Source organism: Podarcis vaucheri (genome assembly GCF_965113315.1).
Source record: "Podarcis vaucheri genome assembly, chromosome: 6".
NCBI classification, from domain to species: domain Eukaryota; kingdom Metazoa; phylum Chordata; class Lepidosauria; order Squamata; family Lacertidae; genus Podarcis; species Podarcis vaucheri.
In genome coordinates, this window is record NC_138764.1 from 57,607,078 (window position 1) to 57,679,166 (window position 72,089).

General features: G+C 44.0%; 1 protein-coding gene across 5 annotated transcripts; it reads left to right on the forward strand.

Moving 5' to 3' along the window:
• The first annotated feature begins 27,231 nt into the window (after window positions 1–27,231).
• LOC309533775 (potassium voltage-gated channel subfamily A member 3-like) lies at window positions 27,232–52,993 on the forward strand. Of its 5 annotated transcripts, XM_082225352.1 has the most exons (5): window positions 27,232–29,698; window positions 30,169–31,225; window positions 34,295–34,824; window positions 35,075–35,244; window positions 35,331–35,449. In XM_082225352.1, the coding sequence occupies exon 1, from the start codon at window positions 27,709–27,711 to the stop codon at window positions 29,548–29,550; it is 1,842 nt and encodes a 613-aa protein (XP_082081478.1). In that variant the 5' UTR covers window positions 27,232–27,708; the 3' UTR covers window positions 29,551–29,698; window positions 30,169–31,225; window positions 34,295–34,824; window positions 35,075–35,244; window positions 35,331–35,449. The 5 variants fall into 5 exon arrangements, 4 of the variants coding, with proteins under 4 accessions (XP_082081478.1, XP_082081477.1, XP_082081479.1 ...); XM_082225351.1 differs by lacking the exon at window positions 35,075–35,244; XR_014220464.1 differs by lacking the exons at window positions 27,232–29,698; window positions 35,075–35,244 and adding an exon at window positions 50,049–52,993 and having other exon boundaries at window positions 29,707–31,225; window positions 35,331–35,491.
• The last annotated feature ends 19,096 nt before the right edge of the window (window positions 52,994–72,089 follow it).

A 72,089-nucleotide genomic window follows, 5' to 3' on the forward strand; every position in this document is an offset into this window, starting at 1 on the left:
TCAATTCATTTTCTGTAGGTCACACGCAGAAGAAATCTGTTACAATGCAAAATACAAAACAGAAGCAAAGCCTGAAAATTGCCACTGTTTCCCCACTGTTTTGTGATTTCCCAGAGCCTTGTAACCCCAACTCTAGGTATCTCCTCCCCACTTGTATTCCTTAGCAAATACCTGTTATAATTCTAGCTCCCCTGTTACTAGTTTTCACTATGATCTGGGTATGCTCTCCGGGCTCATCCCTATGTTTTCATATTTGTTCAGCATAAACAAAGCAGTTCCATTTTATATTGGTTGATGTAAAACATAATCTCAGATCAAAGGAGTTCAAAACCTTGCACATTATGTACTGGGACGTATGTGGGTTTAGCTGAGGTAATCAATTTCAGGCACCGGCAAAGTAAATCAAGAGAAAATGCCAAGCCTCAAGATGGAGAGATACTGTACTCCTCATCAAGTGACATGAAGACATCTTCAGGTGAATGCATCAAGCAATCTGAAATGCTACTCGACTGAATGGTACTTGGCATTAATGGTGCACACACTTCAGGCAGTTAAGGCGTTACCCAACACAGCCCCATTGGGTGCTTACAAATGAGAAAAGTCACGTTGAAGGTAGACACGTACACGTGAACTGGAGTTTTAAGAGTACTCTTTTTACACTTGTATCATTGAGATCCAGTGTGGTGTAGTGGTTAAGAGCGGTAGTCTCGTAATCTGGTGAACCGGGTTCGTGTCTCCGCTCCTCCACATGCAGCTGCTGGGTGACCTTGGGCCAGTCACACCTCTTTGAGGTCTCTCAGCCCCACTCACCTCACAGAGTGTTTGTTGTGGGGGAGGAAGGGAAAGGAGAATGTTAGCCGCTTTGAGACTCCTTAAAAGGGAGTGAAAGGCGGGATATCAAATCCAAACTCTTCTTCTTCTTCTTCTTCTTCTTCTTCTTCTTCTTCTTCATCATTGCTAACCAGATTGCTCAAAAGTGTGCCCCAAAGTTTTTTGTGGGGCTCACTGTCTTAACCCAGAAATTATCTTCAGGTCACCCTGCAGGTCTCCTGCCCCTTGGACCTTTTGTTGGCAACAATATTTTTTTTATTTTTATGGTAGCAATAATTTGAAGCACATCCCTCCCCTTCCTCCCCAAAAGAGTCCTGGGAACCGTAGTTCAAGGGCGCTGCGAATTGTAGCGCTGTGAGGCGTAAACTACAGTTTCTAGAATTCTTTGGAGGAAGTCATTTGGGGTTGGGAATCTTGGAGGTAAAAAAACTACTGGGGGAGGGGGGGTAATAAATGGCCCACAGGTTTCCACCCCTGCCTTAGATCATTTGAAAATGAAATGAAAGCAATTGTGCAATCCATTGCGGCAAGAGATTATTAATTTAAAACATATTAATGTTTCAAAGCAAGGACTCATTAGTGCTTTCCATTAGGGAGCCAGTTTAAAAATAATAATCCATGCCATCAATATCAAGCTAACACAAGTCAGTTCTGTTTTCTAAAGGCTGATGCAAAAGATCTGTCTTGTGACCACGATGGACGGTGGGGGAGACTCACAGTGTGACAGCTTCAATACTTATAAGCTGTACATCTGAAAGATATGGTTGGCTTGGATGGGGAGCAATCACTTCAGAGAGGCTGTTTTCAATGTTACATCCATGACAAATTTAAACTGCTCTTTCCTTTAGTGTGGGTTGAATAAAGCCCAATTCAGAATTACTGTAGCTTGGGAAGACGGCTGTTTTTGAATGCTAAGGTGTCCCAATGGGCCTGCCCACCTGGTTCCAAATACTACTTCAAAATGGCCCTGGAGTGGCATAGGATGAAGCCCACCAAGCAGGTAATTTTGCTTCAAGCCCAAGTGGAGGCACACAGGTAAGGCAATAGTGACATCTTGTGGCTGTGACCATTCAAGTCTGACCTTGGTTTGGTACATAGTTCACTGCGGAAGATTGCCCTTTGTGAACGGAATGGATGAAGTTAATTCTGTTGTCTCTCCATATGCAGGACAACCACAGTGTTGGGGCTACCCATGCCTGTTCTCCGCTGCAAAATGCAGATTGACATTGCAGAGACAGCAGTGCATATGTCTTGTACATAGGCAGTATTAATGGAAGTTTGTCTCCCTGGAGACATTGCTTCAGCTACAGGACTCAAATCCTTTTCATGGGAAGCCTATGGACTCCATGCAAGACTCTTACCCATTCATTTATTTATTTTCAGCTGTTTCCTGTGCATGTGTGTGTGCATAACTGGCATCTCACACACACACACACAGAGAGAGAGAGAGAGAGAGAGAGAGACGCACACAGAGCTCACATTTCTTTCTTTGCAGCATAAGTTTATCAACAGAGCCTCCCTTTGCAGGAGTAGTCTACCCCTCCAACAACATGTTTCATTCCTATCAGTTTCCTTACTGCTCTTCACATGTAGACACAGGCAGAGACAAAGCAGGAGCTGTGCTGTATCCTTTTATTCTGAATAGCTTCCTGCCCCACCTCACTTGGTGAGTCAGAAAAAAAGCCAGCTGCACATTCAGTTCCATAAATTATATGTACACACAGAGAGATGCACACTCAGGGGAGGAAAGTTTGGGGTGCGGGTGGGGAAATCAGCAAGTAACTTTAAAAGAATACGTTGCATGCCAGTTTATTTGTCTCAAAAGGTATCATTTTTGGCATCATTGTCAAGTTATTGGGTGCAAAAATAATAACAACGCAGGGGTGTATGCATATATATATTTATCTAACTTGTGTAGGTGTTTGATATGTGATGCCTATGTTGGGCATCAGCTGCTGTATTCCTAAATAAGTAAGTGGGGAGGGAATGCAGTTAGTTGCTTCCTAAAAATTGAGATGATAGGGCCATGGGATTTCCACCCAAGAAGGGAACGGAAAAAGGCAGCTACCCAGACAGAAGAGGGGCAATTGGAGGACATTCTGCACTCATGCTGCACAGTCTACTCTGCCATCTCACTCTGCTGCATGCACAACCTTGGGCTCCTCTTCACTCCAGGGATAGAGTCCTGGCTCCAGGGGCATTGCTAGTAGCTACTTAAAGGACTTGGGGCACAAGCCCAAGACACATTTTTTAAAAAATAACATTCACATGTTAATTTATATGTTTAGACACTACCGGGCAAATTAAGATGATTAGTACTTTGCTTTAGTATATATATACACACACATATATGTATAACTGGGGTTCAGGCCCACTGTCCTACCCTCTTACAAAGAGGTGGGGGAACTGTTTGGCTTCGAGCAGGACAGGTTAACTTTGACAGGTGGATGGAATTTGAGACAACTCATCTGTCAGTTGCATGGTGTCATTATGACATCACATGGTTGATGGGGGGGATGTTGGGTGCTTGGGTGGGAACCACTGTGCAAGGGGTGTTGCCATCCCTATGCTTGCTGCGTTGGGAAGAGCCTAGCACCCCACCCCAAGTCAGGCTCAGTGCCAGTTGCTCTCTCCCACTGATCATTTGTTCAGCCTACTCACCAAATGTTTGACTTTGGGTGCTTGGTTGACTCAAGTACCACTATGGGGCTTTCTTTTCTTTTTTGCATGTGTGTGCATTTTACTTTTCTAGGAGAAGACACCGAGCACACCTGTAGTTAGGCTGAATCTGACAGGCCCTGCTATTTCTCCCAAAGCTGACTGAGTTTCTGGGCAGCCATGATAAATACAGCCCCCATCTGCCAGCTCCTGATAAAGAGCTCACAGAATGTCTTGCTAATGGGAAAGAGGATAAATGGGCCTGAACTGAGGCTCCATTTCAGACAAAATGCCCAATATTAATCTTGTCAACAAGGATAAGAAGGGAGGCAGGTTAACTGAGTGCATTGCTGGCAGACAATCAAGCAGCAGTAGTGTTTTGCACCACTGTTTGCTGTTCTGAGTGCAGCCGGCGCTTAGATGTTAAAATTCTCAGTTTTGGTAATATGATGATGACCCAGGCATTGGCCAACAACAGGGATACAGAGGGCTCAGTAGATGACAATTTCATAATTGGAATCACAGATCCCTGAGATTCAGCTTTTAAGTTTGCCAACTTCTTTGATGGGCTGTTGTCTCCCTAACACAGGGACTCCCTAACCTATGGCCCAACTCCCACCAGCCCTCAGCATTACTGGTAACTATGATGGCTGGGGCTGAAGGAAGTTGGAGTCCAACAACATCCACAGGGCCACAGGTTCCCCATCCCTCCTTTGAGAGCAGTTTGATGTGCAGATAGCAGCAGGTACTATTGATTTCTTTCTCCCAATGAAAGCCTTCCCTGCTGATTTCTGCAGATCAAGTGGCTGTTGAAAGCACACGAGCAAGCAAAGCTGTTTTATCTGGCCAGCTGGCAACCCGATCAGCACCCTCAGTATTGGAGAGCGGCTCATTGAGGGCCTGAGTGGAATCATCAGTGATGTCCCCCCAAAGGAAAGTGGTGAATACATACAGCTCCATGGAGAAGTTGCTGTTGATTTCAGCACAACAAGACAGATCCCATGTTGCACCGAGGTTGGTACAAAAGAAACCTGAGTTGCTGGGATTGTTACAGTAGCTCACTGGAAAAATATGCATGTGAAGTGACCAAGGCCCCTGGTAATGACTATGTTAAAATACGGTTTGGATCAGATTGAGCTGGACTGTGCACGTCTAATAACTATTAGGTTGAATTCAATGGCAGTTTTGTGGTAATAGAAAACACTTCTGCTTATGCAAGGCAGGAAAAACACCAAAAAACCATGAAATCCTCTCCAACCTGCCAACCACCCAGCTTATATCACCATGCTGAAGTGTTGGTTATGATAGGACTTTGTGTGGTCTCACCTGCTCCTGAACTGGGCAAGAGTGGGCTTTCACAACTGTTTGTGTAGGTGTAGCAGCAGCATCTCCCTGCCCCCCAAAATGGTGTATAGGATTGCTTATTTAAAGTCTCATTTAGTTCAACAGGAATGGTAAGCGTGTGCTTAAAATATCTTCCATTACAAATCTCTTCCACTGAAATCAACGGGACTTTAAAATGTAGCTGCTGGATGATGCAATGGTTGCAAGCTCATAGCCTCATTTTTGTTGCTAAAAGTGATGCCAGTTGTGAAAACAAATACTTTACAGCATGAAACACCAAATAAAGCCATTTATATGCATATGACAGTAATGCTATTTTTCACAAGGCCCGAGGTGAGGCAAGAATAGATTTCTGTCTTAACCAAGGGTGTGCAAGGTTAAGGAAGGCTCAGAAAGAAGGGGGTGGAGGGCTTGGAAGTAGACTTGTTATTTTTAGAATCTCACGTCTCTAAGCTTCAGGATCTATCAGTGCAAACCGTGCTAGAGGCCAGATTTATTATTATTAACATGACCCACGCGATAAAGAACCCTGACTTATCAGCAGTTGTCCAATCCACATTTCCTGCTTAGGGTCAAACTGCACACATTATGTAGGAGGAGATAAGCTCTCTCTGTGTTTTGCAGGCTAAAAAAAAACAGCTGCAGGGCATGGGGTGGTGGTGGTCTGAACTGCATGAGAGCAGTGGAGTGGGGAAGAGAGGTGAACATTTTCCCCAGTGCCATTTTCCTGATCTAAATCCCACCCCCAGTTGCTATTTGCCACTTTTGAACCTATGTAGATTCCTGCCAGGCAAATAGCAGCCTAAGGAGTGAGGGGAGACATTCAGATAGTGGGAAATGGTGTTGCTGGAAAGGGTTAAGACCCTTCCTGCTCTCATCATAGGAAGCTGCCCTACACCATGGCAGACCATTGGTTCATCTAGATCAGTAGTATTTATACTGATGGGCAAAAGCTCTCCAGAGTTTCAGACAGGGATCTTTCCCTATCCTACCAGGGCTGAAGATGCCAGAGATTAAATCTCAGACTTTCTGAAGACAAAACAGGTGCTCTGCCACTGAGCTATGGACCACTCAGTCCTTTCCTCCTGCAACTGCTTTTAAGTGAAAATAAAAACTTGGGGAGATCTAGCCTGTAGCGTCATCCTCGAATGTGGGTCAAACTTTGGCATTCAAAATCAACCAGCTCCAAGCAGGGTCGACAACTCTTTCTATAGTACTTCCTATGTCTTTATCAGCTGCGAAACAAGGCGGTCAGCTGGACTTTTTATGAAACATACCTGCAGTGATGAAGGTTCACAATCAATCAGCAGCTGACAGTCTGGACCAGTCTAGCTGTAGTGGCTGCAGTTCTGTGTGTTTAATCGGGAACCACCACCTGACCCTCACAATATAGAAATAAGGGTGGCAAAGGGTGTGGTTTTAAAAAGCAAAATAGGCATGTGGGTATATATATATATATATATATATATATATATATATATATATATGCAGGTTTTGGTGTCTTCGGGTGTCTTCCCGTGTAAGAGTCGGGGTGTCTGTGCGACGTTTCGACGAGGTCTCACTCGTCATCTTCAGGCTGGTGCTTTCGGCTTCTTGTTACTGGAACAGAGCAGAGTCTGGTGTTTGAGTTCCTATAAATACTGTTGAGGGGTGTGGTGTATAGCCTCCAACGTTCTGGGCAGAGAGGAAGTTCCTAGATTAGTGTGCCTTTTCTTCTTTTGTTCCTTAATTACTTGAGGGATATCTTGGGTGATTTCATGAGTGATATTCTGAATACCACTGGGTGGGTCATTAAGTGTAGATTAGTTGCTAAAGCTTTCGTGTCTTGACCTCTTGAGCTTGTGAAGAGTTTTTCTGAGAAGATGGCTGTGCTGCATTTAGTTGTGCTCTGGCTTGGCTTCGTGTATAGGGGCGAGCTGTGGTTTTGTGCCTTGTGCCAGCCAGATCTGTGTAGGGATTGCAGGGGGGTGCAGCATCCGGAGGTGCCACTATAGTTTGGCTACTGGATGGAGTCTGTAATATGTCTGTGGAGAGGGTCTGGGTTTGGGTCTGGTGTGGTTGATTGGTGACGGCGTTCTGTGTGCCTCTGGTTCTGGTGTCGGTTTTTGTGGGGAGGGCTAATTTCCAGATGTCTGGCAGGCGGGACGTGTCGTCACGCTTGTTCATGTTGTGAGGGTGTTTCTCTATCTCGATGGCTTCCATGATTATTCTCTTGTGGTGATGTTCCATGTTAAAGAGCAATTTGGAATCTGCAAAATTAATTTCGTGTCCTGTTTCTTTCATGTGTTGGAAAAGAGAGGAAGTTTTTTCTTCTTTTTTGACGGCATTCTTGTGTTCTGCGATACGTGCATTTATTCGTCTGTTTGTTTGTCCAATGTACGTGGCTGGGCAGACTTTGCAGGGTATTTCATAGACCCCTTGGTTTTCCAGCTGGATTTTGTCTTTTGGGTTTCTGAGGATATTGGCTATTTTTTGGTTGGTGCAGAAGGCTGTTTTGATATTGTGTTTATGGAGGATTTTGCTGATTTTGTCTGTAGTGCCCTTGATATAAGGAAGGAGGGCCATGCCATTGTTTTCTTCTGTGTCTTGGTTTTTGGGGGGTGTTTCTTTTTGGATTAGCTTCGTAACCCTGTTTTTCTGGTATCCATTGGCGATTAACACATTTGAGAGATTCTGTAACTCAGTTGTCAAGTGGTCTTTGTCAGCCAGGCGTTTGGTTCTGGAGATGAGAGTCTTGGCTACGGAGTTTATTTGTGCAGGGTGGTGGTGTGATTGTGCATGTAAGTAGCGGTTGGTGTGTGTTTTTTTTCGGTAGATAGTGTGTCCTAGGGAGCCATCAGGTTTTTTGTAGATTAGGACGTCAAGAAAGGGGAGTTGGTTGTTGTCTTCTATTTCCATAGTGAATTGTATTTTGGGGTGTAGGCTGTTGAGATGTGTGAGGAAGCTATCTAGTTTTTCTTTCCCGTGTGGCCAAATTACAAAGGTGTCGTCAACATATCTGAGCCAAAGTTTGGGTTTGTGTTCTGACTTGTCTAAAGCATTGGTTTCAAAGTGTTCCATGTACAAATTTGCGATGACCGTCACCAATCAACCACACCAGACCCAAACCCAGACCCTCTCCACAGACATATTACAGACTCCATCCAGTAGCCAAACTATAGTGGCACCTCCGGATGCTGCACCCCCCTGCAATCCCTACACAGATCTGGCTGGCACAAGGCACAAAACCACAGCTCGCCCCTATACACGAAGCCAAGCCAGAGCACAACTAAATGCAGCACAGCCATCTTCTCAGAAAAACTCTTCACAAGCTCAAGAGGTCAAGACACGAAAGCTTTAGCAACTAATCTACACTTAATGACCCACCCAGTGGTATTCAGAATATCACTCATGAAATCACCCAAGATATCCCTCAAGTAATTAAGGAACAAAAGAAGAAAAGGCACACTAATCTAGGAACTTCCTCTCTGCCCAGAACGTTGGAGGCTATACACCACACCCCTCAACAGTATTTATAGGAACTCAAACACCAGACTCTGCTCTGTTCCAGTAACAAGAAGCCGAAAGCACCAGCCTGAAGATGACGAGTGAGACCTCGTCGAAACGTCGCACAGACACCCCGACTCTTACACGGGAAGACACCCGAAGACACCAAAACCTGCATTCCTGTACCCGTGAAAATCTACGAAAGCAAATATATATATATATATATATATATATATATATATATATATATATATATATATATATATATATATATGAATAAAGAATGGAGTGGCCATGTATGCATCAGTGGAAAAGAGGAAATGCAAAAAAGAGGACAGATATTTATGTGAAATTTGCATAGGTTTATAGATGCAAGCTTAGAAACAGAATTGAAACAGAAATCTCACCATGGAGGGGAAGACTGCGACCAAGTGACCTGTGTGCCTGCTCAGTCTCTTGTTCAGGTGCTAATGTTGATGGGCAACTTCAAGGATTTCTCAGGAGTCCTTCTTATGGCTCTTTAAAACAGAATTGAAGGAGTAAAAATCTTTCAAAAAAGAAGTAGAGCACATGACCACCATCCTCCCTCACCCATGTCTTGTCTCCCAGTTTTTATCTGCCACTGTGAGCAGAGTTATGTTTCTGTAGTGGGGCTCAAATCTGCTCTGCAGGGTCCCTCAGTGTTCTGGAGTAGATTTGGAAGGGTGAATAGGGGGTGCAGAGAGGAAGAGAGGGTTGTTCTGTTGTGCAAATGCATGTCTGCTACATGAGTGGAATAGCAGCACACCACCCAGAGGGTTTATGCAGATTATGTGTATAAGGTCAAGGTCAAGGACCTGTGGACAATTAAGACCAGTCAAAGGTGACTATGGGGTGTGGTGCTCATCTCGCTTTTCAGGCAGAGGGAGCCAGCATTTGTCCACAGCCAGCTTCCTGGGTCATGTGGCCAGCATGACTAAACCACTTTTGGCGCAATGGGAAACTGTGACCAGAGTGCACAGAAACACTGTTTACCTTCCTGCCACAGTGGTACCCGTTTATTTACTTGCACTAGTATGCTTTTGAACTGCTAGGTTGGCAGAAGCTGGGACAGAGCAATGGGAGCTCACCCTGTCTCATGGATTCAAACCGCCAACCTTCCACTTGGTGAGCCCAAGAGGCTCAGTGGTTTAGACCACAGCGCCACCCGCTGTGTACAGAAGAGGGGTGCGGTTGCTTTCCACCCCCTTCCTCAGAGTACACACAATAAAAATTATGAGCACAACCTTTGGGCAAGGATGTGGCAACTTTTCACTCTCTCTATCACTGCACCTGCATGCTAAAAAAAGCTTTACCTGTTGAATTCCTGCTTTTTATGCATATATTAATGGCATAGGAGCCCTGCCAGAAAGAGTTGGCAACCACATTCCAGAGAAGAGCTAGAGCAGAGTTAGTCAATAATAGGCTCTTGCCAAGAAATGCCAGCATTCCTTACTCCTGCACAGGAGTTTTTATCCTGCTAGTTTATTGTCAAATGATATTAACATTACCTTAAAGAGAAACTGTACAGCAAATGGAAGGATTAAATGAGATAGGAGGTAATTGCAATGATCTTAGATATGACATTATCTATCCACCAGGTGGTGTTCTACTCTCACTCGGGATATACCAACTATTTTTCTGTTTGAGCCTTCTAATATGTTGCTATTTTTTTTAGTCTATGGCTAATACAACTTGCTGGAAACTGCAGCAGGGGAGAGTACCTCAGATCCTCATATCCTGCTTGTGGCTTCTGATTGGCATCTGGTTGGCCACTGTGAAAACAGAATGCTGGACTGGACGGACCACTGGGTTGATCCAACAAGTTATTCTTATATTCTTAAAAAGGTAAAGGACCCCTGAGAGTTAAGCCCAGTTGCAGACGACCCTGGGATTGCGGCGCTTATCTTGCTTTACTGGCCGAGAGAGCCAGCATTTGTCCGCAGACAGTTTTTCCGGGTCATGTGGCCAGCATGACTAAGCCGCTTCTGGCGCAACAGAACACCAAAACCAGAGCAGTGCTCGGAAACGTCGTTTACCTTCCTGCTGGAGCGGCACCTATTTATCTACTTGCACTTTTTGGCGTGCTTTGAAACAGCTAGGTTGGCAGATTTCAGGCACCATTACCACTTCTAAAAAATAAGAGAACCCAAAACATTACAGTGGTGCCTCGCAAGACAAAATTAATTCGTTCCGTGAGTTTTGTTGTCTTGCGAAGCACGGTGTCGGGAAAGTTTTGGAAAAGCTTCAAAAATCACCAGTCTTTAAAAACCTCAAAAAAGGCTACCACACCACGTTCCATGAGTTGCTCCTTGAAGTCAAGTCGCAACTGTATTAACGGTGTTAAGAAAAAGGAAACAAACTTGCAAGACGTTTCCGTCTTGCAAAGCAAGCCCATAGGGAAAATCGTCTTGCGAAGCAGCTCAAAAAACAAAAAACCCTTTCGTCTAGTGAGTTTTTTGTCTTGCGAGGCATTCGTCTTGCGAGGTACCACTGTATACTGCTTTTACTCTCTGCTGCTGGAATTTTTATGTTGTTATATATATTTTTTTGTCTTATAGTTGTATTTTAAATATTTTTATTAGTACCCCAAACCTGCTATATTAGTATAGCAAACAATGAAACAACTGCTCAGAGCATACACACAAACATAAAAGCAAGCCCATCACACCACACACACATTATAACTTTCCTTCAAAAACCATTCTTTCTTAATAGTTGCTACACTACAATATGTGAACCCATATTATTCTAATTTTGAGTTCAAGTGCTCCTGCTTCAGCACCAGCCCATAGGAACTTTCCCAGGCTCCAGGGGAAATTATTTGTTACTATGACCATTTCTGTAGCCAAACAATTATTGGACAGACCCCCAGTCTGCTATTCAGAGGGAGCAAAACAGGAATAAACTGCCTATCCATTTTTAATAAAACCACTTAATCTTGCATATGAATATGGCATTAGCCTAATTGTTCTTTCTGTCCTTTGATGATTAGGAATAATGAAGAAAGGTTATTCTTATTCCTAATCAGCCAGCGTTTCTGTACTAACTGTAATGATGTGAAATACTTGTGGGCTAAAGTGCAATTAAACTTCAGCAGTGAGCACATTTTTGAACCCAGTTCCTTCACTATATACCATGAACATCAAATGTTTTTATGAGTTGTTCTAGCACTTTCTATCATGGGACTTCTGCTTAAGATATAATCCTTCTCTAGAAGATTCCTCTATAAACTGAATTATTTTTAATTCATCTTACAAATGTGTGGTTCTGAGGAACAAATCTCTTCTAATCTGATTTGCTTTTATGTCAGCAACTGCTATCACAGAACATAATACTCACAGGAGGCCATTATTGGCTCCAAACAACTTTTAGACAAGTTGAAAGGGGATGCTGAAGATGTGCAGTAGAAATGTCGAGCCAGCAAACTATTCTAATCATAAATTACTCAGTCAAGTTTCCCATATTTGGGGAACTTGCAGGGGTCAGTGCACCCAGAGTGCAATGGATGAGCCTCACCCTGGGAAAACTCCACTTTAATGAGTAGTGTAAAGTTTTAGGGGTGCTGCTAACCCAGGTTTGGTTTTCTTTTGGAAGTCACTGGAGATAAAATATTTACATTTACAGTGTTTACAAATGTACAAGTTGAGCAGAGTTGGAGAGATGCAGCTTAAACATTCAAAACAGATAGGCTTGAAGTCCACTGGTCCTACACAAGATCTCTATGGAGACTGCAAGAAATCTGTGATCCATACAGATATTAAACTCAGCTCTCTGTCCCTTCACTTCTTTCCAACTCAAACTGCTGTCTGTCCTGTATAGACAGGCACCTGGATTACTGTGCCCTTTGCTGGGAAGGAGTGCCCTGCCTTGATTTGTCAAGGGCCTGGCATTGTTTCTCTGGAGATGGTGGAAGTGGCTGGTGCAATGCTAGAGTCAGGAGCCTCCATAGGCTCTTCAGATTTTGTGTCAGGGGGTCTTCATTGGAGGAGAAGTTGTCCTGGCTCAGACCTGAGTCAGGCATGACAAAGAGGAAGACCTGCCCCCTTCTCTTCTCAGTTTTTCCTACTCAGAACATTCCTAAAATGATCCTACTTAAGAAGTAGCTGGCGAAACATTTCATTTCCATGGCAACATATTGATTGTAGTTAATCTAACAAAAGGATGTGCCCTGCCAGATCTGGCCCATGAACCATGTCCTGTACCACTCCAGAGACTCACAACAATGTGTACAGTGGTATGACGACTTCATACAGAAAGCTATGGCTTGGTATGCCTTCTCTATCTCACCGTAGAACTGGAGCACATAGATTGGCACAATGGATGAAGAAGGGGATGTAGGTAATTTTTGGCTCAGTGCTTCTGTGTGGCTATGGAAGGATCTCTTTTTTGTCACCTAACATGGCAGAGAGTCTTCTGAATGATTTCTTGAGCTGGTGTGAATCAGCACCGCTCAGCTGATTTCAGTGAAGTGACACAAATAGATACCATCTTGGGATATGGCCCTCTTTGTTTTGAACAGCAGATATCTGTAAGTGACTCCTTTGACATTTCAGTTGCTGCAAGGCATACAGAAAACAGAACAAGAGCAAGTTTATAGGTTGTCACATGACTCTGCTGCTGTTTTAAGAAATATGTAGGACACACATACTCCAAGGAGGTGTTATCCTCAATTTAAAGTTGGCAAGTTACTGGTCTTCCCTTTGTGATACTTTCATTTTTAGACAGTTCTTCACTGAGTTCTATGCTTGGTTTATTCATGATGTCTCATCATTGATAGACCAGAAAACATTCCACCTCTCTTTCAGTCCTGAAGCTGAAAACATCAGGTGGAATTGAAAGAAGAGACAAGAACAAAAGAGATGGAAACTGCAGCCGCTGAAGCAACTGAACACTTGACAGGTGTGGTAGCTGCAGGTGAATGGCTGTGACTACCTGTCTATGCAATTGACCTATATGTGTTCAGTTCAGTTAAGGCGATTAATAAGACAAATTTGAAGGTTGGATCAGGGGAGAAGGCTAAATAAATCCAGTGAGAGAAGGACACAAAGCAACAAACTTAACTTCCCCCCTCATTTTTCTACTCTTAAACTCATTCCTCACATTTCCATATTTGATTGCAATTGTTTTCTTTTAATCAGCGTTATGAATTTATTCTAATGTACACATTTTTGCATGCAGTTTTGCCCTACACAGTACAGTTTGGACTGTTATGTTCACTAATATATGCATTTCTGTGCATACTTTACCATATAATATGCCTTTTTTTTGTATGGATTACTTGACAGTCCAGTTCTGGGCACCACAATTCAAGAAGGACACTGACAAACTGGAACGTGTGCAGAGGAGGGCAACCAAAATGGTCAAAGGCCTGGAAACGATGCCTTATGAGGAACGGCTAAGGGAGCTGGGCATGTTTAGCCTGGAGAAGAGGAGGTTAAGGGGTGATATGATAGCCATGTTCAAATATATAAAAGGATGTCACATAGAGGAGGGAGAAAGGTTGTTTTCTGCTGCTCCAGAGAAGCGGACACGGAGCAATGGAGCCAAACTACAAGAAAGAAGACTCCACCTAAACATTAGGAAGAACTTCCTGACAGTAAGAGCTGTTCGACAGTGGAATTTGCTGCCAAGGAGTATGGTGGAGTCTCCTACTTTGGAGGTCTTTAAGCAGAGGCTTGACAACCATATGTCAGGAGTGCTCTGATGGTGTTTCCTGCTTGGCAGGGGTTGGACTTGATGGCCCTTGTGGTCTCTTCCAACTCTATGATTCTGTGATTCTGTGACAGGGGAACGGCATTGAAAAATTCAGAGAACTATGGATTTTGAAGGACTGCTGTGTTTTGGTTTGTGTATTGTTTCCAAAGTGTGAATTGCATAGGCTCAAAGGCAAACTAAACCAAATTCTACCTCCATCTCTATCCACATCCCACAAGAGACTGTTTACTCACCTGCACTGACTCAGTCTCTCCATCAGACCCGTGTTTCATTGGGTAACCACTCTCCCATTGATTCTGAACAGAGGAGAGGTGCAAAGAGGTAGCATGGCAGTGGCTGAAGCAGGTCTTTCCCCCATTGATGGTGTGGCCAATGTGGTGTGTGTGTGTGTAATTTCCTTTTCAGCTGTTTTGGATGTGGCAGCCATTTTGTGCTATGCCATGCCCCCATTGTTTTTTACAGGCCGTCAACAATGCAAACCCCCACACTGCACTTCCACTCAAAGCAGGAGTTCAGCAGCAGCAGAGTGATGGTGGCATCCCTCTGCAGGCAGTGGTTGGCAGAAGCCTGCTGGGGGCTGGCAGGGCTGTGTGGAGGGTACCTCTGCCCAATTCAAGCCCCAGTGCCCCTGGCTGTGGCAAAGGGGATTTGGGTTCCTCGGCTGATTAAGCACCTTGTCCATATTCAAAATTGACACATCCAGCTCAGGCTCTTTCATACATACAAGCTGATGCCCAGTTAGAGAGAAAGTACTTAGAACTGATGTATGGTTGCAACATATTGGCATTTGGCTGGGCAGTGGAGCCTGTGCTAGGGGCTGGGCCTGTCTGTCTTAATAATGTGTGGCATTTAAAGAGGCACACTGCCATAGACAGGGATCTCATCTCAGTGCAGAAGTCATGCTCTTCCCATGCAGATGCAAACCTAACTGCGACCTGGGTAAATGCAACATGAAGGAATGAGAAAGCATCATGCTCATCAGGATTTTGTAGGCAGTCACTAACTTTGTTTTTATTAGCTTTTTGAAAGGAGGACAGGCCACCAGACTTGAGGGGAGAGGACTAACAGCTAATCTTTTCACTTAACTTTCTCTCCCATGTGCTGTAAGTGCTGTGTTTGTATTATTTCAGTCTTTATAGTCTTTGATCTGCATACATATTTCACCATACCAGCTACATAAATCTGAATTTCTTTTTCTCTGCCAATTCCCAGGGGCAATGGTTACAAGAAGAAAACAAGAGTGAAGTCAACTGGGAGGATTTGATGTGTTTTCTCTCTCTTGAACTCCAGGAAGTCTTCTTCCTGCGGAAGACACTTAAGTGGGAGTAAGGATTCTTTACCGCAACACAATTAATATGGGAGATCCTCTGATCCATGATCAGATCTCCCAACATTTTTGTGTGAGGATGGGCAATTTAAACTGGGCCTGCGCTGCTTGGATATAAATTTTAACACTCTGCCTCCAGTGTCTTGTCTCCAGTTTAGATCACACTCAAAGCTGCTATTAACCATGGTGGCAGAGAAAGACAGGGACTTGTATGATAGCTGTCTCTTGGAGAGAGGAATGATCTAAATAATAAAAAACAGTATGGAGAAAGACCAGGCAGGGTTAACTCTTCTTCCCCCAATACCATGGTACCAAACCAAATTCTCCCTACTGCACCCGCTTTTAACCAGAGACATCAGGATATGCAATTACATGAACATCTCAGCTTGTCTCCTAGGCTTAGGAATGGCCACAGCTTGCATCTCACACTCTCCTCTGCATACAATACTGGGACATGGTCACATCACATCTGCACAAAGAGAGGATATATTTAGATCATGAGTGTAAAAATTTGAAACAATGCAGCTTTCAGAAAGCAGAATGGGAACAAGAGGACTAAAACAGACAGCATCATTATTTTCAGATATACCACTGTGTCAAATCAATCCAATGTTTGGTGATATATGACTAATAGGATTTCCAGAAGGAGAAACATAAAATGGGGGATGTCTGTCTTTGATAACAACTCAGGCATAGGAAGGAAATGAGTGGCCTCAAAACATTAAACACTGAATAAATGATTGTGGAAAGCAGCACAGAAGGTCTAATGCAAGATCTGGGGAAGGAAGAATAGTCTGGATTGTGTATGACCTCCTAATATGGCTTTAATTCCCAGAGAAAATGGTTAAATATAAATGTTTGTGTCGTTGTTCCAAATTCATTATTGAAGTTTGATCTGTTTCCCTGCTTCTTCCTTCCTTAATTGGCTAATGCATGCATGACTCTTGGAAATTAAGTTCTACAATTAAGGCCACATTTTTTGTTGACAATCTAGGTGTAACTCTTTCCTGCCTAGGCAAAATAAATATTTATGACCTTCCCCATTACATTTTCCTCAGTCTGATGGTTTCTTTGATAGTGATAAGTTTCTGATAATGCGATGAGAGGGAATGTTTCTGGCACTTCTTAGTAATGACATCAATCATCACACCCTCTGAGGTTGTTGAAAAGACTATGGGAAAATGAATAGTACAGGGTACAAAGGGTTGAAATTTGGATCAGTGATTGTTTGGCCCAACTGACCGATGGCTTTATCTGTGCTGGGAGGAAACTTGGTTTCTGCACTGAGGGCCAGCATGAGGGAAGATCACATGCATCTGTATTTCACATGCTACAAAACTTCCAGAAGTGAGCTGGCAGTATGGCACAATAAAAATGGGTTGAATTATGGTCTGGATATGTGGTGAAGAGAACCGTGAGCCCCTGTTGAAACTGAAAAACCATCTGCTCACCAAGGCAGGTATGTCAACTGAATGCCTAAGATGTACCAATAGATCTTTGCCTACCCCCTAGTATGATCTAGCTTCAGCTACCCTGAGGATGTAACTCTGGGGTGGGGGCAGGCAGGAAGCTTGAATGGGGAAGGGAAAATTGTCAAATCTTGTGTGGAATCCCACCAGATTTTGAGTGATCCTCTGTTTCAGCATCCCCAGTGCCCCACCCTATATTGTTTACATCCCACCTTCCAACTTGTATAAGTTCAGGATAGCCTCCCTATCTCTCAGGCTTGCAACTAGAAATTTTGTGGAGGTGAGGAGGTAGTGAAAGGCAGGATCACTCCAAGATACTTTGCAGCCTGAGGTGGAGCAGCAAATGTGACTCCCTTGCTCCACCCACTCCAGCCAAAATGCACAGTACCTAAGGCTGGTCCAGTTACTTTGGAACCTGACGCAGAGCAGAAGCCCTGGGAGGTGTCATCCTTGGTGATGGGCCCCAGCACATATCATCTTCAGCCATGGATGTGATACGAGGCCTGATGATTTATCCTCACATACTACCCCCTCCCATTGTGGCAGGACCATAGGATTACCTTTCCTGTTAGTTGTGATGCTTTCAATTGGTTTGTTAATGGGTTAAAATCTCTATACTGTCTTGTTACAGATGATAAGTTTAATTTTGCTAAATAATACAGGCAAATCAATTGCAACTTGGAAAATCATCTTCAATGTGTAGCCTGAAACAAACTATCCACATTGTTTACAACGTCAGCTGCATGGAACACGTTTATGAAGCAGCACTGATTAAGATTCAATTAAAATTCACATTCAAAATCTGCAAATAATAATGTGATCCACTGAATTAATTGACTGTTTGCAGCCCTGAAGGTTATAAAAAGCTAGGGCAGACTGTCAACTAGATCAATTGATTCATTAATGACAAAGATTTAGCCAACAAATTAACCCACTTTGGCCTGCTTAGGATTTACTGCTCTTTAATGTATGCTCCCTTGGCCAATAAAGCACGATGAGTGCTGCAACCCCAGAGTCTTCCGTGGCTGGACCTAACGGTCAGGGGTCCCTTTACCCTTTAATATATGGATATACAGTGGTACCTCGGGTTACATACGCTTCAGGTTACAAATGCTTCAGGTTACAGACTCCACTAACCCAGAAATAGTGCTTCAGGTTAAGAACTTTGCTTCAGGATGAGAACAGAAATTGTGCTCTGGCGGCGCAGCAGCAGCAGGAGGCCCCATTAGCTAAAGTGCTGCTTCAGGTTAAGAACAGTTTCAGGTTAAGTATGGACCTCTGGAACGAATTAAGTACTTAACCCGAGGTACTACTGTAGACTTGATTTTGATCGTTGCTTTCATTCTTCTTGAGTCATCTGGGCAATAAAGTTTTTGGCTTTCTTTTTTTGTTTTGTTACTTGTGCCTAATTAGAGTTTATGTTTCTCTTTGCAGAGGCAAATCTTTTAAAACCACTTCTTATGGTTTCTGCCCATATTTTAAGAAAACTTGTTGATTCCATGAGACTCAGTTTTTTAAATGTATGAGACAGGACACATTTATTTCTATCATCGGTTTCCCTGGCTATCCCCAAAACCTATAATACCCTAATATGTAAAGCCTGCTATGACCAGATAGTCGTTCGTAGTGAAATCTTATATACGACTGAAACCTCTCAGTTTTCAAGGGATGTTCCAGAACATCACTTCCATAGAACATAATTGATCTCTCCAATTTCTAGTTTGAATCTTAGCACATCAACATAAATGTAAACTGAATCCATCCTCAGTCACTACTATGCCATGTAACTTAGGAGTTGCACTGGCATAGGGGATTTAGTGACAATCACAATTCTGTCTTGTTCAATTAGTGTAAACCGAGGACAGAATTGCATTATTTCTTGGCTGCAATTCTGCTTCTTATTATCACTAAAAATGTCTTAAACACCCCCCCAGTACATTCTTTTTAATCAGTTGCTCTCTAGAGCTTTCTCATCATGCTTCTGCAAACCAAGACTGGATGATACACATCTCTATTATGATGCTCATTGATCTAATAAATTAAAGGTTGCAAAGATTTTTGAATAATGGATAAAATTGTTCTAAGAGACAAAGCCCGTATTCTCCTTGCCTTTCACTAAGAAGAGAATAATTTTATTTCAAAGCCACAGTCTATTCTCATGTGCCATCTGAATGTCCTTGATAATGACATGAAAGATGTTGAAAGCACACTGAATCATCTGCTGTTAGGCATGCCTGTCTAACGATGATAGCAGGTTGGTGCTTTATACAAGAAACTGAAGCATACAACTGCTCTTGCAAAGCAGCAGCAGCAAAAGAGGAAACTTGATGTGCAATCCTGCAGCTGCTGTTTCAGATTTCATGAGCTCCTGGTAGCCCATCTCTGGAATCGATGCCCAATAGGAAAGTCTATGAGAAGAACAAGCAAAATTCCCCCTTTCCCTTTCCTTTCCTTTTATACGCCATTCTTACATATGAGTACCACTCATAACATACTTTCCTTAACTATACATGCAATAATGCATTTCCAGAAGTGTTTAAAGCAAGCTTCACTAGAGAATTATCCTGCCCCTGTGAGAGATTCCCCACAGTCTGTTTAAAATTAGACCCTTACTTTGTGGCTGTAGCTTTCTCCAGAACTGAGTAGATTCACACCCACTACACAGAAAAAAAAGTGAAAACAATGACACAATTTATCTACTGAATTTGTTGCCCATCTTACCTGTCATTTACAAAAGAGTCACCTTTTCATCTGGGCATAAAAGAATGATTCCCGAACAATGTCCTTTTTGAATGTGCACTGATATTGTGGTCCAAGCAGCACTGTAATAATATTTCAAAAGATTTGTGTGACCATTGCTTCAAGTTCAGCATAATGTATTTCAGCTTTATGTGAGGTGTTCCACATTTGTACGAACCTTTCAACTAGTGCAAAGCTGCGGATTAGAGATTCCCTTTGCTTTGCAAACATGATCTTGTATCTTATGATAAAATAATGACATGTAACAGGAGCTCTGCAGACTTACTGCATATCCTTTGTTGCTATTGTAATAGTCCTATAATATGATCTCCATTATGTGGAAATATGAATTAACATTGTTTGCCCAGCATAATCCCATACTGTAATCATACTTTTAGAATATTAAAATGGATCTCCTTGTACTCTGAGTTGTAACTTTCTATATATCTAAAGAGATGAATGGGATTTAGCTAGGCTGCTCCCATCAATGTCAATGGAGTCATCTAGCTAAATAACACTGTGTAATTTGAGAGGGGGGGGAGAAGCTGATATTGTTCAGTCAACAAATCTCATTGTTCAGGGGTAAAGTATTATGGTTACTGTTATAGCCTTAGGATGATCTCCTCTTAGACTAGATAAAAGGTTGGAAACATCTAGTTTTTAAAATTGTAAATATTATTGAGCATACAGAAAAGCTATTTCTCATAGTGTTTTGGAATTGTTTATTTTGTAATTTATGCCTCTAGCAACAATATACTGACAGTTACATTTTGCTCATTCTGCTTCGCTACATAATGTATATAGTTGCTTTTGTGTGCTTAACACCACTGGCACAGGGAGAGGGACCGGGGCCGGAAGGGGGTCAGCGATCGACCGCAATCTACCAAAACCTTGCAGGGATTGACCAGTAGATCACGATCAACATGTTGGACATCCCTGCTATACATCCACACTTGAGTGTATGTCTGACTTTGCTCAACTGGACTTACTTCCAAGTAAGTTTTTATAGGATTGTAGTTTAAAGAGTTTCCACTTGACTAGCCCAGAAAATGACTACTCCTGCATAGAGAGAAACAGAAACAAGACTGAAAAAACGCAATAATGCAATATTCATATTCAGTATAAGAAACTAGGACACACAAATTAAGGAAGAGATTAAGCCTCTTATTCAGTGACTAAGTGCATGAAGCTGTGTCTTTGCATTAGCCAGGAAACCACATATTGCCTTCCATCTTAATGGGGGGCGAGAAGAATGGGGCCTTCTACCTTCCGGTCTGACTTGACTGGGACCTGATTTTTACTGTTGTCAAGATGGACGGACCATCTCTCCAAGGGATGAGGGCATGTCCACATGGGAGTTTCTTCATATGTGGCACCAGAGGAGGTGGGGGGACAAGCAACCCCCAGGCAACTAACTGCCTGCCCCCTGTAGGACTTTTTGTGAGATATTTTACATTGTGACTCCAACACTTTCCAGCAGAGATCCTACTGTGAACCTGGAGTCCATTGTGGTTTTCTGATCATCTGACCCATGCAGTGATAGATCAGACAAGTTCAAAATAGTTGAAAGTTTCATTAATCTAGAGCTACAACAGACCAAAGAATCAGAAATACAGTACAAAGGAAACATAAAAATACACAACAATTATGAACACATATAAAGCCCATTTTTGCCAGCTTACTCATCCATCCTTTCTCCTGTGCCTGCTTAGGTTCTCTCTCATTAGTTCCTTCATCCCAGGTCTTCTCCCCTCACCACCCCTGTACTTATGCAATTCCTTCTTCCTCTAGTGCCTCCTGTCTGTCTCCACCCAACCACAGTCTTTTATTTCCTTTTTCTGCCACCATTCAAATTGGGGTGTTTCCTTCTGACTGGCTCCCTAAATATTTTAGTCTTCCCCTTGGTAATAACCTTGTTCCATTCTTTGCCTTGCTGTTCCAGACAGCTAAGCAAATTTGGTTCCCTAAAATTATTACCTGTCTTGACCCTGGGTTCTTCGTTGCTAGACATTTGTTCATGTTCATCAACTTTCTATTTAAAAATCTTGCCCAAGCATTCTCTGTGTGCTAAGCGCTTGCTTATTCTGCTCCTTGTAGCAATGAATCCCGTGATAAAGCCTCATGATTCCATGTTCCCATAATTTTGAGTCCCCTTGATTTTTTCTATACTCAGAAAACAATTTGTTGGCTATATAAATATGTATAAATATCCACATGCTGTTCTGGTCTTACACCCCCACCAGATTCTTTCCCTTTTCATTTAAAAGTCTAATACATGGGACAAAGCTTGCACTTACAGAAATGAACTTTGCCCCCTACCTCATCACCCACTGAGCTTCCTATGGGCACCCCTGGCATCTTTGTATGCAGAAAAAAATGTGTGAAGCACATTGAGGTGTAGAGTGACTGCTTGGGGAAATAATTCACCACACAGAAAATGGGAAAAAAGTATTATACTGTAATAACATTAGGTAGTGAAGAAAAAGGTAAAGGTAAAGGAGCCCTGGACAGTTAAGTTCAGTCGAATCTGACTATAGTGGTACCTCGGGTTAAGAACTTAATTTTTTCTGGAGGTCCATTCTTAACCTGAAGCTGTTCTTAACCTGAGGCATGCTTTCGCTAATGGGGCCTCTCACTGCTGCTGCACCACTGGCACGTGATTTCCGTTCTTATCCTGGGGCAAAGTTTTTAACCTGGAGCAACCACTTCCTGGTTAGCGGAGTTTGTAACCCAAAGCGTCTGTAACCTGAGGTACCACTGTATGGGGTTGCAGCGCTCATCTCACTTTAGGCTGAGGAAGCAGGCGTTTGTCCACAGACAGCTTTCCAGATCATGTGGCCAGAATGACTAAACTGCTTCTGGCGCATGCGACACTGTGACAGAAACCAGAGCGCACAGAAACACCATTTACCTTTCCGCTGCAGCGGTACCTATTTATCTACTTGCACTGGTGTGCTTTTGAACTGCTAGGTTGGCAGAAGCTGGGGCAACACCAAAGTCATTTAGTTCTAAGGGGTGGTTCCTATGGTGTAGTAGTATTAATAGTAACAGCAGCAGCAGCAGCAGTAGTAGCCATTTATTTGTGTAAGAGTACACTGGTACAACTGAAATGACTAAATGTGCATGTTACATGATAACATATATGTGTATTGCATCAGGTAGGCATGACCAGCTGCACCTTACTGCTCCATGTATGCATGAGGCGGAATATAAGAAGCTGCAGTATACCAAATGCAGACTATTAGTCCACTTGCTCAGTGTAGTCTACCCTGACAGGCTTCAACTCTCCAGGGTTTCAGAAAGTAATCTGCCAGAGACTGAACCTTGGACCTTTTGCACACAAAGCATGCAGCCTATCACTGAGCTATTGCCCTTCCCTCACATGTTCTTAGCCAAATATTATTATTATTTATTGAATTTATACAGTGCCTTATACCTGGTGGTCTCAGGGCAGTTCTCAGAACAAAAATATAATAGTGTACACAACTGAATGAATGCATACACTTTGAATCTATATATTAAATAGCACAGGCAGCTCGACTGCACAGCTAATGTTCAGCAGCAAGTGGTTAAAACCTTAATTTTAATTTCTGTACTGGCCATTTACATAGGGAGTGCCAACATTTACATCCCTACGAACAGAGGAAAGGCATGAATGTACCCAGTTAATAACTTTCCTTCATTAGTGATTTTAAATCCCTTCCAGTCGGGATTCAGGCCTCATCATGGGACTGAAACTGCCTTGGTCGCACTGGTTGATGATCTCCGGCGGGCTAGGGACAAAGGTGAGAGCTGTTTCCTAGTTCAGCTGGATCTCTCAGCGGCGTTCGATACCATCGACCATAGCATCCTTCTGGACCGTCTTGAGGGGCTGGGAGCTGGGGGCACTGTTATACAGTGGTTCCGCTCCTTCCTCCTGGGCCGTGTTCAGAAAGTGGTGGTGGGGGATGAGTGTTCAGACCCCTGGGCTCTCACTTGTGGGGTGCCTCAGGGTTCTGTCCTCTCCCCCATGCTTTTCAACATCTACATGCGGCCGCTGGGAGAGATCATCAGGAGGTTTGGGCTGGGTGTTCATCAGTATGCGGATGATACCCAGCTCTACCTCTCTTTTAAATCAGAACCAGTGAAGGCGGTGAAGGTCCTGTGTGAGTGTCTGGAGGCGGTTGGAGGATGGATGGCGGCTAACAGATTGAGGTTGAATCCTGACAAGACAGAAGTACTGTTCTTGGGGGACAGAATGCGGGCAGGTGTGGAGGATTCCCTGGTCCTGAATGGGGTAACTGTGCCCCTGAAGGACCAGGTGCGCAGCCTGGGAGTCATTTTGGACTCACAGCTGTCCATGGAGGCACAGGTCAAATCTGTGTCCAGGGCAGCTGTTTACCAGCTCCATCTGGTACGTAGGCTGAGACCCTATCTGCCTGCGGACTGTCTCGCGAGAGTGGTGCATGCTCTGGTTATCTCCCGCTTGGACTACTGCAATGCACTCTACGTGGGGCTACCTTTGAAGGTGACTCGGAAACTACAACTAATCCAGAATGCGGCAGCTAGATTGGTGACTGGGAGCGGCCGCCGAGACCATATAACACCGGTCTTGAAAGACCTGCATTGGCTCCCAGTACGTTTCCGAGCACAATTCAAAGTGTTGGTGCTGACCTTTAAAGCCCTAAACGGCCTCGGTCCAGTATACCTGAAGGAGCGTCTCCACCCCCATCATTCTGCCCGGACGCTGAGGTCCAGCGCCGAGGGCCTTCTGGCGGTTCCCTCATTGCGAGAAGCAAAGCTACAGGGAACCAGGCAGAGGGCCTTCTCGGTAGTGGCGCCCGCCCTGTGGAACACCCTTCCAGCAGATGTCAAGGCGATAAACAACTACCTGACATTCAGGAGACATCTTAAGGCAGCCCTGTTCAGGGAAGTTTTTAACGTGTGATATTTTATTGTATTTTTGGTTTTTATGGAAGCCGCCCAGAGTGGCTGGGGAGGCCCAGCCAGATGGGCGGGGTATAAATAATAAATTATTATTATTATTATTATAAAGTAGAGATTTATGACCATCGATCCTGCAGATTTCTTATTTTGAGAGGGGTGGCCAAGATGGTCTCTGAGGTCCCAGATTTAACTGTGATTGTATTATTCAAACCCAATTTCTGTGGCTGATACGTCTTTGAAGATTTGGAATTCCAGCAAGGTCTAGTGAGTAAGTTTAGCAGCTATGGGATAAGAGGAGAGATCCATTTATGTTTCTGTAACTGGTTATGGAACAGGAATGAGAAGAGGAATGAGCATACATTCTTCCAATGGAGGGATGTTGAAAGTGGTATTGGGGGATTGGTACTGGAGGCTGTGCTTTTTAATTAGTTTATAAATGCTCTAGATTTTTTAAATATTTTTTTTAATCTCAGTTTTGAAATATGAATAAAAAACCCCAGAACAGCAATACAGAGCAGTCATAAATGATTTACTGTTGGGGTGAGTGGTGAGACAGCCAGATTTGGTGATGATAGCGAATTGTTCAGAACAAAAAGGAAGTGCGAGGAGATCCAAAATGATCTCTCTAAATTGGCTGAATGGGAATTAAAATGGCAAATGTAATTTGATGTATGCAAGTGTAAAGTGATGCACGCTTGGTCAAAATATCTTAATTTCACATATATGCTAGTGAGTCTCATTCTCAGGAATAAGATTGTGGGGCCATAGTGGATAGCTCAAAGAAGATGCTGACCCATGTGTTGTTGTTGTTGACATCTCAAGAGACAATGACATGTGCCTCAGGGCGTGAACTCAAACTGCTGTGTTTGCAGCCCTCAAGTGACCTTCCTTGGGCAGTGTGTGTGGAGGTCCTGGGCTGCCCAGATAACAAGACTTCCCTCTGGCCCAAAGGAAAGCAGAACGATACATTTGGCAGGAGCTTGGCTGAAGGAGTTGCTGGAGGGAAATGTACAAGGCACCATCCAACCATCTTAGGGACTCCACTCCAGATTTGTGTAGGGTTTACTCCTTAGCCTTTTCTTCTCTCAAGAGGAGGTTTAGGATCAGAGTTTTCCTTCTCCTAAGCTGTGAAAAAAGCAGATTCCATGTTAGCAGGGATCATTAGGAAAGGGAATTAAAATAGAACTGTCAATATCATACAAATCTATGGTGTGACCACTCTCTGAATACTGTGTACAGTTCTGGGTGCCGTACCTCAAAATGGGTATTGTAGCTCTGGAAAAGTTTCAGAAAAGGACGACCAAAATGATCCAACTCCTCTATGAGGAAAGGTTACATTTCTGGCTTTTTAGTTTAAAGAAAAGGTAAGCGGTCATATGATAGAGGTGTACAAGGTTATGCATTGTGTGGAAAAGGAGAAATCTTTCTCCCCCTCTCATACTAGAACCTGGGACCATCAAATGAAGCCCAGTGTTGGAAGATTCAGGCTAGGCAAAAGAAAGTTCTTCACACAACATCTGGTTAAACCATGGCACTCACTCCCACTAGTCACTTTGGTTACCTTCTATTTCCACTGTTGGAAGCAATAGAAGAAGAAGAAGAGTTTGGATTTGATATCCCGCTTTATTACTACCCAAAAGAGTCTCAAAGCGGCTAACATTCTCCTTTCCCTTCCTCCCCCACAACAAACACTCTGTGAGGTGAGTGGGGCTGAGAGACTTCAGAGAAGTGTGACTAGCCCAAGGTCACCCAGCAGCTGCATGTGGAGGAGCGGAGACGCGAACCCGGTTCCCCAGATTACAAGTCTATTGCTCTTAACCACTACACCACACTGGCTCTCAGTATGCCTCTGAATCCCAGTTGCTAGAAATATCAAGTGTGGAGAATGCTATTGCAGTAAGCTCCTGCTTGTGTGCTTCCAACAGGTATCTGGCTGGTCGTTGTGAGAACAGGATGCTGGACTATGTGGGCCTTTGGTCTGAACTAGAGGGTCTCTTCTTATGTAAATGAATAAATGTATTTGGGATAACAGCATGCAGACAGGACCAGCCCCACTGCACAAACAACACCAGACATTGCTTTTTGGGGGGATAATGACAAAGGGAATGGATAAGCATTTGCCAGGTGAAGGCAAGCAGTACAAGGAGAACCAGGTCACCTCTGCACCACATGGCTTCGCCCAAAGTGTAGTTTGTCAAGGGTGCTGGGAATTATAGCTCTGCAAGGGGTGGAATGCCACCCCCAGATCAGTTTGGGGGAAGCCATGTACTTTAAATGCATGGTGTGGATGTGAGCCCAGAGTGCTTTGAGCAAGGGGTCCAGAGAGCGCGGCTCCTTGTGGCCCTGGAAGTGAGCCCCTCGGATCACTGCAGAAGACGCGCCCTGCACCAGGAGGAGCCGCATCTCTCACCAAGCTTGCACAGTGGCCGGCCGGATCCTGAGCAGCACAGGGTTGCCCGCTGCAACAACAACCCCGGGGCAGCAAACTGGCTGGCGTCAACAACACAGCCAAACGCACGCCCGAGCCCCTGCTCCTCACGTTACGAGAAAGCCATTATTCCCTATGTTCCAGCACTAAACCTTGACGTTATTTCAGAGCCCAGGCGTGTGTGCGCGTGTGTTGTTTTTTTTGTTGTTTTTTTTTGGGGGGGGGAGTGCTCCTGAAGAGGCCGATGCGCGGGAACCTGCCTCTTGAAAGTACGCCTCGTAGCGCTGACGGGGAGTTACTCCAAGGTTAAGCGCGCGATGCAGCGGCTTTGCAGCCGCGGGGAGGGCGAGGCGCTCTTGCAAACTTCCCCCCGCGCGTAACGTGTTGCTCGCTGGCAGCGTCCAGCAGCCGAGTGCGCGCGCTCTCTCTCTCTCGCTGTTGTTGTTGCAGCAGCTCTGGGCTCTCACAGGTGGGGGAAGCGGGGAGACCCCTCCCTCGTTCCAGAAGCGTCCGCTCCCCTCGCCCTCCTCCTCGGCGCTCTGGCGGGAGGGCGACGGCGTGGGCGGCGACGGCGCGGAGCGAGTGACTGAGGAGGGCGAGAGGCGGCGTCCGGGCTGGGGGCGGATTTTTTGAGCCGCGTCGGGCGGGCACCTCAGAGCGACGGCGGCGGCGGGTGCAGCCGGGAGGGTCACTCTGGCGCTCTGCCTGAGGTGTCGCTTGGTCGGCCGGGGAGGCAGCCTCCCCTCGGCTCTGCCGCCACCTCCATGGACGAGCACCTGAGCCTGCTGCGCTCGCCGGCCGCCCTGTCCTCCGGCAGGCACCCGAGGGGCGGCAGCAGCGGCGGCGGCGGCGCTGGCGTCGTCGTCGCGGGCGTCGTCGCCGTGGGCAGCAGCCACCACAACTTGGGCTACAGTGAGCAGTTCTTCCCCGAAGGCGCGCTCTCGGGGCCCGGGGAAGGGCAGGAAGACGACGAGGAGGGCGTCGAGGAGGACGTGGGCGACGGGGAGCTGGAGGGGGGCATGACCGTGGTGGGGGGAGAGGACCCTCTGCTCGAGGAGACCCAGCACCCCCATGCCCTGCTGGGAGGGGAGCGCTACGACCACCCCTCCATGGCCCACACCCTGCCTCCCCCTGGGCATCACCAGGTGGGCAGTGGGGGGGACGCCGGGGAGCACGAGTGTTGCGAGCGGGTGGTGATCAACATCTCTGGGCTGCGCTTCGAGACCCAGCTCAAGACGCTCGCCCAGTTTCCCGAGACCCTGCTGGGGGACCCCCGCAAGAGGATGCGCTACTTTGACCCCCTCCGCAACGAGTATTTCTTTGACCGCAACCGACCCAGCTTCGATGCTATCCTATACTACTACCAGTCCGGAGGCCGCATCCGGCGCCCTGTCAATGTCCCCATTGACATCTTCTCGGAAGAAATCCGCTTCTACCAGTTGGGCGAGGAGGCCATGGAGAAATTCCGAGAAGATGAAGGTTTCATCCGTGAAGAGCAGAGACCTCTGCCCGAGAAGGAGTTCCAGCGCCAGGTGTGGCTCCTCTTTGAGTACCCGGAGAGCTCTGGACCAGCTCGGGGCATTGCGATCGTCTCAGTCTTAGTTATCCTCATCTCCATTGTCATTTTCTGCCTGGAAACCTTGCCTGAGTTCAGAGATGACCGTGACTATGACAGCACCACAGGGACATTTGGGACCAGTGGTGGACCTTTCGTGGCAGATATCTTCCCAAATTCCTCTTCTCCAGCAACCTCCATGGTGTCTTCTTTCACTGATCCTTTTTTTGTGGTGGAGACTCTGTGCATTATCTGGTTCTCCTTTGAGCTGCTTGTCCGTTTCTTTGCTTGTCCCAGCAAACCCACCTTCTCCAAGAACATTATGAACATAATTGACATTGTGGCTATTATTCCTTATTTCATCACCTTGGGCACTGAGCTGGCCGAGAGGCAGGGCAATGGTCAACAAGCGATGTCTCTGGCCATTCTCAGGGTCATCCGGTTAGTCAGAGTCTTCCGTATATTCAAGCTCTCTCGGCACTCCAAGGGGTTGCAGATCTTGGGGCAGACCCTCAAGGCCAGCATGAGGGAGCTGGGCTTGCTCATTTTCTTCCTCTTCATTGGAGTTATCCTCTTTTCCAGTGCTGTCTACTTTGCAGAGGCTGATGATCCCACGTCCAGCTTCAGCAGTATCCCTGATGCCTTTTGGTGGGCTGTAGTGACCATGACTACAGTGGGTTATGGTGACATGCACCCAGTCACTATTGGGGGCAAAATAGTAGGGTCTCTCTGTGCCATAGCTGGGGTGCTGACCATTGCCTTGCCTGTGCCCGTGATAGTCTCCAACTTTAACTACTTTTATCACCGAGAAACGGAAGGTGAAGAACAAGCCCAGTATATGCATGTAGGAAGCTGCCAGCATCTCTCCTCCACTGAGGAGCTGAGGAAAGCTCGGAGCAATTCCACTCTCAGCAAGTCAGAGTACATGGTGATAGAAGAGGGAGGCATCAGCAACAGTGCATTCAAACAGGCTGCCTTCAAAACAGGCAACTGTACAGCCACAAACAATCCAAACTGTGTGAATATTAAAAAGATCTTTACGGATGTTTAAAAGACACATTTCAAGGATATATAAAAATATTACAGAAGGTCTCCGTAATCAGTATTGTGAGGAACATGCACCATCGTCATTCTTTGTGCTCTTGTTTAATACATGTACTTTTCTGATCCTTCTTTCTGAAGATGGGCATTTTTAGAAGGTAAAAAACCAAACAACTAAGCAGATGTTAAGAAAGCAGATAGATAAGAGGATACAAAGAAGTCTGGGCTGCTTCTTCTAGAAACAGGTTTTTGTTCTGTGCTGTTTGTTGCAGGGCTTTGGGGGTTTGCTGGGAAATTTAGCAAAGAGCAGCTCATTTGTTGATTTTCCTTTCCTTGAATGTGTGCACTTGTTGGAATGAAAGTTATGAAGTGAAAGAAACGCGGATGCAAGTGTGTTGCAGTGAGTAGAAAATATAGGCACTGAAATTTCACAAAGCATCTCTGCCATCACGCTGCAAAATGATGCTCACATCTTCTAATGCGTGTCATACGAGGGTACAGTTTTGCTTTTGTTAATGCCAGGTTAAAGCCTGTGTGCCGTCTGAATTTGCCCTAGGCATACGTATAATTGTTTTGATATAGCGAGGGGAAAGTCTTCATTGTAAGTTTGGATTTCTTTGATCCACAGAACTACAGAATTGCTTCCTTGAATTCAAAATTCTACCTGCACAATATAGTGGAAAATACTTCTTCCTACATCACAAGGTTGAACAATTGTCTAACTGGATCATATCCTGAGTGTTTGGCTTTCTGCATATCATGAAGTTTTAGGCTTCTGGTAAGTCACTGATGGGCTTTTCACAGTGACTGTAGCCTCAGTTGAAACCCATCCAAACCTTAGAAACAAAGGGGGCATTTCCATCCATTGCCAATGCATTTAAGATAAGCGGTTGCATCTATCACAAGAAGATTAAAGTGGCAAACACGCCTTGCAGCGGAAGTTACTAATTTGGACCTGAGTGATGCAGTTTCCATAGCAACTTTGGTTTCCTGGGAAACTCCCAAAGGTTGTCATGGCATCCATTCCCTCCCTCCCCCAGTCCTTTGCTGTTTCCATAGTAACCCTTCCAGATGGTTCGAACTTCTGTGGTTCCACAGAAAAGCCGCTGCTCTGATCACACACACACACACACCATTAATCCCAGAGAGATTTAGGTGTGGAAACTAGGCATTATTCTATATGCACCATTTTTAGATGTGCAGAATTCTAAAAGTTCTGGAGCCTATAGAAGAAGGGAAAAAAGGATGATATGGAATAGTTTTTGTTGTTCTGCACATCCTAAAAGAATCATAACATCTGTTCCATATAAAAGCAATCTTCAAACCCTCCCTTACAATTTGGTGCCTGATAATTGAAAAGTCTATATATGCTACCTACAAAGCTGCATAGAAGATTTATAAAGATGACACCATCTCTGCTTCTTTTGATGAAATGATACATTAAATCATGGCGCATGACCTAGTTTTATGCAAAACACCCCTCCTGACACAAATGGCAGCTCCACTTTCAAAACACGTATGGCACTGAAGAACAAGACCAAAAGCATTTATTACAGAAGGATGAAAATCTGGGGAAATAGATGCAGATGAACCCAAAAGTGTTGGGCTGAGAAATATTCAAATCATCTGGGGAATGTATACTCGTATACACACAACTGGGGCTGTGGAATATCAGACAGACACAGGTGAGCTGTTTGCTGCTGCAAGAAGTGTTATTCTTGCTTATGGTGTATAAAATATACCATCTTTGAATAATCAGACATTTCTAACCCCTTAGTTTTAAGATCAAGTCTCATTTTACTTCCTATTATTTTATTTTTTAAATGCTTAATTTCTGAAAGAGTTTTGTTTCCTGCATTTTTAGAATTGCAGTAAAGCTACCTGCTCCAAAGCATTTCTATTGATTTCAATCCAAGTGACTTCCAGAGTAAATATCAGGATATCTCTATATAGCTATTGGAATTCAGTATGTGTTGCAGTATTAGCCACTAGTGCATTGCTTTCCGTAACTTGATTCCACTTATCAAAATGAATCTATAGAGCTGCAAGTTAGTTACTCATGCCAGCTGTGAGGTCCTGATTCAGTGACTTTCAAGCCACCTTAAACCTTGGTAAAGCAAAATGTGTGGTAGATAATGCCTAAAGACACCAGACATTCAGCCAATTTAATTTTCTTAAAATTGTTTTCAGCAAATATAGTAGCAATTGAATGGGGATACTTCTATTTGTGGTACGTGTGTACATTTTATGAGATTCAGAGCTCTACTAGCATACAATTTTATGCTTTTTGTATGAAACTAAGATCTGTGTGTGGCGATCTTACTTGATCCCATTCAACATTCCCGTCTACTATTATTTTCAGCCACTAAATTCAGCACACTATGATAAATTTATTGGCCAAGCCCACAGTTATTTGTGGCACTATATGAAGCTGCAATTGAGCCTTGTAATTTTCACCAGCTGAGAACTGGGCTAATTAGCGTCGGGTGTAGAGCTGTGCCAGCGAAATCGGTCATAATAGTGTTGTCTGTGTGAATTTCAGCTTGCAAGTTTGTCTGGAGAGAAAGGATAAGAGGGAAGGGGGAGCACTATAGGAATATTGCTTTCTTCTTTTGCTTATTGGTTGAAATGGTTAAATCCTAATTTTGATGTGTGTGGAATATTATCACAAAGCAAGAACTCTTTGGCCAGGATCCAGAGAGTCACTTTGGGTGCATCCTAGGGCTTAGGCATGCCTAATGGGACTGTGAGATTTTCTCTGAGCAGCAGTCTCTCTCTCTCTCCCCGCCCCATATTGTTCCCTCTATTTCAGATGTTTAGGCATGAGTGCCATTGCTTTATGTAGCCAAAATGGCACCATCCATGAAAACACAGGAACTATTATGGCACTTAGGGGAACCCAAAGGTTTACAAAAGTACAGTGGGTGGTATCCAGTCCAATCATTCCATTAGTGCAAGGATTTGTGCTTGTGCAACAGAGCTTCCCACCCCTCCCAGATCTCTGGGGCAGGGTTGAGGGAACCTCTAGAACACATCTGGGGATGGAGATGAGGGAATGTTCTGTTGCACGAGCAGAAATCCTATGTTGGATACAACCCAAATTTTGTTTTTGAGAAAAAGCTGTAAAGGTGGTGGTGATGGTGGGGAGAATATCCAAAACAGTCCAAGGACTAGAAGTGTGCAGTGTGCATAGATTGTTGACTGTCAGTAGGTTGTTGTTGTTTAGTCGTTTAGTCGTGTCCGACTCTTCGTGACCCCATGGACCAGAGCACGTCAGTAGGTAGGCATAGGCAAACTCAGCCCTTCAGATGTTTTGGGACTACAACTCCCATTATCCCTAGCTAACAGGACCAGTGGTCAGGGATGATGGGAATTGTAGTCCCAAATTCCTCTGGAGGGCCGAGTTTGCCTATGCCTGGTCAGTAGGGATGAGGTGAGGGAGAAATGGAAAATCATGGAGGAAGGTAGGTCTGGAACAGTGAACAGGAGCTCTCTATGGTGCAACATTTCATTGCAAGTCCCATGCGCCCAAAACTACTTTGGAAATTTCTCCTTGGTTCCAAAAGAGGCCACACAGCATGGGGAGATATGATTGACAGAACTAATTGCATTGTTCTTTGGATCTAGGTCATTAAGATGAATAGGAACTCCCAGCTCTAGGAATAAGTGATGTGCATTATTCTCATTTTATGTTCAGGGTTTTTGCTTCACCCACAAGGTGAGAATGAGGACTTTGAGAAGATGACATTGCTTCAATTTTTTTTACTTGCACCCAGAACATATGAATCCATGTATTCCAAAGGAAAGATCTATTACACAGAAGCCATACGTATTGTAAGCATAGAGAAGGCTCTTACTTCAAAAGGAGATCCTTTGCATGTTTGTGTTGGTTTTTTAAAACTGTTCGTGATTATCAGGGTGAGAAATTCCAAGCTATTGTTTCTGGTGGACATCAAAAAGTCAGCCCAATGGTGACAGAGTATCACTGTCAATGATGGCCCTATTCCCAAATGAAAGGAGGGATCTTTTTAAAATAGTGCCACCTAAGTGGCTGTTTCTTCCTCTTTAGTAGCATACCTGCAAAGTACTGTATTACAAAGACCAATATTTTCAAGCCAGTTGGTCTGTTATTTTCCTGTTTCTTTAATGCTGATTTTACTATTAATATATACCCTGCATTCTCAGCACAGAGGGTGTCACAGTAGTGGCAAAGGCAAAAAGATACTGAAACTGGGGCCCCATGTTTATAGCCATAAACTCCTTTCCTAGGTTACTGTTTCCCTGGGAAGAGGGCCAGGGGGCAATTTTGATTAGGAAAAGAGTATGGGGGAAATAGTTTAATATTCCATCCTTCCCTGTGCTGCTGCAAAGAAATTTGCAGCTCTCCACTCCACATGGCTGCATTTCAGTAAGAACAAAAATCAGATCGAATCATGGTCCTCCCACATAATGCACAGTTTGGCCTTTTGCCCCAGCCACTGAACACAGATCTCATGTATCAAAACTATAGCATGGATCTCCATCACTGTCTAGAGAACTAGGGACCAACAGGTGGAGACATATCACTGTGTCTTAATAGTTTTTGTTGTAAGTCAATCCAGGGGCTCCTTTTGGGGCCAAAAAGCAGTAAATAAATGATCCAATGAATGAAATGAATGGCACGAAATGAGCACTGTTCACAAACAACGCACACCCCAAAGTCAAGGATAACAAAGAAGATATGAAGGACTGATGAGCAACACTTGTCTTCTCAGAATTCCTCTGCCTTGGGACTCCAGATGCAAACTTCAACTCTAAGCCTGCAACCAGAGCTGCAAGGAAAAAGCACCCCATAAAGAGGTAGGCAAGGTCAGGTGGTTGTTGGGGGTCACCAGGGAGGGGGACATTATGTTTCATCATATGATGCCTACACTTCTTCTCCAACTCTTCCAATAAAAGTGATGGCCACCCATGGCCTCAAGAGTGTCTCCCATCAATCCCTGGGAAACATTTAACTTTACAAGCTTCCCTTCACAGCAGACAGCTGTGGGACACAGGATAAATATACACAGTGTAGAAAGGGGACTTCTGTTTATTCCAGATGTTGGTGAGCTTCCACAAAGCACCAATGAGTGCAGTGGATAACAGCCAGCTTTGCTACTGAATGCTAGGCACTTATCTCTGTCTATTGCTACAGCTGGCAAAACACTCATGATGTATTTTCTCCACTCCAGTACAGCCCGAGCATACAGAACAAAAGAAGCTGCAAACTGCAGACAAACATTCCAGTCCCTACAATGGACAGGTGAGTGTTCTTGCAATGACTGCATTGTCTTCCCCTACAGGAGAAGCTTCCAAACATAGAGTGGGAGAGTGGCCTTCCAGTGGGAGAGTGGGAAGCTGAGGTGAGGCATGCAGGGTGAAATAGCACCTAGTGATAGCATCCTTTGTTGCCTCTGCTCACTCACCTACCCATAATGGCACTTAGTCACTGGATCTATCAGTTGCTGCTGAACCCTGTTATTCATTACCATCCCATACTTGTCTCCCTGTAGGCAACAAGGCAGCCATTCCATATTCTGAGAGGCAAGGATGATTCCCATTCCTAGTATCATGCAGACCATAAACGGCACCTGCAGCAAGCAGCAGCAACAGCAACAACTAGTTGAAGGCAGATATGCCTTTGTTGGGCTTCTGTCTTGGTGCCGTACAGCTTTTCCATCAGGTGTGATAGCCCATAATGTAAACAGGGGTAGCCAGCATGAATAGTGATAAGGAAACCTGCATCTATTACTCTTCTTTCTCTTGCAGTTTTCAAGCATACAGAAATCCTGCAAGAACGCAAAGACAACAGCCTTGATTCTTCTGTGTTGCTGTCAGAACTTATACCTGCCACTGATATGGTTTAATAAAAGCTGGGATGTTGTGAAGCTGTGTTTCAGCATTGTCTGTTTTCTCATGACGGTTGGCAGGTAGGGAACCATCACCCTCCAATTTTTGCTCTGCTCAGTTGTCTCCCAAGAGAGGCACACAAACTAGGCAAGGGAACAGCGAGTTCCTTGCTACAACAACACAGTAGGACTGTGGATCAGCATCTTGCCTATAGCTTTGAAATAGAAGTACTAGTAATGGTGAATGGGTTGCCTCCTCTACCTGACTTTCTCTGTGATGAAAAACCTACCAACTGGGCTGCATGGAGAGAGGGAATGCAGGGGTGGCTGTGGGTCAAACTGCTCACAAGGTCACACGGGACACTAACCAACACATGCAGCAGTTGTCGAAATGAATATATTTCTGAATGGGATGAAGTAGGCCTGGCAAAATGAGAAGTGTTCTGGAGTATGAATTGAACTGACAGAGAAATGATTGGTCTGTGCAAATGACATTAACTGGATATCTCATTTGCTCTGTCTTGGTTTGTCTATGGTTCTTCGCAACCATTTCTCTTGGGATTCTGTAGCTAGTAGTGACTCTGAAGGCTTTGGCATGCTGCATCTGTGCTTTTCCATTGGGTTATGGATGCACATAGTGCTCCTTTGGTCCACATGACTAGGAGCCTTCCTGTGCATTGGGGTGCTTGAGAGGAGTAAGTGGCATGTCATAGGAGACTACAAAGGGCCCTCCATAAGTTATTCTGTGCACACCTTTGGCTTGGTGGTCAAAGTGTAGCTATGGGTTCTGTCTTGTTTCCCCCTGTCTGCTGGCTAGACACATAAAATGTAGGCTGTGCCTGGTAAAGATCATATTCACATCTCTCTGGATTTTGCTTTCCCCTCTGTTTTGCGCCTTCCCAATGACCTGCTAAGCAGCTCACAATACTTTCTGCCATGGGTCTACTGTTGTAGCATTCATTTTCCTTTGTGCATGTGCCTCTCCCCACTTTCCCCTGAAAAATGCTGTCTCTCCTCACATTCACAGCAATGCAAACACACTTTGTCTTGAATGGAGGCATTGATCCTCTCCTTTAAGACTGAAACCTTCCTCCTGAGATCTCCTCTGGCTTCTTCATGCAGGTCTCTTATGCAGAGTGCCATGACAGCTTACGCAGGAGGAGTCACTGTGGTCTGCTTTTTATGTCTGATACTGAGCAGTGCAAAAGCTGTGTGCATACTGGTTTAGGTGACATAATGAGGTCATTTGCTCATTTATTCATTTATTGTAGATACGTGCTGCCCTTCAGTTTACGAAACCTGGCCTAATTTTAGGAGGCACTTAAAGGACTCTGAAGATGATAATGACAGTTAGGCTTCTCTCTCTTTGTTCCCTCCATATGTTGTACCTCCACAACTCTTGTGATCCCTAACCATTAGGCATGCTGGCTGGGACTGATGGAAGTTGTTAGGTATCAAGGATAAGTACCACGTTGGAGAAGGCTACACAGTTGTCCTTATTGATGCTTTCTATCTATGCAAGGAACTATGCAACTTTCCATTAGCTCAGATTAAGGGTTCTGACAGAACTTTCAAAAGATGCTCATGTGTTATAGTCCCCAGATGGATGGAGTCTCTAGATTTGGGGTATGTGTCTGATGTAGTGCATATATGGCACTACGAAGAGGCAATTGATATTGGAAACTGGTGAAGAAAATGAATGGGTGGTGGTTCTTAGGGTGTGTTTGGTCCAGCCTGTTTAGAATTTTTTTTTTATAGAAAACTTGCAATTTGAGTGGTACCTGAAAAACAATAGAAAGCCATTGCAGGTGCTGAGACATCGACACAACCCAATGTTGCATTTTATGCTGGTATATCCTGCTCTAGCTGAATTTTTCATAGTCATAAGGGGCAGCCCATCACAGATAACGTTACAGAGCCTTTGTTTGAGGTTACAGAAGCATGGCTAATTGTTGATGAGTGCCAAGTCAACATCTCATAGAAAGGTTCACAACCTTCTTGCCAGGTGAAATTGCTGGAAAGCTTGATGCATTTGATTGATGCAGTGCTGTCTTAACAACCTTGCAAACAAATCAGAATGATTGATCAGTAAATAGCTGATGCCATTTAAACTTTGTGCAAACAAATCAGGATGAATGTTTAGGGTCATCTGGAAGCAACCCAAGTCTTCACATGATGGTGCCAAGTGGCTTTACATATGTGTATGAGCAGGAAGGGTCAAGATCAATCGTGTCGCCAGAGGGAAGTGATAAGGGAAATCCCCATAATCACCTGCTGGGACCTTGTTGAGAAGAACAAGTAGAACCAGTCAAGGATGGTCTCACTATATCAGGTGTGGGAAGTCTGTGTCCCTCCACATATTGTTAGACTACCACAACCATCATTCCTGATATTGGCTATGCTGGCTGGTGCTGATGGGAGTTGGAGTCCAACAACATCAGGAGGGCCACAGATTCCCCACCCCTGCACCAGATATTGTAGTTGCCCAGTATCCTGTGTTGAATAATATGAATATAGCAGGGGAATATCACAGGATGAATAGAGTTCTACTGTTACCTGTATCAAACAATAGATAATGATTGCTTGCTGAGCAAGGCTGCAAATGCCCTAGTCCAAGCTAAACAATCCAGAAATCTGATAGTATCCAGAAAAAGATGAAGTTGAAAACTAATTGTTCACTTGACATTATTCTACAAAAGGGGAAGGTTAAAAATGAGGCAGTAACTGGCTGGGGAAATTTGCATTTCGGTTTCGTTTATTGAGTAGGAGCCAGACAACTACAGGCCACCTGGCGTCCTTCCCTCCCTGAAAGGTGTATTAATATCCCCAGGCAGTTTCTACTAGGCAGGATGGGCATAGACCCAGGTCACAGGTGGTAACCTACATACTTTTAGATTCCCTGCACATCTCTGGGTGAAGCCAACTGATACCAATAAAAATCCAATGGACTAGGGTGACCTTTGGCTACCTAATATGTAAATTCCATTCATAATTACCTACCCTGAATATGCTTACCTATACCATTAAGGCTATCAAGTTGGTCACTCCCCACCTTCACCAGTGTTCAGACTCTGTAGTTAAATCTACATATATTCATAGTAAAGGCTTCATAGATTGGGAGCCAATGCACTCAGACGTGGCTAGGTTATTACATATGAAAAGAGATAATGAAGTGTAGCATAACTTGTTTCTCTCTGTGTCTAGTTGTAAGATTTCTGCTAATGACTCCTTTGGGGATCAGTATGAGGCCCTCTTTAGACATCTGCAGATTCTTCCTCTTGCTCTTTTGACCTTTGGTATTTTTCTCTCTGCAGATATTTAATAAAAAAATGGTAGATCTGCGAGGTCTGTATGACTAGATAATCAAATAAATTGTGACCTGCTTGTTTTCATTGAGATCATATGAGGACAATGTCAGTGCAGATTCATCCCTTGAGTCATCTTGCTCACCTTTCGCCATACACCCTGCTGGCAGCTTCACACATCTACAGCTTGTTGCCAATGCTATTAAATTGAAAGTGCAAAAAAGAGGTTTAAACAGGCACCTTAAGCATGGCTCCTGTTTGGCAGGCTGCACACGGTGGTGAAAATACGTTTAGATTTCAGAATCGGATGAGAACTGAATGCAAATCAGTCCCTCTTCCAAAGCATTGTGCTGCCAGCAACCCTAAAACATTTCCATCTGGTGCTCCACCTTTTCTTTCATGGTGCAATGAAGTGGCGGTCTTGAGAGATGAATATGCATCCTGATTTTGCCTCAGGCAAAAGTTAAAGCATTTCCATTTCGAGTATAAACCCCCAGCTGGCTAATACTGTTGCTTTTCTCTGTCTGTAATCCTGTGCACATGTATTTGGGAGTTGGCCCCTGCGACTTCGGTGGGTCTTACTTCTGAGTAAATGTGCACAGACTTGGTCTGCACAAACTGTTATACTGATAGCAAAAGGGGAAACTGTGCAATGGATTGTGGCTCTTTAAAAAAACACCCCTTATTTCTTATGTGACTATTTGGTTAGACTTCTGTGAGCTTAATGCTGCTTTGCCACTAATTTTACCAGTCCTACTGTGATGGACATTTATGCCCAATCCTTGGATTTTGGGTTCCAGTAAGCCCCATAGTAACACACTGCCAAACATTCATGCATGAAAATACCCCTCTAGTCTTTGTCATTTCATCTTTGTTTTATGAATCGAGATACATGCTCAAGTAAATGTAACTTGTCTTGTAACAGGCTGAACTGTGGAAAGCTTTTGTGTTCAGCTTGCCAGTCGATATAACTATGCTTCTCACCCATAAGAGCAAAATGCATAAAGTCCTACAAGATCTGCTCCTTCTTTGCTGACCTGTTTCTACCTGCCCTGGGTGGGATCCTGACTGAACCCTGCTGTAAAAGGTCAAGAGATAGGAGATCTGGATCCTTGTGGGACACTGAAGGGGCCAGAGACTAACTTAACCATGAGTCCCACAAGGCTCCAGATCTCCTATCTCTTGACCTCCTTTTTCAATTTGTATTTATTAAGGACCACATTGCTTACAGGGCAGTGGAGGATGCAGCAAAACACAATGTTAGAACCAGTGTGAACTGACTTAGAGACCTAAATTTGCACTATACATTTGTTTATGCAGATTTCATACAGATACATACATTTACATGTCCTGACTCTTAACTATCTAGCAAAACTCATGTCTAAACTATCTTGAAATTAAAACTCAGTATTGACAGATCTCTCTGAGGGTTCCTCCATATTACCTATTTATTGAGCATCCTTATTTACTTTCACAAAGCTTGTGTGTAGGTTAGATTATCTGGTCATTCTGTTTGTTTGCATAGTAATTATATGACAATGAGCATTCATCCTGATTTAGAATCATAGAATCATAGAATCATAGAGTTGGAAGAGACCACAAGGGCCATCGAGTCCAGCCAAGCAGGAAACACCATCAGAGCACTCCTGACATATGGTTGTCAAGCCTCTGCTTAAAGACCTCCAAAGAAGGAGACTCCACCACACTCCTCGGCAGCAAATTCCACTGTCGAACAGCTCTTACTGTCAGGAAGTTCTTCCTAATGTTTAGGTGGAATCTTCTTTCTTGTAGTTTGGATCCATTGCTCCGTGTCCGCGTTTATATGTGTTTATATGTCTTCCCGTTGGCCATTCATTCCACATTTTTCAGTGTATTTCCAGTCACTTTCCTAATGCTGAAAAGTTTGTTTCTTTGTTAAAGTGGATTTTCTGTGCTAGGTGCATCTGTAAACTTGTGATTACTTGTGAGGGCATTCAGTAACATGTCTGTCCCATGTAGCTAGGGAGGACCATTTCCAGACTATCAATGTTTTGGGGTGGGATTCAGTCATATCCCAGCCTGCACTATTAAAGTAGATTTGGAGCTCTTGTGAAACAAACCTGCTTCCACAAAATATAGGATTTTTTTTGCAGTAAGGAAAGTGATGGGAAAATGCACAGAAAGTGTAGAACAATGCCTGCTTGATGCAACTTCATGTAATATCCCCACAAACAAATCAGAACAAAAGATCATTAGACAAGTTGTCTGGAAGCGACCTGATGCAATAATAGTGCATTAGTGGTGCATTTATACTGTAGTGTCTGGACAGCATTCCACTTTAATAGTTGTTCTGTGATACTTCCCCAATGCTGTTGCATTATCGCTGTCTTGGAGGGGCACTCTTGCAAGAAAAGTGGAACACCCATCCATTTGTGGTATAAACAGTTACAGGATTTCAACAGGAAGTTATGAGACATGCACTGATTGGAAATGAAGCAATATGTCACACCCCAAAACTTCTGCAGGTGTCAATTGTATTGAAAGTGAAATCACACATAACTGCCCACCAAGTTATACAGAGAGATGATGGCTAGCCCAGGTTCCCTTAATGATTTTTATGTATGCTGTGTGGATTTGGACTTGGACTATCCTGCTTCAGGGTGGGATAGGAAAAGTGTGTACCCTAAAATGTGTTGCTGTAAGTATCTTTTTCACCTTCTATTATATATTTATTGGGAAGCTGATGCTTGTGGTGGTTTCTTACTGTGAGGTCATTGCACATCACACAGACTTGCTTTACTGACATGAAGATTAATCTCTGTAATAGAAAATGTATTTTCTGAAGATGCTATCAGGAAACAGTAGATTGGGGTGGAGAACCTGTGACTCTCCAGTTGTTGGATTACAGCTCCTTTTATTCATTGGCTATGCTGGCTGGGGCTGATGAGAGAGTTGGAGTCCAACATTTGTAGAGCCATAGTAGAGGATCAGGTACAGAGAACTGCATTGATTCCCCTCCCCCAAATGATCGCACATGACTGATTTTGCAGTTAAATTGCGTTTCTCAAGATATAATAAGCATAATGCTGTGCTTTCTCATCATTATGCTGAGCCAATGTATAGTTGACATTGCAAAATCAGAAAGTACTTCCTACTTTCTGTTCAACTTCTGATTATCATGCTAATGATCTATTGAAGTGCAGAACTGAAGATTTTGGATTTTTATTTCTATTATTAGTGCTGCTTTCTGAACATGTCCCTGAAGGTAAGAACAGATGCAATGAAGGCAGTGAAGTAGGATCTCTTTGCTGTCTCCACAGTCATGTGGTAGGCCTGATTATGAGTCTGAACATGTGCTTGGTTGGCTACGGAGTGAGATTAACGCCACTTACACTCCAGCCTTCACCTGGTCTATCTCTATACATTGACCACAGCTACTCAGAAACTTCACCAGGAAGTGGCCTGACCATAACAATGGGGTGATATCCATGTGATCTATTTCCAGACACATGGCTCAAATACAAAATCAAGGGTATATCCTGCTCCATGTGTTGCACTGATGTTCATCTGAGACAGGCCCATAGTTACCATGGAGGCCATGAACACCAAAACTGGACTTGAGGTTTCCTCAGCTTGGATGTTGAAGTCACCCAAAATCACCATTCTGGGTTCCACACCCAATACAAGTTCATTCTTGGTTCCACACTGCACCCAAGACAAGTTCAGTCAGGGAGGCTGCTGAGCAGCAGGATGGGTGGTACACCAACAGTATCCCAAACCTGCAGATCCTTCCGTCCCCCTCCCCTCAGGGGAAGTGAACTCCTGTGTTCAGCAACACCTCCCTGCTGCTCCCAGTCTGGGCTGATGTCAAACTGAGTAACTGGGTAGGTAGAGCTGCATCAGTTCTGACCCACCTCCCTCACCGTGGCCTCAGTGATATACCCCAGGGTGGCCCATTCATCCATGAATCAGCATGGTTTTATTACAGACCAACTTGGCATTCAACACCAAAACTACCAGAATGTTGGGGACAGTGGCAGTGAGTTCTGTTACAGGTTGCTCTGTACTGTATTCCTGCTGTTAGGATTTCTTGCCTGATCTGAGATTTGGTTTGTTGCTAGCCTGGTTGGATCTCATAATCTTTTTTGAGGAAGGATTTTGTTAAAGAGACTTCGTTGAAATAAGCAAGTTTTACAATCTTAAAGTAGTGGTGGAATAGGTTCTCTTTCAGTCTGATTGATGAAATTAATAGGAATTGCAAAACCAGCTTCTCCATCCAGCTTTGCTTTGCGTGGCAATACTCCCCCCCCCATTGTGAAATGAAGACACGGGACACAGTATTTTAGGTTAATGGGCATAAAAAGGCCACAACTTTATTGATTACAGAATTGAAAGGTATTGGCTTTAGGCATTGGCTCCTATCGACTACCCGGCATGGTGACCGGAAGGGTTGTCCACAAACCGTGGGGGGGTCCTGTTGGAGTACGCCAACTAGGATCCCACGGGTGTCACCGCTCGGGGGCGTGCCGGCGGCCCTTACCTCCGTAGGTTTCGGACAAGGCAACGCCCCCCGGAGTCCTCTACCGGACTACCCCTTTTATTTGGGGGAAGGTGATGGCGCTTCCTTCCCCCCCTCTGATTTGCGTATCAATTCCCCCTGCCAATGCCTAACCGCCAACACCGGAGAAGTTGTGACGTTTGCTATGAGGTAGGCGAAAAAACCAAAAGGCACGAAGTGGGCCAACTTGGAAAAATTCCTACCAGGCCCCTTGCGGCGACCAACCGAAGTCCATAGCAAGGCCAAGACTAGCTAAACCTACGGGTGGGTGGGATGGGAGAAAAAACCTCTCTGGGGTCCAGGTGGGAAGAGGGCGATCCCCGGGCGTACCTGGCCTTAAATAGGCAAGGTCCCGCCTCCCCGTCCAGCCAATAGGCTGGCCGGTTCGGCGACACGCCCGGGGATTCCCTGTTCTCGCGCGGGGGACGAGCCAGCCCCCGCGCGGGAGTGGGGTGGAGCAAGCCCGCAACCCCATCTCCTTGAAGCCGGAAATGGCTTTCCAAAAAAACTAATGTAAGGTTCTGAGGAAGTACAAAATTGGAGAGTCAAAAATAGTAATGTTCCATTACTGGGCTGAAAGCTCAAATTTGAATTTGCTCTACATGAATTAATAAAACCTGTTGATTTCACTGTTAATAGCAAATACTTGATTCAGATAACTGGACAGCCTGAAGGTGCTTTCAGCTCTTTTTTATTTTTAAAAAATAATAATACATGATTGACTGTTTTGGAATTGTGGACAGATGGGAAATTGATCTTTATTAGCCCTCTGCTGTCATCTCTAAATAAAAATGGAAACATCTGGCTTTACAATTAACCCCTCTAAAATATGCTTATGAATATGTAATGACACCATTTTTACATGCTACTTAGCTCAGAACCATAATCTCCCAGTGTATAGTATGATAATAGCTTTTGGGGGAGAACGTTTAGATATTTGAAGGGAAGCAGACTTCAGCTGTGGCACTTGTGGAACATGCTGTCATCTTGACTTTACAGCTTAGAACCTATGTACTCCTGCCTTCTTAAAATAAAATTGAAGAGCCTTGAGAGTTTATTAAGGCCAGCTGTATTTCACTTGGACAGGTCCTTGGCTCCTACAGACATCTGTAGTTCCAGAAACACTGGTGTGTAGTAGCGGAGAAATGGACAGCCACACATTTGAACGTTCCCCTGCTTTGCTGTGTCCTTTCCCCTCTTCTACTTAGATTCTACTTACTTACAGCTCTTCCCTTGAGAGCTTCTCTACCCCACATTTCAAAAAGAATCTCTCTGCGTTGTATCCAACTATTTATTTAAAGCATTTATAAACCACTTAATATTTTAAAATGACAGCTGGGTACACACTGCTGTTTACTCTTCATTCAGTTTGCTCCCAGTGCTGGTTTGGGAAACAGTCTACGTATAACCTCAGCCACAATCCATATTTATCCTGTATCTGTCCTGTTGTCTCTTATGAAATACTGTGTTTAGCTGTGCTTCCCTCCAAACCAGCTTCAATCAAAATTGTGGAAAAGAACAACCTAGCTGCGTTCTTAGCTGGTAATGTGTGCACAGCCTAAGTCACTGCATGAGTGGAAAAAACTTTCTCTTGTGCAATGGAACCTCCCCTCCCCTCCCTTTTCAGGCACTTTGCACCCCCACATCTGCTCTAGAGATTCTCCTTACCTTCCAGAGCAAGATCTTAGGGTGGAGCAGTGTGGTTTTGTGTGTGTGTGTGTGTGTGTGTGTGTGTTGGAGAGGGAGGGGAAATTCTGCTGTGCAAGTGGAAATAATTCTCTCTATGCAATGATTTGGTTGGCTACAAGTCTCTGCTCCCCCCCCCACTCTGATCAGTTTCACTTTCTGTCATCCTCTCTGTGCACCTAAAGTTTAACTTTGGAGTTCTCATCATATGTTAAAATCCCAGAATATCAGACTAGGGTTGAAGAAGACATCATCACATCCTTCTGACTTGTTTATTTTGTACTCACATGTGCATTTCCTCACCTCCTAGAACTGTCAGTCTGGCACTTCTTTTAAAAAAAAAAAGAAGTTAAGGGTTTTTTTGTTTTAAATAGCCTACATTGATAGATGAAGAGGAGTGTTCTTGGGAAGAAAATAGTATTTAATTCTTAGACATATGTGCCATAGAAGGCTGCTTTGTATCCAGTCAGACCAGTGTTGCATCTAGTTCAGTATTGTCTACATGTGCACATGGTGTTAGTCATACTTTTTTAAAAAAAATGTAAATTATTATTATTATTATTATTATTATTATTATTATTATTATTATTATTATTATTATTTTGTTCCTATCCTGCCCATCTGGCTGGGTTTCCCTAGCCACTCTGGGTGGCTTCCAGCAAAATATAAAAAATAATAAAATGTCAGACATTAAAAACTGAACAGGGCTGCCTTCAGATGTTTTCTAAAACTTGTGTAATTCTTTATCTCACTGACATCTGATGGGAGGGCATCGACAGGGAGGTGCACCACTGCCAAGAAGACCCTCTGCCTGGTTCCCTGTAACTTTGCTTCTTGCAGTCACGAAACCACCAGAAGGCCTTCGGAAGTGGACCTCAGTGTCCATGCTAAATAATAGGGGTGGAGATGCTCCTTCAGGTATACTGGGCCGAGGCCATTTAGGGCTTTAAAGGTCAGAACCAACACTTTGAATTCTGCTCAGAAATATACAGTGGTACCTTGGTTCTCAAACTTAATCTGTTCCAGAAGTCTGTTCCAAAACCAAAGCGTTCCAAAAGCAAGGCACACTTTCCCATAGAAAGTAATGCAATATAGATTAATTCGTTCCAGACTTTTAGAAACAACCCCTAAAAAAGCAATTTAACATGAATTTTACTATCTAATGAGAAAGCAATGAACAATTATACTGCAGTCACACAATAAATCAATCAGTAGCTGAACTTGGTTCCACACAGTCACAAAAACAAAACAAAACAAAACAAAACAAAACAAAACAAAAAGAGCCACAAAGACAATAATGCAAAATAAATAGCAAAAACAGACAGACCTCAGCGTAACACTCAAAATGGAACTATAGCACTCAAAACAGAAGTGTGGCACTCAAAACGGAGCACGTTCGGCTTCCAAAAACGTTCACAAACACTGGAACACTTACTTCTGGGATTGCAGTTTTTGGGTCCCAACTTGTTTGAGTACCAAGGCATTTGAGAAACAAGGTACTACTGTACTGGGAAACAGTGAAGATCCTTTAGGACCAGTGTTATATGGTCTTGGTGGCCACTCCCAGTCACCAATCTAGCTGCCGCATTTTGGATTAGTTGTAGTTTCTGAGTCACCTTCAAAGATAGCCCCACGTAAAGCACATTGCAATAATCCAAGTGGGAGATAACCAGAGCATGTACCACTCTGACGAGATGGTCTGTGGGCAGGTAGGGTCTCAACTGGTGTAGCAGATGTGCTTAAAGTACTTAACCTGACCATGTTTATTTTGGAGAAAAAGCAGCTGCAGGGCCCCAGTCTGAAACTCGCTCCTGATTCAGATCAGAAACATATTCTGGATCAGGGCCTGTTGTTGTTTATATTTGTTTATATTTATTGCATTCACTTCTATTTCACCTTTCCTCCAAGTAGCTCAAGGTGATGCACATGGTTTTGTTCCTCCCCATTTTATCCTCACAACAAACTTGTGAGGTACGTTAGGCAGAGAGATTGTGACTGGCCCAAGGTTACCTTGGGTTGAGCAGATATTTGAACCCTAGTCTATATGATTGTAGCCCAACAATCTAACCAAGTGCATTAAAAGAAGAAGAGGAGGAAGAAGGAACAGGAATAATAATGTGTCATTTGGCTAGTGAGTGGTGCTGACAGCAAGCCCAAAGGGATTGGCTGCAGGAGGGAATTGCTAATTGGGAACTTCCTCCTGCAGCCAATCCCTGTTTTTAGCATGGATCTTCCTTTGCAGTTTGGCTTGAACTCAAGCAGGGCAGCTGCAAAGGAAGAAAGGAAAGAACTAGAAGTGCATTTAGAATTCCCTGCCACTACAACTTGTACATTTTATTTTTTAAAAAGATAGTGGCTGGTGTGATGGTGCAGAGTGGTGGAACTGCTGTCCCCAACATCGCTGCAGCTGGGGCAGGGCAGGGGTGGTGGTCAGGTTGGAACTTTGCGGATGTTCTGGAGGAGCTAATCTGGCATTCCTGCCAATGTGTTCACACAGCCCCAGCCTTGTTGCCGTCCTGTCCCAGCCACATCCATATAAACTGTAGCGATGCCAGTGGTGGCAGGACTGTTCTGTGGCTCTGCCCCACCCAACTGCATAACTTGTTCAAAAAGAACAGTTGCAACAGAAAGAGGGGGGTGTAGTGTTATATGAAAAGGTAAAGGTAAAGGGACCCCTGACCATTAGGTCCAGTCGTGACTGACTCTGGTGTTGTGGCGCTCATCTCACTTTATTGGCCAAGGGAGCCGGTGTACAGGTTCCAGGTCATGTGGCCAGCATGACTAAGCTGCTTCTGGCAAACCAGAGCAGCACACGGAAACGCCGTTTACCTTCCTGCCAGAAGGTACCTATTTATCTACTTTCACTTTGACATGCTTTCAAACTGCTAGGTTGGCAGGAGCAGGGACCGAGCAATGGGAGCTCACCCCGTCGTGGGGATTCGAACCACCAACCTTCTGATCGGCAAGTCCTAGGCTCTGTGGTTTAACCCACAGCACCAACCGCGTCCCTAGGTTATATGAAAGGAGAGTCTATTAGTACCTGAAATGAATATTTGATCCTAAGTGGCTAAATCAGCCTTTCTCAACCTGTGGGTCCCCAGATGTTGTTGAACTACAACTCCCATTACCCCTAGCTAGCAAGGCCAGAGCTCAGGGACGATGGGAGTTGTAGTCCAACAACATCTGGGGACCCACAGGTTGAGAATTGCTGCGCTAAATGAATTGTTTTAGCAGTTCTGAAAGTGTGAGATGGGCCTCCCTAGAGTAGGATGGATAGTAGCCAGGAGAGGACCAAGCTTCCTTCTTACAGTGATGGTCCAAATGCAGTGAATGGCAACCACCCAAGTGTGGAAGGTAGTTTGAAAGAGGAATCACTGCTTGTGTGTTCACTAACCTAGGGATGGGGTGAAAATCTGATTCAGTTTGCATTTCAAGATGAACCTCCCTAATCCACAGTTTCTGAAACAAGACGCAAATGAAACACAGCTATCCATTGCTTTGCACTTTCCTGATTTTTGCAGTGCCGTTTTCCAGACAGGTAATGTGTATGAAAATGCATACAGTGCAGTAAAATGTGCATAAAATGAATGTATCAGTGAAAATAACATAGAAACGTGTATTAGGGAAAGTTGCTTTGATAAAAAATGTGTGTACAATATTAAGAAAATTTGCATAGAAATGTGTCTGTTTGGTGAAGTTCCCACTGTGAAGCTTATGAATTTTCACGAAGACTTTAAAAAATGGCAAACTGATGTGGAAATATGGAGGATTGAATTTAAGATTGGAGAAAATGAGAAACTGAAATTGACTGAGTCTCCCATCTCATACTAATCTAAGTTCAGCTGGTTTTTGTACTATTCTAGAATCTTGGAAAACCCATCTCACCTGAGACAACAGTGAGGCAAAAGTAAATAATATGTACGCCATAGGCAACCATGCTCTGTCATATAACGCATTGTTTTGTCTTACGAGTGACTAGGCAGCAACATCCCTTACTGAATATGAAAGCTGAAGTATCCATACAGCAACAATCAGTTTCCATCAGCAGTTGGGTTCCCAAGGGTCCCTCCCATGGGAACTATAAAGCATGCTGCTTTCTCATGCAGCTCTGTTTTGCTCCTCTCCTCTCCATCCTCTTTCCTCCTGGCCTAAAGACAGAGTGAGCATCACCAAATGACCTGCCTGTCTTCCTTCAAGCGTTGTCTTGGGTCTCGTCCAGAAAACCCCCTCACCCAGGTGGTTTCATATTACAGCACTAGAAACTTGGAGAAGCGTACTGCAAAACTCGCATGCCTCCTTTCTGCGTGGGAGACCCTGCTCTCCACTGTTAGGGGTGGGGAAAGTGTTAGAGGAACACAGTTGGGCATGACGCATATAGCAAAAGGTGTGGGAGGAGGAGGCATGGGAAACACAGTTGTCCATTTCAGGGCGTGTGTCCCCCTTCCATAGCTTACCTGTGTGGAGTGCTTTCTTGTAATGGAGTTGGGTGTTCATGTCTGGGGTCCCAAGATGAGGTTCCTGTTGGGGTTCTAAACAGACAAGTACTTTCAGTATGTTCAAGTTCGACTTTGTGCATTCTGTTTTGTGTGAAGTGCACCTGTTTCTCTGAAAAGAGCCGGAAAAGCCAGTCAGAGGGAAATTCTTTGTTCCAGCTCTGGGGCTGGTATACAACTGTGCTGTTAGTGCGGGGCATAGCTGTGGATTGTCCTGCCTACAACCGTACCCTATTTTGGCTGTTGCACTGCCATATTTTCACCAGTGGACAGCTCAGCCAGCTGCTAGCGTTCTGCTTGAAAATCTGGCGTGTTCTGACAGTGTACATTTCAAGGTGGCAGTGTAGCTCAAGTTCTGCTGGCATAGGAGGTCTTTGGACAAATTCCTCTCCTTCTCCCCCAAATAACAAACCAAAGGTACACTCAGAATTTGCCGGGTGTCATGTGGAGTGCTGAATTTAGCTATCCTGCTTCTTACTTTTATTTTTAGGGCATGAAATTGCAAATTTTCTGAAATGCAAACACTGTACAAGAAGGATTTGATTCTGCCTTTAAAAATGTGACACCATTCCGTGCTTGAATGTACACTGAATGCTTTCATTTATTCTGCTCAACAGATAACAGAAGATGTCTCAATAAGTGCAACAGAATGCCACCAACCTCTTAAATACTTACTAAAAAGAACCACAGACACCAGGAAGAAGTCACTAGTTATACTATAGCATCGTGCACCGAACTGAAGGATGGTCTGCCCTCTTGTGTCTCAGTATTTTAACTTGTAGTTGTATAACAAGTTCTATCTCTCTGTGTTTTCTGACAAGTGCATTATGTAGAAATGAACATCTTTCATGTTGTAAGATAAAACCAAACGCAATATTAAAAGAAAGATCAAAGCTGGGGGAAAGGGGCACAATTATGTGGATGTTATTTCTGCCTTTATAAAATCTCATGCAAGCTTCAGTGACTAAGAACAAACTTCAAATGAGCTGCTAATAAACATTCCAAATGTGTTGATTGTAAAATATTCATCTGTTTTGTACAGTTTTATTTTGGGCTGTGATGAGAAATGAATCATCATTCTGTGTTTTTTTTAAATGAGTCCCCCCTCCCCGTTCAGTGTTATTTATAAAGTGGTACCTTTGTTACAAAAAGCTTTCCTACTTATTTTAGCCTTTGTGTATGAGGAGAAGTGATGCTGATTTAAACGAATCCTCAAAGGATTTTCTGAACTGTTAAGTTTCAATTTTGTGCCTTGTTTTGAAGCATTTATTTAAATAAGGATACTGAAAGGCATATGCGTTTGTTAGCAAAGAAATACATATCTCCTCTTAAATTCTAAGTGCAATTCTTTGCATGTTTACTCAGAGGTTAGTCCCATTGAATTCAGTGGGATTTCTAGTAAATGTGTATTGGACTGCAGCCTGTATTTCATTAATATCCATGTATAAAGGTATAATAAAAGAGATATGGACAGATTGCTTAACAACCACAGGCTTATCACCAAGTTGGGAAGAATTAAGAGCATCTGGTTAAAGCATAGCACAAGTCTCTAGAGCCACTTTGAGGGTCATACAGAGTCTTACTGGTTGTGGTCATGATAGTGAGCTCCAAGTGTTGTCAATGAGCACATATCATTATGGTCAGCTGAGCTCTGCTCTAGTGCAAGCTCGCTTGAAAACAAGTAGGGCGTAGTGCCATTACAGCTGAGGGGAGCAATAGAGAATTGTTTATATAGGGTTCCAGTCTTTTACAGCTAGTAGGGCTGGGTGATAATATTGATAGATCGTCTAAAACTGGTTTGAAGTCCATATCATGATATTGGTTTCATAATTTTGACCTGGCAATATATCATGAATCACGATGTGTGTGCATGCGCTATGCAAAAATCACAACGTGGGAAGAAGCTTGAAGCCAGCCAATGCCTCTACATAACTCCATCCGTATTTCAGACATTATATCAGTATATCGGTATATGGCTATGTTTAGATGGTGATGTATTGATGTAGAAAACCAGATATCGCCCAGCCCTAATAGCTAGTTGCTAATGTATAGCCAGCAATGTTAAATTATGAACTGAAGCAACAGGGAGTGCAACAGGCATGCATTTCATACCCAAGCTGCTCTGAAGGGACCAAAATGGGTACCTTAGCATGCAGCAGTAGTGAAACAAGGTGTATTTCTTTGTTCCATTGATAACCTTCTATCGGTGGACCTTTCCAGAAGATGTTTTGTTTGCACAAGGATAATCTTGTAGCTGTTGCCCCACCTAGTTCCAGTTTGGGTTTGTTCTTGCCCTTTTGTACTGGGAGGGTTAGAGTTGCCTTGCTGCAGGAAAGGATAGCCAAAATCTGCACATATTAAGAGAGATGAGCACAGTAGTGCTTGGCAGTGGGAGGGAAAGTCTCTCCAATGGGACGTCAGAGGTGGCACCTGGCAGGTGCTCACAACATTAACACACGACACCTAGGGCCATATGTTTTTATATTAACATTTTATTATGTTTTGACAGGAGAGTGACACAAATCACGGAAGCATCATTAGTAGCAAATGACAGGTTCAACATTTCTTAGGCAAACAGACCCCCCAACCAGTGCCCCCTGACCTGAAGATGACAAATGTAAGGAAAGAGAAAGAAGAAAGGAGGAACTTTGTCAAGAATTGTTGACAACCAGTGCCTAGTTAGAGAAAATGAAATGATTCCCAAAGGAGTGAACAGTCTCAGAATTAGCCCTCCTGCCACAACAAATTTGTTATTTAGTAGACAGATCTCAAAGATCCTCAACCCCATGCTCTCTCTGAAGATTATGACTTCTAAAACTGCAGCACAATTCATTTTGCCATTAGTGATATGCTAGAAATTTAAAGCACAGCAGGTTTTGGAAGTGCCAAAATTACCAAGATGAATATGGTGATTAAATAAACACCAGAGCTAAAAAGACATTAGTTCTATCATTTTCCCAAATAAAGACTCAATAATGGGGCACTTTTGCATGTGTTTTTAGACCTGGCAAGGGTTTCCACTCCTCCAGCACATGGTTGTGCCTGCGTTGCATTTTCTCAACAGCTCAATACTGCCATCTGAATGCAGGGAAAAGTTATTTTCTGGAAAATATGTTCACTGAAAATAATAATCTAGATTCCTCCAGTTGATGGGCAGCCCAATTGTGTATTCTTCGTGCAAAATATCTGGAAGGGTCCCCTAGGAACAAGAGGATGAAATGGTACACGGGTCAGGTAAACAATGTTCCTTTTGGAATATGCTAAAGCTAGTTCCAAGGTTAGATATTCAGAATTAAAATGCGTAGCTTTGAATTTCTTTGCCAAAGTTCAATGCCAGCTGAAGGATTTGAAATTGGTATTTGACTTTTGAAATTGGTATTTGTTCTCCTAAACCTCCAATATTTGAATTGCAGCATAAGAAGTGGTAGTTAAATGACAGACGACATCTTTGTAGTCAGTGCAAAACTTCCATTGAGCTTGATGGATTCTGTACTAAGCTTTTTAACCATGTGCTAAATATAAGAGAATCAACACTGTTAATAAACATCAATGCATCAAGAAATGTGAAATGTGTACTCTGTAGATTGTCTGATGTGTTTCACTGTGCAGATAAAAATCAGAAAATTGTTAATCGGATAAGTTCTTGCAGAAAACATTTCCAGTGCTTGTTGAAATACCAGCTACTATGAAATTCTACTTTTGGTCATGGGGGTGACTTGAGGGTGTTCATTTTCTATGCCTTTTCCCATTTCTTGCATTGACCTGAACATTTGCTCTGCCCTTTTTATTAAAGGCCTTATGCAATGTCAATATGCAATGAAGAAAACTGCCGAGCTGTGTTTTCTCAAGTTTGTAGTTGGTTATTCCAGGTGCATAGTTGATCTGTGTGGATATTAAAGCCATTTAAAATAAAAATGAATAGAAGGAGGACAAGTTCACAGCTCATGGCTCTGCCATCTTCCCTATGCATGTTCAGCAAAATATCTATGCACATTCAAATAGAGTGATCAGGAGCAAATCCATTGATCATGCTTACAGAGCCTAGATGTGTGTTCTCCTCCTCCTCCTCCTTCTTCTTTCTTCTTTCACTCATAGCCGAGCAAGATTGTCTTCCATGAACACGGTCTTAACAGTGAGTCCATAAGTGACTATGGAGGCCAATTCTGGATCCACACGTCCTTCCACAGTGGGGAAGTGTACTATGCACAGATTATTTATGCATTCCTTTTTATCATGTCCTTCCTCCAAGAACTACATGCTCCCCCTCCCTCACCTTCATTTGATCATCATAATAGGAGGTAGGAGACACTAGTCCAACGTCATCCAGTGAGCTTCATAGCTGAGTAGATATCTGACCCAGGTCTGCCTAGTCCTAGTCGAGTGCCCTAACCATGACACAACACTGGTTCTTATGCTGAGCAGATACATGAAGGGAGAGTCATCATATGGAATCTTATTTCCCCCACTTCATGCTTTACATGATCACAACATGTGTTAAGTCTTTCTTCTCTTACACCATGTTGCAATGGGGTAAACACTTTCCTAGGAGTAAGTCCCCATTGAACTCAATGGGATCTTACTTTGAGTAAACATGCATAGGATCGTGCTGTATAATCCAACCTTTTTTGTGTTAACCAAGATACTATTGCACTCCCCAAGGTGCCCTTGAAATGCTGTTAGGAAGCATCTTGTCTTCTCTGGCATTGGATATAGATGGGATCTGATTCTGAGTCTCCTGAAGTTGCGCATTGCATTACTTTAAAAGCTTTACATCAGTTTTAACTCCTGCCATATCAGCTGTTTTTGCAGAGGTTCAGTGTAGATTGCATTTGCCAACCACTTCTAGAAGCAAAAGTTATACCTGAGCAGTGTCTATAGCAGCACAGCAAGCAGAAAACTTTTCTTTTGTAGAGACAACACACTGTTTTTGTGGAGGGCAGGTTAGGGGCTATTCTGTTTTCAATAAAGAACTGTTTTGTCCCTATTTTGACATATTGTACGTCAGGAGAACAGGAAATAATCAGCTTTTCTGCTTAGAGCTAAGGCTTCACAGACTGTACATCCATCTTTATCAGGTAATTTCAAAGCACAGCATAGCAGGCTACAAAGAACACAGTATATTTTAAGAAAAATAAGGGCAATATCTTAATGAGGCCAACTAAAATGTCACACGACAGTGTGCAGGTTTTTAAGTTCTGTAGAACTCTTCATTAACCTAGATGGTAAACAAAGCAGGGAATGGGGGCTGATGTTAAGAGTATCACGAAAGGCAATTCAGAAATTCAACTACAGGCTAATCCCATTGAGTTAATGGCAGTAAATCTGCTTAAATCAAAGTGTTCTGTCTTGGTGGATTTCCGAGCAGTGGCCTAAAGACACAGTCCATTGGGACGTTGTACTGTATTTTGCAGCCTCAATGAAAAGAACAGAAACTATGGAGGAACACTCAGCCATGCAGCTCAGTGGGTGACCTTGTGCCTGTTACTGTCTCTCAGCCTAAGCTGCCTCAAGATGCTGTGAGGATAAAATGGGGAGGGAGAGAGCCATATACACTGCCCTTAGTTCATTGGAAGAAAGGTGGAATGTAAATGTAATTAATGAACATGAAGGTGATAATAACATCTGGACTTCTCCAACTTTGTGTCCTTCAGAAGATGTTGAACTGCAGCTAACATCACCCCTGACCATTAGCCATGCTAACTGGGACTGATGGGAGTTGTATTCCAATAACTTCTGGAGAATCACACCCCTGCTTTACATACATGAATTTTTTAAAAATCTTCTGGGTTGTAATTGCAAGGGGTTGCTATTATTTAAGCATGCTGAAGCACCTTTGTGTCCTTGATCCCACTGTCAAAAATCTTATAAAAGCATGCAGATATATAACTGCAGGGTCCGATAACAATTGAACAACTTGCTTAACAGCCAGTCTTTTCAGACTTCTTAATGTATTCATCGAAATGGCATCTCAGGTCTCACTATCTCTGTTCCTCCTCCTCCCTGAATTGCTAGGTTTTCCCTGGCAAAATAAGTGTCCTGTTCTCTACAGACCAAATGCCACCTGTGTAGTTCGGAGAATGCTGGCATTTGGAGACAGGCACTGCCCAAGAGAACATAACCGACCGGGGGGCTTTTTAAAGAGAATGAGCCTAAAAGCTGAAAATAGGCAGGGCCTCGTGACAATGTCAGTGGGCGGACTTGTTTGGGTGGGACTGGCACGTTCAAGAAGCTGAGAAAATCTGTGGGTGTGAGCTGTGTGCTGGGTCAGAGGCCTGTTTCTGAAAGCTGAGAGGAAGTGGTGTGAAAGAGAAATACATGCTTGTATACAAGGCAGGAATACATTGCAACCAATATGTTGCAGTTTACATGTATGCCCATAGAAAGAAGACACTGAAGCCAACTACTAAAGCAACAGCAACATAGGGCATGCCTAGTAGCCAAACCCCATGATTTTTTGGTATAACTGCAGGCTCCTTATTTTCAAGGCCACTTCTGAGCCCGCCCCCCAGCTTTTGGGAACAGCTTTTCAGCAAGCTGCAGTAAGAAGGGGGTGCTGGGCTTGGAAGGTACACATATAGAAGTTTCCATGCTGCCCTTTGAACCAAGGAACATAGGAAGCTGCCTTAACCTACATCAGACCTTTGGTCCATCTAGCTCATGATGGCTTATGCTGATCACTGCTTTCCAGTGGCCTTTTTCAACCCCACCTTGAAATGCTGGGGACTGAATATGAGATTATTGATCTATTTATTTGTTTGGCTGCATAAAGTGTTATTAGCGAGGATGCCTCTTTGTGTTTCTTATAGTATTCCACCCTAAAATGATGCTGCTTCTGAAAAGGATGATGTCATATATTGTGGATAGGATTTGCAGGAGGGCAGGTGCCCAATCCCAGTGAAATTCAGTGAGAGATGGAGACCTTCATGGAAGATGCCAGCAATTTAAGGGTCTGTTCCCCCACAAGCAGCAGATGAAATGGCAAACCTTTGTCTAAACTGTATCAATATAAACTGTGTGTGTGCTTGTTTATGTGTCACACAACTGGAAACTCTTCCATCCAAAAATATTCCCTGCGCACAAGAAATTAGATGCCAAGCAAAAGTATTCTGATCTCGTCTTCTCCCAAGTTTTCTATCTGCGTTTTGAGGTATTAGAATCTGGAAGCAGATTTACCAGTTCTTTTGCTGTTTATGATGACCAGGTCTAAAGATCTGTAAGCAATCCATTACTTTTCAGCTATGTGCAGCATCATTTATCAGGCATCACTCTGCATCAAGGAATGGGGAGCCTGTGGCTCTCCAGATGTTGTTGGCCTCCAACTCCCATCAGACCCAGCCAACAGGGCTAACGTGTAAGGTAAGATGTTTCTTAGATCACTAATAATTGGCTTGCAAACCCCAGAATAGTTTTTGCAGTCATTATTAGAACTGTGGGCATTAGTTCCAGCTTGCAATGATCTTGACAAAACCAGAATAAAAGCCATCTTTGACTCACCTGTCTCTACATTTGAAGATTTTGGATCCACTAAGCCAGATGCATTTAAAAGAGATGCATTTCCTTCTTACCAGACTCTGAGCCCCCACTTAGCAATGGGTCTATGGTGCTATAAAAGGGACAAGACTTGATCCAAGCTCCCTTCAGGTCAAATGTATAATGCTATAGCCATTTAGCCAAACTATCATAGACTGGGAGCATGAGGAAGGCTGGGTTTTTCCATTTTAGAGAGAACTGAGTCTGGAAATAGATGTTGCTGCCAGAGAAAACAGCAGCCCTGTGTCTCTTCCCCTCTCTGCTTTAGATTCATAGTATGGTGCATTTGTGATGAGGGAAGAAATTCATTTGGTTTGTATTTTCATTAGAACCTGCTGAATTCAGACTTCCTGAATCAATATGCAAACCGGAATGCAAGGCATCTCTGAAATTCACACGTCTCCAAATTTTGCAATGCAGTGCTCCAGCCAACCAAAGAATATGCACACAAATCCATATGTTAATGAAAATAATGTACCAAAATGCATTTTTGGGTTTTCACTTTCCCCTAGTTTACTTTTCTCTTGGTATGCATATTTTGCAGGGCTGCATACCAACATTCAGAGAAGTGCAAATTTCAAAGGACAGCTGTGTTTTGTTTCGAATAGTGTTTCAGGAATTGCAGATTAGGTAAAAAGGTAAAGGTACCCCTGCCCGTACGGGCCAGTCGTGTCTGACTCTAGGGTTGCGTGCTCATCTCGCTCTATAGGCCGTGAGCCGGCACCGTCCGAAGACACTTCTGGGTCATGTGGCCAGCGTGACGAAGCTGCAGCTGGCGAGCCAGCACCAGCGCAGCACATGGAAACCCCGTTTACCTTCCTGCTATAAAGTGGTACCTATTTATCTACTTGCACTTCAGAGTGCTTTTAAACTGCTAGGTGGGCAGGAGCTGGGACCGAACGACGGGAGCTCACCCCGCCGCGGGGATTCGAACCGCTGACCATACGATCGGCAAGTCCTAGGCACTGAGGTTTTACCCACAGCGCACCCGCGTCCCTTTCAAAGATTAGGTAGGTTCATGCTAAACTTTGAAGTGAACACAGCAGCAGCCATGCATAATGAGTAGTTAGGCACTATGGGCATTCAGGGTTTAAATGCAGGTCTTCTAAACGCCAGCTAACTGGCCATTTGTAATTTGGGTCATTTTACTTCCTCGTTATGTCACCTAAAAAGGAATGCACCCTGGAAAGGAGAAGTCCTGGAGCCTTTTCTAGAGCAAGTCATCACTGAGAACATAAACCAAATGGAAAATTACCAATTGCTTTCCACATTGTAAGGTATTTTATAATAGTTCTTCTACCTCTTTATATCTCATATGCAGAAGGTTTTACTGTGTTTCTTTATTATTATGGAAATGATTGTAAGATATTTTTAAACACTGCAAAGTGTCATTCGTCATCTAATATTAATGGCACTTTTTTTGGGAAATGATCTGCTCTTGAACAATAGCCTTCTGAAGATGTGCAGCTAATGAAGAAGGCTCACAAAGCAGTTACTGATTGGATAATTGGTCATGGGAAAACACTAGCAGAATCTTCTTGAAACATCAGAATTGTGAATCACAATGTAAAATCAAACCATTTCCTGGTTACATTATTGCATCAACCTTCATTTTTGGCACTGTGGATTAAATAGCATTTGACATCGCTGTAACATGAAAACAAACTGTGGTGTACTACTGTACAAATTGTACATACAGTTTTACAGTAGATTCCATAGTTATATGGTTCTTGTTTTCAGTTTCAGTCAATGTTGGGTTGTGTGATAGTTTTTTTAAAACAAACAAACAAACAAACAAACAAAAACATTGAAATTCTTTTTTTCTGAATGTTTTGCAGTAGAATTTCAAATTGTCAAATAATTTCATACACAAAGCTCAATAAAAAATATTTCATATTTTGCACGTTATTGCCAAATTTTCTGTGTTAGGAACAGTGTAGGAAAAAAGCCACAATGGTGAAAAATCAGGCTTTGTGTCACAACCTTACCAGGTAGAATTGGCATGTACGGACAACAGAGATACTGGATGAATAATTGAATGTTCCAGATTCACAAGGCTATAGGGAACCAGGGAATATTCCCAGGACACTCAATGGGCCTGTATGGTCATGTTGTAAGCAACCTGTTGACCAGGGAAGCTGCTTAGGGTTGCAGCACTATCAAGGCTAATCACAGCACAAACACCTACATAGCTGAGCTGAACCGGGGCAAACAATGCGTTGCCAATAGACTTGTAAGCACCTGTTGTGATGCTTGCAAACTCTGGCCTCTTTCCTCAGCAGATGCAGAACACATCATTCAAGGTGTGCAATTTTGACCTACCCAGGAACTATTAGAAACAGGTGTGTTTGTAGTGGGTGCTGTAGCAAGGTGCAAAGACTGCTTGTGGATTCTGCATTGGGTCTGAAAAGCATGTTGGATGAAGCATGGAAAAACAGTGGAGTAAAGGTGATGCATTAAATGGATTGACCCAAGACAGGAGGGAGGGGCTGCTGTGGTGAGAATGATGGTGCTGGTGTATAAATGTGTATGCAGAGTGAGGGCCTCACAGTCAGTCACCCATTCCCTGTGTAAATACAGAAATTGATATGTATATATGCCTCAGTTGTTCTCTGTGATGTTCTAAGGCAGGTGTAGCCAATATGACCCCTACCAGATGAGAATCAGCAAGAAAAGGCAAGGGTTTAGCAAAGCTGAGGAAGTTTGGCTTCTACAGGTATCTGCTGGTTCGGAGCAGGCTAAGGCAAGGGGCGTGTGGAGCAGTCCAGTGAGTGAGATACTTGAGGAATGAACAACATGGGGATTGAGGGCATACTTAGCTATAGGAAAGAGATGTGGGTGATGTCATTAAGGGAAGGGCTGGATGGAAGGGGCATTAAATGACAAAGAACACAGGCAGTAAACTACTGATAGGCATTATAATATGATTTCCCCACCAGAGAGTGGCAGAAAGGTCACAAAGGTCTCTGGCCAATCAGGTCTCAAAGTGAGGTATGGGAAAAAGGAGATACATTTCCCAGAAAATTCAAATTTAGACTTAATTCTTAATACGACTGTTGGTAGATGCTCGTTTGAGCCAGTGTGGTGTAGTGGTTAAGAGTGGTAGTCACGTAATCTGGGTAACCGGGTTCGCGTCTCCGCTCCTCCACATGCAGCTGCTGGGTGACCTTGGGCCAGTCACACTTCTTTGAAGTCTCTCAGCCCCACTCACCTCACAGAGTGTTTGTTGTGGGGGAGGAAGGGAAAGGAGAATGTTAGCCGCTTTGAGACTCCTGAAGGGGAGTGAAAGGCGGGATATCAAATCCAAACTCTTCTTCTTCTTCTTCTTCTTCTTCTTTCCTTTAATCTTTTAATCAAGGATTATGGGAGGTGCATGACAGAATGAATCCACAATTTTGTAGTCATAATCAGCACAATCATCATTCCCTAAGCATGCTGATTGTGACTACCACACACATTCTCTTGCACACATTCTCTTAAAAGGGCAATGGTGCCCATCTGGGATGTGCCAAAACTGAGTTCTGCCAAGTCCTGGCTGCATAAAAACCCTGCCCACAGGGAAATGTCAACATTGTAACAATTCAACCACAAATAGCATTGAGATGATCCATATCACTGAGCTCAATGGGCTACCTGGTCAGCAAGCCCATTCTTCAATGTATGAAAAGCCAACAAACTGTCTAAATCGCTCTCCAGATCCATCAAACAAAAACTAAAGACCCATCAGGTCAACTGTTCCTGGTGAGAAGGACAGAATTTGGGAAGATTCATATGACCAACTACATAGGAAAGCCTGTGATGCTCTACTTTCTAATGGAAGTGGCTGGCTAAGAGTAAGAAAAGACAGTTTCCTTGCTAGTCAGGTCTTATTATCATTGCAGAGCAGGGTTAGGGGGAAACTACATGGCTATATATAGAGAGACCACAAAGAAATGTATGAAAACATCTGGGCGGGGGGAGAGAAGAGAGAGGTTACCATGACAACTGGAACATCTCCTACAGAAAGCAAAAAAAGGGGGGGAGGGATGAGATGAAACTGTAAACAAACAAAATAAGAAAATGTAATGGGAAATGATACTGAAAGTACAGTTGACATTGTGTGCCTCAAAGGGCCTTCTAGAGAACACTTAGCAACCCCTAGAATAATGGATTCTAAGCCATCCATGGAATATAAGAAAATAACAGAAGTGCAGGCCAGGAGAGGATTTGAGCATTCACACAGCCCAAACAGGACTCCTGATAAATTAGCTATGGCATCCATGTTAGAAAAAGCAGTAGAAAAGGTGAGCTTTGCCAGGAGGCAAGCAAGGATTTCCCTGAAGGTGGGGCAGAATGCTTAGGCCAGTTACATACCATACCATAACAGAGAAGGAGAGTCTCATTCCCAGGAGCACTAGACTGGGAGAAAATCCTTTCAGGCCCCATCACCATTACGGATGAGCAAACCTGACAATGTTGGCTTCTGTTTCTCATTTGCTTGCTCTTCAGTCCACTTCTCTGCATTTCCATCCCAGTTTGTGAATTTATTTTTAAAGTTCTTGTTGAAAATTCAGCAGCATTTTAGTGCAAAATTCTCCTAATACACACATTAATTCTGTATTTTTGCCTCTTCCACACACTTCCACAAAGCAATTTTGCCCATTGTAACAGATTTTTGTGTGTTTCCCCCCACTAATAAATGCATTTTTATGGACCTTTTACCCCAGTATATGCTTTTTGTTTGTTTGTACATATGACTTGGCTGGAGAACAGCATTGCAAAATTCAGAGAAATGCAGATTTTGAAGGATGGCTGTGTTTCGCTTTTTCAGAAAGTGTGAATTAGCCTTTGAATCCAAACTGAATCTAATTTCTCCCCCACCTTTAATTACAATTAGTGATAGACTCTGAACATCAAAGAAAAGTTTACGTGCCAGACTTCCTGAAAAACTCTAGCAAACCCAGCTGTCCCAAAGGCATTACTTTTATGTTGTTTCCTCAAGATGTGAAAGGAAGGAATTGGGTGGACTGTTGGAGCAAGGGAATTCCAGGCTCAGTGGTCAAAAAGCCAACCATAGGTAGTTGTGCAGACTACAGTCAGATGGACATGGAAGTCCAAAGCTGCAACCCCCCATCTCATGTTTTACAGACCAGCTCCATTGTTTTTGCCCCTAGGAAAGCAGCCACCTCACTGCTATGACTGCCACAACTTTTAAAACATTGTTAATATAGTCAGTTACTTAATTATAAATTTATATACCAATTAATGCCAAAATAGCCTTCTATGCAGTTTGCAAAGTACAGTGGTACCTCGGGTTACAGACACTTCAGGTTACGCGTTTTCAGGTTGCGTACTGCGGGAAACCCAGAAGTACCGGAAAGGGTTACTTCCGGGTTTCGCCGCATGCGCAGAAGCGCCAAATTGCATCACGCGCATGTGCATGCGCAGAGCTGCAGGTTACGAACGCTGCGGGTTGTGGACGTGCCTCCGTCACGGATTACGTCCGCAACCCGAGGTTCCACTGTATAAAACTAAGTTGCAGAAACCAATTAAAAATATATATCCCTAATTAAATCTCTCTCTCTCTCTCTCTCTCTCTCTCTCTCTCTCTCTCTCTCTCTCCCTTTTTGCAAAAATGACATGGGTGCTAGCACAAAATGGCAGCACTCTGCACCAGTGAGTACAATGGCAATGCCTCCTCGCTGAAAAGGCACACTAAAACCGTGCCATTAAAACAATACTGCAATTGAAAACAGGAAACCCAGACAGAGAAATCGAAGGAATGCCTGGGTAAACAGGCACATCTGCAAAAGCTGGCAGAAAAGTGATCTGGATGGGCCCTCTCATATTTCGGCAGGGAATGCACTCCATACCATACCACCAGGGGCGTAGCAAGGGGAGGTCCAGTAGGTGCAGTCCACCCCGGGTCCCCACTGAGGGGGGTGACAAAATGGCAGATGGCACTCACCATTGGGCCTGCAGCGTGCCCGAGCCACACGCCTTAGGAGCCTGCAGGCTCCATGCTGTACGCCCGCTGCCTCCCCCCCAAGTGTAGGGAGGCCAAGGCCCCATGGTGCCCCTGGCCCTATGGGTACTGCGCACCCTGTCCCATCCCTATGGGTGCTGCTTGCCCTGCCCCTATGGTGCATGCCACTCCAGGTGCCCAAGAGGCTTCCTCCGCCGCTACATACCACTGGGGCTACTTTTCAATCTGATGGAACCCTGCTGTTTCTTCACACTGGGCCCAATCCACAAAGTTCTCTGGTCTATCTCTCTCTCTCTGCATCCATATGTAATGGGAATTGTAGTTGCTTGTGTGTAAGTCACCGACTTCCCTAAACTGCTTGTTTGTTTAAACCTTTCCCTAACTGAAGCGCACCCCTGTGCGTCTGCTTCAGTCGCTGGCAGAATCCGTTAGTGGGTGTTTCCTAATTTTTTTCCAACATAAGAATTCCTTGACAGCCAGTCTCCCTAGCCTCTCTGCGCGGAAGCCTTCTGCGCAGAGTAGGCGTGCCCAGTGGTGGTCCGGCACTCTCCCCGCTGATCTCACTGGAAGAGTCCCTGAGCCTTCCCTCCAAAGTGCTCTCATTACCTCCTTCCTTCTTGGTGTCACCTTGATTCCCTTCCCCCTCGGAAACCCTCTCTCTCTCCTTGCTGGTTCCCTCTCCTGCACTATCGGGGCGACTTCTCTCTCTGCTGGTCTCCGATGTCAGTTCCCTGACACCATAGATAGAGGCAAGCAGGGTGGCTGCTGCCTCATCACCAAAAAAACTCAAAAGAGGATAAGGTCTGCATTAATATATACAGTGATACCTCGGGTTACAGACGCTTCAGGTTACAGACGCTTCAGGTTACAGACACCGCTAACCCAGAAATAGTGCCTCAGGTTAAGAACTTTGCTGCAGGATGAGAACAGAAATCGCATGGTGGCAGCGCAGAGGCAGCGGGAGGCCCCATTAGCTAAAGTGGTACCTCAAGTTAGGAGCAGTTTCAGGTTAAGAACGGAGCTCCGGAACAAATTAAGTTCTTAACCCGAGGTACCACTGTAGATGCAAATTTAAAAATAAATCACTCTAATTTACATAGAAATACAACACATCTCACCATCGTGGGAAGGCCCTGCAGCTTTTGGGCCTGCTCAGTCTGCTGTCCAGGTGTTGACTGTTGATGGGTGACTTCAGCTGATGGACTTGCGTTGGAAGGAGAATTTGATTTAATTCTCGCTTAGGTTCATGGCTTAGTTCTGTTTGGTATTCATATTGATAACAGAAGACTTCGCTGTCTCTGACTAAAAATAGACGGGTTTTGCTATTCTTATCATTTGTTTATGTGGCTGATGGAAAGAAATTGGAAGAGACACTTTGCTGAAGACCATCTGCAGCATGCTCAAATAGACAGGAGCTGCACACATTTTATATATAAAAACTATAAGGGATGTGTGAAAAACAGAAGCATTTAGCAAGGCAGGCTCTCACATCTTAGTCATCTGAATCCTGGAGTTATATTTTTAAAAAGAAACCCTCATACCACACCAGGGAGGAGTCATAGCTCAGTGGTGAAGCACATGCTATGAACACACAAGGTCCCAGATCGAATCCCTGGTTTCTCTGATTTAAAGGTTCAGGAATCAGGTGTTATGGGAGACTTCTGCCTGTCCGTCAGAGTCAGCAGCACTGGGCTGAATGGACAAGCCATCTGATTTGACCATATATAAGGCAACACATATAAGGCGTATACCATTTTCCAGCTGTGCAAAAGTGGTTAGCTAAAATTGCTTCTGTTGAATTGCCATCTCCCCTGTGAATGAAAATATCACACTTTCTACACTGTGGGAAGATGAACCCCTTTCCTCCCAGGAAATAGATTGTGGCAAGGAGAGGATCAGGCTGAGTCCATCCATCAGCCACAGAAGAAGAAGCTGCGTCTTCCTCTCTGCCAGAAAGAGCTCTGCTTTAGTGCTTGTTTTCCTCTTTCCTCTGTGTTTCTGAGCACAATTCAAAGTGTTGGTGCTGACCTTTAAAGCCCTAAATGGCCTTGGCCCAGTATACCTGAAGGAGCATCTCCACCCCCATTGTTCTGCCCAGACACTGAGGTCCAGTGTCAAGGGCCTTCTGGCGGTTCCCTCACTGCGAGAAGCCAAGTTACAGGGAACCAGGCAGAGGGCCTTTTGGGTAGTGGCACCCGCCCTGTGGAACGCCCTCCCCTCAGATCTCAAAGAAATAAGCAACTATATGACATTTAGAAGACATCTGAAGGCAGCCCTGTTTAGGGAAGTTTTTAATGACTGATGTTTTAATGTATTTTAAATCTTTTGTTGGAAGCTGTGCAGAGTGGCTGGGAAAACCCAGCCAGATGGGTGGGGTAGAAATAATAAATTATTATTATTATTATTATTATTATTATTATTATTATTATTATTATTATTATTATTTCCCCCTTCTGTATCATGTCTATTTGATTGCAAGCATGTGCACAAGGACTGACTTTTCGCTTTAAGAAAATGTTTGAATAGATCGAGAAAGTTTCAGGTGCATTATAAGTTGCTGTTGCTCTTGTTATTGTGGTAGAGCTATGAATCAGCAAGACCCCAAGTTCAGATCTTGCTTCTTCCCTAATATTAGATAACCCCCTCTCTCTCCTTCAAATCCATGATGAAATGGATAATAGTAATTCCCTACAGGGTTGTTGCAAGCATTGCAAGGAAAACATATGCCAAGTACTTTGAACACTTGAAAGTACTAAATAAGTGTCAAGTGGGACTATTCGGAAAAGACTGTATTGAGCCACATTGCCCATAGTTCATCAATGCACGGGATGAACAGGCCTACCATGGTTTGTTACGAAAATAACAAAATATCTATCCACTCTGGAGATTTCATTTTGGAGTCATTTGGATTTGAGTACAGTGGAGTCAGGTCTTCTCAAGTCAGATAATTTTTGTATTTCCATATAAAGATACAGGAATAATAATAATAATAATAATAATAATAATAATTTATATACCATCCTTCATTGTAAGATCTCAGGCGGGTTCAGAGGGATGATCATTATATTTGCAAGCATAAAATGTAATAGCACTTAACATTTATACAGAGCTTCCATGAGTTCAAAGTGCTTCACATTAGATTCTGCTGAGTATTCCTTCCATCTGTACTTACTCAGGGCTAGCCAAGAATATATTTTAGGATCGGCCATTTAAAACACTAAACCATCACAATCTAAACTCATGAGAAGATAATTTCTTTTTTTAAATTTTTTTATTCAAAGTTATAACAAAACATATTTTCCAAAAACATACCCTTATTTCACCCCCATTTCCCCCCCACAAAACCCACCCCCCACCCCACCCCACCCCCCGACTTCCCTCAGTTCCAGTCTTTGGTTTCTCCAATAATGCTATTTTCTGTATGTTACAGAGTTGTATAGATCCTCCAACTGTTTAGCTAATTATTATCAGTAAAAAAAATTGTGGATGTTTATTCAAAACCTGACAAGGAGTCCAGTTCGCTTTGTTGCATCTTCAGATACTTTGTGAAAGGTTCCCATTCATCCTTAAAGTCACAGTTATCCTTGTCCCGTAGCTTATGTGTCAATTTTGCCAGTTCTGCATAATCCATCAGTTTTTCTTGCCATGATTCTTTAGTTGGGGTTTCTTCAGTCTTCCATCCTTGTGCTACCAGAACTCTCGCGGCCGTTGTCGCATACATGAAGATGTTTTTCAACTTTTTTGGCAGGTCTTTCCCTACAATCCCCAACAAAAATGCCTCGGGTTTTTTAACAAATGTTACATGGAACATTTTCTTCAGTTCATTGTATATCATTTCCCAAATTTTTTTAATTACTTTACAATCCCACCACATATGATAAAATGTTCCTTCTTTTCCTTACACTTCCAACATATATTTGAACTAGTTTTGTACATTTTCCCTAACTGCACTGGTGTTGTGTACCATCTGTACATCATCTTCATGTAGTTCTCCTTCAATAGGGAACAATCTGTAAATTTTAAGTCAGTTTTCCATAATTTAACCCAATCCTCCATCATAATGTTGTGACCTACATCTTGTGCCCATTTAATCATAAACCATCACAATCTAAACTCATGAGAAGATAATTTCTGACAACCTTTTCACTTAAAACAGTCATTGCATGCTTATGCATCATGGTAAATCATAAAGGAACAGAACAAACTGGGGTTTTTGTTTGTTTGTTTGTTTGGGGGCGAAGAATAAGATTTGTGGATTTCCCATGGGAAAAAACTGGGAGAAAACCTGTAGCTCTGGTCTGGTGATGTCTGATGACCTGTATATTTCAGTTTTGCCCTTTAGCCTGCTGCTATGCAGCATCATACGCCTCTAAGTTGCTCTTAGTTTCACCTTCTGCTTTATCAGCAAGTAAGTCAAATCTCCAGGTAGGGTTGCCATCTGGTCAGTTTAAAACAATATTTTTTAAAAAATAAAAAATTCCAGTGCGAGAGAATAGGAAACAACACGTACACATACAATTCTGGAAGCTGAACCACCATCTCTCGCCCTTGCCCCGATAGAGGCTATTCCTTTAATAAAAGCCTGACAGGCAGAAATAAGACACCCTGGGCAGGTGTCTCCCTCATTATTAACATTCAGGAGGAATTTAAAAACAACGGAAATGTTTTTCGATGTTCTTTGTGTTTTTAAATGTTTCTATTCATTTTATTTTTCATTGTATTGTTTTGCTTTGGGAGGATGAGCAGGATATAAATTTAAATAAAGAAATAAACAGCAAAGACACGTGTGCAAAACAAAACACTGTTTACTTGCTAGTTTTGTTAATGGCCATGAAAATATTAAATAAATACTTAAATAAAATGTAAAACAACAACAACAACAACAACAGTATAAGCCTGCCATAGAATAGTACAACCAAAAATCTGCAAACTATGTTGAGCCATGAATGGCTGTTTTAAAAAATGCAATTGTCTCAGTTGGTGGTGTTTTGGGTTTAAGATGCTGGACTAGGGCTTGGGACTGTCTTGACACAGGCCCTAGTGGAATGTTAACTTATGCAGATGCTCTCACTTATTATCTCCTCAGCCACAAAGGAGATTTAGTGGAACAGTTTGTCTCCTCTAAGCACCTTGGGGTGTGAATACAAGACTGTATATATTGCTTTGTTCAGATATTTTGGTGCCAGGAGCTCATAAGTGCTTTTAGAATGCAGAATAAATGCTGAGGTGGCCAAACTTGTAGCCTCCTCGTGATATCTTTATCGTATGGTCTCCTGCTTGCCTGACATCCTCAGAATTGTTTTATCCAGGCTACTGCTCAAGACCTCTACTACACCGTTTGTTTCCATGCCTATGCATTTGGACTTATGAGGGCAAGCACGTGGAGTACATTTCATAAGAAATGGCCAGCCACTTGAAGCAAGCCCATGAGCAGGAATCAGATTTAACAGCTGCCAACTATTTTGTGTGAAGGGGCTCCTGTGCATTTAAACCACTGCTGAAAAAATGGAAACGTTAGCAGGCAAAGCTTTCCCCCAGCATACCGATACAGTACCAATGGGGTTTCTGCTGGTCACACAGTAGTTAATGGAACAAAAGCCATGTCAGAAAAAAGCTGGCAATGTGGAATCCAGTAGGAAACATCTGTATTATGGATAGTTCCCATTTTGGTGGATGAACAACAATGTATATGTATCCATGAGAATCCCCCCCCCCAAAAAAAAATCTGGTGGAGGTGAAGACCTTAATAACAGTTGCTTTTAGAATAGCTTTGAGCTTCCATCCCAGAGATGAAGGTTTGGGACTCAAATTGTGCAAATGGTGTATTGAAAATTGCACATGAGATTCACTGAGGGTGAGGAGTGATTTATATGAAGAGGCCATCAGATTCCAGAAGAGGGCAGCATTGCACACAAGCCAGTACCTTGCAAAGTCCTCTAAGCCAATTATGCATACAATGTCTCCAGGCTCATTCCTGTAGCTGTTTGAGCCCATGGCAGCTTCATATTTTATTTTATTTTATTTTATTTTATTTTATTTTATTTTATTTTATTTTATTTTATTTTATTTTATTTTATTTTATTTTATTTTATTTTATTTTATTTTATTTTATTTTATTTTATTTTATTTTATTTTATTTTATTTTATTTTATTTTATTTTATTTTATTTTATTTTATTTTATTTTATTTTATTTTATTTTATTTTATTTTATTTTATTTTATTTTATTTTATTTTATTTTATTTTATTTTATTTTATTTTATTTTATTTTATTTGGCTAGCCCCTTTCTCTGCTACCTTCAGGATCATAAATGACACTTCTCATGCCAGTAAGGCACTCATGTGAGCTGAGAAAAAGGAAAACAAACAAACAGAAAAAGTATAACTCTAATGTGGCTCATAAACAGACCTTTTAAACAGTTCTTGGATAAACAGTTCTTGGAAGTGGCAAATGAATGTTAACAATGCAAAAGTGTGTACCGTATTTTTCGCTCCATAGGGCGCACCGGACCATAGGGCGCACCTAGTTTTGGGAGGCGGAAAACAAGAAAAACTTATTCTGAACCCCAGAAGCCAGAACAGCAAGAGGGATCTGGCTTCTGGGATACCTTGTGGCTGTTCTGGCTTCTGGGATAACCGCGCCAAGCCTCTTCAGGGCAGCGGGATGAAGGCTCCCCCTGCCCAAAGAGGCTGCGCAGGGCTAAAGCAGAAGCCAGGACAGGCGCGTCGCTGAAGGGGCCCTGCGCCTTCTCTCTCTGCGCAGAGAGGGAGAAGGCGCAGCGCCCTTCAGTGAAGCTGGAGAAGGAACAGAAGGAGATCCTTCTGTTCCTCCTCCGGCTTCGCTTGATAGGCGCGTTGCTCAAGGGGCGCTGCGCCTTCTCTCTCTCTCTCTCTGCTCAGCGCCTCTCCTTCACAGGAGAGGCGCTGCGCAGAGAGGGAGAAGGCACAGCGCCCTTCAGCGAAGCTGGAGAAGGAACAGAAGGAGACCCTTCTATTCCTCCTCCGGCTTCGCTGGAAAGGTGCGTCGCTGCGAAGCGGGAGAAAGAACAGGAGACCCTTCTGTGTCCCCTCCGGCTTCGCATGACAGGCGCGCGGCTGAAGGGCGCTGCGCCTTATCTCTCTCTCTCTCTGCTCAGCGCCTCTCCTTCACAGGAGTGGCGCTGCGCAGAGAGGGAGAAGGCGCAGCGCCCATCAGCGAAGCTGGAGAAGGAACAGAAGGAGACCCTTCTGTTCCTCCTCCGGCTTCGCATGACAGGCGCGTCACTGAAGGGGCGCTGTGCCTTCTCTCTCTCTCTCTCTCTCTCTCTCTCTCTCTCTCTCTCTCCTCAGCGCCTCTCCTTCACAGGAGAGGCGCTGCGCAGAGAGGGAGAAGGCACAGCGCCCTTCAGCGAAGCTGGAGAAGGAACAGAAGGAGACCCTTCTGTTCCTCCTCCGGCTTCGCATGGCAGGCGCGCCGCTCAAGGGGTGCTGCGCCTTCTCTCTCTCTGTGCAGTGCCCCTCCTTCACAGGAGAGGCGCTGCGCAGAGAGGTAGAAGGCGTAGCACCCTTCAGTGAAGCTGAAGAAGGAATAGAAGGAGACCCTTCTGTTCCTCCTCCGGCTTCGCTGGAAAGGCGCGTCGCTGCGAAGCGGGAGGAGGAACAGGAGACCCTTCTGTTCCTCCTCTGGCTTCTCATGACAGGCGCGCCGCTCAAGGGGCTCTGCACCTTCTCTCTCTCTCTCTGCTCAGCGCCTCTCCTTCACAGGAGAGGCGCTGTGCAGAGAGGGAGAAGGCGCAGGGCCCATCAGCGAAGCTGGAGAAGGAATAGAAGGAGACCCTTCTGTTCCTCCTCCGGCTTCGCATGGCAGGCGCGCCGCTCAAGGGGCGCTGCACCTTCTCTCTCTCTGTGCAGCGCCCCTCCTTCACAGGAAAGGTGCTGCGCAGAGAGGGAGAAGACACAGCACCCTTCAGCGAAGCTGGAGAAGGAATAGAAGGAGACCCTTCTGTTCCTCCTCCGGCTTCGCATGGCAGGCGTGCCGCTCAAGGGCGCTGCACCTTATCTCTCTCTCTCTGCTCAGCGCCTCTCCTTCACAGGAGAGGCGCTGTGCAGAGAGGGAGAAGGCGCAGCGCCCATCAGCGAAGCTGGAGAAGGAATAGAAGGAGACCCTTCTGTTCCTCCTCCGGCTTCGCTGGAAAGGCGCGTCGCTGCGAAGCGGGAGAAGGAACAGGAGACCCTTCTGTTCCTCCTCCGGCTTCGCATGACAGGCGCGCCGCTCAAGGGCGCTGCACCTTATCTCTCTCTCTCTGCTCAGCGCCTCTCCTTCACAGGAGAGGCGCTGTGCAGAGAGGGAGAAGGCGCAGCGCCCATCAGCGAAGCTGGAGAAGGAATAGAAGGAGACCCTTCTGTTCCTCCTCTGGCTTCGCATGACAGGCGCGTCGCTGAAGGGGCGCTGTGCCTTCTCTCTCTCTCTCTCTCTCTCTCTCTCTCTCTCTCTCTCTGCGCAGCGCCTCTCCTGTGAAGGAGAGGCACTGCGCAGAGAGGGAGAAGGCACAGCGCCCTTCAGCGAAGCTGGAGAAGGAACAGAAGGAGGCCCTTCTGTTCCTCCTCGGGCTTCGCTGGACAGGCGCGCCGCTCAAGGGGCGCTGCGCCTTCTCCCTCTCTGTGCAGCGCCCCTCCTTCACAGGAGAGGCGCTGCGCAGAGAGGGAGAAGGCGTAGCACCCTTCAGTGAAGCTGAAGAAGGAATAGAAGGAGACCCTTCTGTTCCTCCTCCGGCTTCGCTGGAAAGGCGCGTCGCTGCGAAGCGGGAGGAGGAACAGGAGACCCTTCTGTTCCTCCTCCGGCTTCGCATGGCAGGCGCGCCGCTCAAGGGGCTCTGCGCCTTCTCTCTCTCTCTCTGCTCAGCGCCTCTCCTTCACAGGAGAGGCGCTGTGCAGAGAGGGAGAAGGCGCAGGGCCCATCAGCAAAGCTGGAGAAGGAATAGAAGGAGACCCTTCTGTTCCTCCTCCGGCTTCGCATGGCAGGCGCGCCGCTCAAGGGGCGCTGCACCTTCTCTCTCTCTGTGCAGCGCCCCTCCTTCACAGGAAAGGTGCTGCGCAGAGAGGGAGAAGACACAGCACCCTTCAGCGAAGCTGGAGAAGGAATAGAAGGAGACCCTTCTGTTCCTCCTCCGGCTTCGCATGGCAGG

Excerpts from the sequence above, each read along its gene's own strand:
- LOC309533775 (XM_082225353.1), top strand. The coding sequence starts at position 27,709 with ATGGACGAGCACCTGAGCCTGCTGCGCTCGCCGGCCGCCCTGTCCTCC.